At 44.9% G+C, this 66,384-nt stretch overlaps 2 protein-coding genes across 2 annotated transcripts in view; one reads left to right on the forward strand and one right to left on the reverse strand.

Moving 5' to 3' along the window:
• Positions 1–13,912: 13,912 nt before the first annotated feature.
• On the reverse strand, positions 13,913–57,363 carry Cds2 (CDP-diacylglycerol synthase 2). Its single transcript, XM_042694335.1, has 13 exons — positions 57,110–57,363; positions 29,777–29,913; positions 28,754–28,850; positions 27,942–28,039; positions 25,404–25,543; positions 24,025–24,083; positions 22,559–22,641; positions 19,777–19,864; positions 19,135–19,203; positions 18,136–18,288; positions 15,887–16,006; positions 15,416–15,519; positions 13,913–15,151 (listed from the first exon to the last, which is right to left on the reverse strand). The coding sequence occupies exons 1-13, from the start codon at positions 57,164–57,166 to the stop codon at positions 15,019–15,021; spliced, it is 1,338 nt and encodes a 445-aa protein (XP_042550269.1). The 5' UTR covers positions 57,167–57,363; the 3' UTR covers positions 13,913–15,018.
• Positions 57,364–64,163: 6,800 nt separating this feature from the next.
• Pcna (proliferating cell nuclear antigen) overlaps positions 64,164–66,384 on the forward strand; it is a 4,789-nt gene continuing 2,568 nt past the window's right edge. The window contains exons 1-3 of the mRNA XM_042694429.1: positions 64,164–64,563; positions 65,550–65,647; positions 65,781–65,848. Of these exons, the coding sequence (XP_042550363.1) occupies positions 64,343–64,563; positions 65,550–65,647; positions 65,781–65,848 (387 nt within the window). The 5' untranslated portion in view covers positions 64,164–64,342. The remainder of the gene's footprint in view (positions 64,564–65,549; positions 65,648–65,780; positions 65,849–66,384) is intronic.

Consider the following 66,384-nt stretch of genomic DNA (forward strand, 5'->3'; position numbering starts at 1 on the left):
TGCCTGATGACAGTCATGCTGCAGAAGCTTGCAGTCATTTTCCCATTTTCCAGGGCTGCCATTACAAAGTGCCACAAATCAGGTGCCTTAACACATCAAGAACTTGCTCATAGTCCTGGAGGCTGGAAGTGGAAATGGAAGTGTGAGGTCCCCCTGAGACCCACTGAAGATGCTCAGGGAGGGTCCTTCCTCTGTGGGTGCTGGTTGTGTTGATCCTTGGTGCTCCTGGACTTACAGATGCATCACTCCATGTCATCTCCCTCTGTACCTCTCTCTTCTTACAAGGACACCTGTCACATCAGATTAAACCCATCCTATTCTTGTATGACCTCCTATCTAACTACATCTGTGATCACCAGATTTCAATTACAGTCATGTGTTTATTCTTTATTGGGGCTGGGGGGGGGGCAAGGGGAATCAGTACTGAGATTTGAACTCACAGCCTTCCACTTGCTAGGTAGTTGCTCTACGACTTGAGCCATTTGGGATCTCACAGTTCACCTGGATCAGACTCAGACCACAATCTTTTCACAAGTTCCAAATCTCCCACACAGCTTGGATTACAGGTGTCTAGACCTCAGTTATTGTTTGAGATAGGGATTCACCTTTTTCTTTTTTCTAGGCTGGCCTCGAACTGGGATCCTCCTTACCTCCACCTCCTGAGTAGCTGGGATATAGGTTTGAGTCACTAAAACCAACTTGTTAAGTTCCAAGTGGTAGAACTTCAGTCTAGATTGTGATTCAACCCATAATTAGTGGTTGGAGGTGTGACTAAGGCCTCTCCAAAATTTTACATTTTATGTGTCTATACTTGGGACAATCAACCAGTCGGACAAAAAAAGCAAGAAATGATTCCTGTGAGGCACACAGCTATGTCTCATGGCTATCCTTAGAGACATGTTGACTGGAGATATGTTCCTTACTTCCGGGTCTGCTGTCAGGCAGAGGAAGAGAGAGAGAGAGAGAGAGACAGAGAGAGAGAGAGAGAGAGAGAGAGAGAGCAAGCACAGGGTTCCAGGCTGCTGTGAAAGCAGAATGCAAGTCAGAATGTGCAAGTGCAAACCTACTACGGAAAAGGCCCCACTTAACCTGAAGAAATGATGGATGTTCGTGAGCTCAGTGACTCTACACCATCTCCAGAATCAACAAAGTACTCCATTGTTTCCTGACAAGTGTTCCTGGTAAGTGCCTTGGGTGGCTTCTTTTGTGTGTGTGTGCTAATCCTGGGGCTCCAGCTCAGGACTTAGACACTGTCCCTGAGCTTCTTTTTGCACAAGGCTAGCACTCTAGCACTTGAGCCACAGCACCACTTCTGGCTTTTTCTGTGTATGTGATACTGAGGAATCAAACCCAGGGCTTCATGCATGCTGGGCAAGCACTCTACCACTAAGCCACATGGCCAGCCTGTGGGTGACCTCTTTGAAATGCACAGGGTTGGGTGAAGTCCTTGAAAGCTGAGAGTGGGATGGGCGTCAGGTACTTGTGATTTATTGAGGGGGACTCTGGAGAGCCGGGATGAGAGGGGTGGGAAGGAGCTGAGCAAGGCGGTGGTTGCAGCTGACCCACAGGGAGGGAGCAGGGTGCATTGGAGTTGCACTGCAGAGATGCGGGGGCACTGTGAGCCCCAGTAAATGGGAGAGACCTGCCCTTCCATGGTCTGTCCACACCATTCAGCTAGTCGAGGACACCGAGGGTAACATTTGTATAAGGGAGAATCAAGAAAAGTTGTCAAGTTCAAGTGAATGCTTGTGTTGACTGGCAATTTGAAATACAATGACAATTTTTGTTTCTTCAGTCTTGCGGCTTGAACTCAAAGCTTGGGTGATATCTCTGAACTTTTTTGCTCAAGGCTTGTTTCTACCACTTGAGCCACACCTCCACCTTTGACTTTTGGGTGGTTAATTGGTATGGACTTTCCTGCTCCAGCTAGTTCGGAACAGCCATCCTCAGATCGCAGCCTCCATAGCTAGGATTATAGGCCTGAACACCAGTGCCCCCACATCAGCCAATTTTTAAAATAAGAAGAAGAGGAGTCCACATTCTACCCTTTAAGGAAATATCCAGGAAGAAAGAACTTTTTAAAAAATAATTTGCCTTGGATCTCTGTCATGATTCAGTGATCAACCGAGTATGACTTGCCCCAAATGAAAAAGCACTTTTCCCTGACAGCGCTCAGCCTTCTTAGTGAGTCATGCTCGGATGGAACCCAATGTGCTGAGGAAATCACACTCGAACTACTCACAGTTTGAGTAAATTGCTCAAACTCAGAAAGGTGTTTCTCCAAGCATCTTGATAGATAGGGTTGATAAAGAATGTGAAGAGCATTGTGGACACAGCTGAGAGAGAGGTGTGAGAGAGCTGAAGAGAAAGAACAATTCAAGCTTTCTGCACAACAATGTTGTCATTGTCTTCTGGGGCTTTGGGAACACAGTGCAAACTGATGAAAGGGACCAGGAGGAAAGGGGTCCCAGGATTTTGGGGAAAGAAAGCACTGGTAGGACATGTCCAGCAGTGGATGGGAGGGTAAGGTCAGAACTTCTACCCATCCCAGAAAGAGAGGAAGCTGACCAGGAAATGAGGTCCTCACTGGGTGATGATGTAGGAGAAGGTCAGGAGGCTGCTTCTTAGGTGGGTTCCCCAAAAGCTGAGCCTAAGCCAGGGATTTGCATATATGCCAAGTGTGATGCTAGGAAGTGATACCAGAAAGCACTGGGAAGCGGTACTAAAGTAATATGGATGACAGGAAGAAATAAGAGGAGTCTGGTAACTGGGGCCCAATCTTGCAGGGCAACTCTGGGAACTGGTGTAGAACACACTAAGAGGTAACCCACAAAGGACCTTCTCTTCATAGTTGAATTTTTGTGTGTATGCCAGTCCTGGGTCTTGAACTCAGGGCCTTAGTGCTGTCCCTGACTTCTTTTTTTTTTTAACTCAAGATTAGTGCTCTACCACCTGAACTACCACAGCTCTGCTTCTGGCTTTTTGGAGATTACATGGAGATAAGAGTCTCTTAGGTTTGTCTGCCTTTGAACTGTGATCCTCAGATCTCAGCCTCCTGAGTAGCTAGGATTACAGGTGTGAGTCACCAGTGCCTGGCTCTTGAATCATAAGAGAACACTGAATTTTGCCCATTTTTCTATATTTATTGAAGTGATAGTGAAGTTTATTGTATTCGTTGATTTTTTTCATTAATAAACCAAACTTATATCCCACTTGGTTACAGTATACCATCATCAGCATCAAATACTTTTGGTCATATGGGCTGTACATATGATAGTGGTATAATAAGATTACATTGCCTGGTAATGCTGTCGTGATCTTAGTTTGTATAAGCATATTCTAAGATCTTCAATAGTAACTCATCCTCTAACAAGACATTCTGCAGAATTTATGGCCACTATTAAGCAATGTCTGACTTTCTTGTGTACACACACATACATATATGCTTTTGTATTCTGATGGCTTTTGTTTGAAGGTGGTTTGTTAGGGATTTTTGTATCTCTATTGATGAGTTACTAGTCTACAGTTTTCTTGTGATGCATAGGTCTGGTTTTAAAATCAGCATGATACTAGCATCTGTGAATGCATTGGGAATTCTTATTCTCTTCCTCTTTCTCCTTCTTGATAATATTGGGGTTTGAACTCAGGGCTTTTACACTTCCTAGGTAAGTGCTTGACCATTTGAGCTAGGGTTTTCTATTTTAGAGATAAGTTTGTGAAGAATGATTAGTAATTTTTTTATATATTTAGTTTTTTTTTTTGTTTTTTTTTTTTGGTCGGTCGTGGGGCTTGAACTCTGGGCCTGGGCGCTGTCCCGCAGCTCTTCAGCTCAAGGCGAGCGCTCTACCACTTGAGCTACAGCGCCACTTCCGGTTTTGTGGTTTATTGGAGATAGGAGTCTCACGGTCTCTCCTGCCCGGGCTGGCGTTGAACTGTGATCCTCAGATCTCAGCCTCCTGAGTAGCTAGGATTACAGGCGTGAGCCACCAGCGCCCGGCTATATATTTAGTTTTAAAATGCCAAAGAGTTCCAGGATGATAGTTATTTGGGGAGTGTATCACTGATCGGGTAGTTTTGTTATGGGTCTGTTCAGATTTTCTGTTTCTCCAAGAGTATATTTCAGTAGTTTGTTTCTTTCTAGAACTTCGTGTGCTTTTTGTTATTTAGTTTGCTAGCTTCCAGCTGTTTGATTATTCCCTTACAGATATTTTTATATCTGCAAATGTGGTCATGATAATGATGTTCTCTCTTTCCTTCATGACTTTAGCAATTTAAATCTTCTTGCCTTTTTTATAGTTACTCTAGATAAAAGCTTGACAGTTTACTTGATTTTTTAAAAAAATTAAACTTTCAGTTTTGTGGGGCTGGAGGCATGGCTCAAGGGGTAGATGACAACTTTTGAGGGCAAGTGTCAGACCCTGAGTTCAAGTCTCCATCCTGGGAGAAAAAACAACCAAACTTTCAGTGTTGCTAATTTTCTCTCGGGTTCTTTTTTTTTTTTTTTTTTTTTTGGGGGGGGGGGTCTGGTCATGGGGCCTGAACTCTGGGCCTGGGCACTGTCCCTCAGCTCTTCAGTTCAAGGCTAGCTCTCTACCACTTGAGCCACAGTGCCACTTCCAGCTTTTTTCTTTTTGCTTATGTGGTGCTGAGAATCGAACCCAGGGCCTCATGCATGCAAGGCAAGAGCTCTACCACTGAGCCACCTTCCCAGCCCTCTCGGGTTCTTTTATTGTTTCATTGATTTCTTTTCTCTTTGTGTGTGTGTGTGTGTGTGTGTGTGTGTGTGTGTGTGTGTGTGTGTGTGTGTGTGTGTGTGTGTGTGTGTGTGTGTGTGTGTGTGTGTGTGTGTGTGTGTGTGTGTGTGTGTGTGTGTGTGTGTGTGTGTAGAAGGATGGGCCTAGCCAGCCTACATAGCCTGCTCTATAGCAGGAAATAAGGGTGAGAGGAAGGTGGGAGGAAGGGATGGAGGAGGAAGGGAGGGAAGGAAATAAAGAAAGGAAGGAAGGAAGGAAGGAGGGAGGGAGGGAGGGAGGGAGGAAGGAAGGAAGGAAGGAAGGAAGGAAGGAAGGAAGGAAGGAAGGAAGGAAGGAAGAAAGAAAGGAAGGAAGGAAATGTAGCTCAAGTACAGAGTACCTGTCTACCACGTCCAAGGCCTTGAGCTCAGATCTCAGTACCAACAAAAATAAAAAGCAATGGACACAAGTTTTTTCTTTGTTGTTGTTTTTAATGTACTATGTGATTTGTTTCTTTTGTATTTTTTTTTTCAAAGAAAGAGACATTCAGGCACCAATGGCTTATGCCTACTAATCCTAGCTACTGAGGAAGCTGAAATCTGAGGATTGTGGTTCTAAGCCTGCCTGAGCAAGAAAGTCAGTGAGACTCTCTAATTAACTGTCAAAACAAACAAACAAATAACCACCAAAAAGCCAGAAGTGGAGCTGTGGCTCAAGTGGAAGAGCACTAGCCTTGAGCAAAAAATTCCAGGACAGCACCCAAGCCTTGAGTTCAAGTCCCAGGATAGGCACAAGGAAAAAGAAAAATACCCTCATTCTTCCCATGCACTTTAGTCATAAATCAAAGAACCACACATGTACAATCTGCATATCTGCTCTTAATTCTGTTGCCTTGTTTACTAATTTTTAAATTACTGGGGCTGGGCATGTGGCTTAGTGGTAGAGTGCTTACCTAGCACCCATGAAGCCCTGGGTTCAGTTCCTCAGTACCACAAACAGAAAAGGCTGGAAGTGGCACTGTGGCTCAAGTAGTAGAGTGCTAGCCTTGAACAAAAGAAGCTCAGGGACCCAGGGGGCCCAGGCTCTGAGACCAAGCCCCAGGACCGATGAAAAATAATTAATTAAATAAAATTACTACCAAGGTTGCCAGTTGGCTGATCTTTATGGAACAAATATTGGATACCCAGAACATAGTATGCTGCTGCTTCTCCTTTATTTGCAGTAGGCATGTTTACTAGAAACCTTCCATGGTGATCAATGGTGTTTCAGTATCATTATGAATTCATATTCCAAAATAATTATTTTTCAATTCATTGCAGTTATCACTCTTATTGATATTCAAAGTGTCTTGTCTGAGTTGGGTTGGGTCTGAGTCATTCTGACAAGATTCTGCTGCATTTTTCTTTATACTTTCCTTGCAGTCAGTCAAGTGTGTTTGCAGTGACAGGTTATAGCCCTTAATTAGATAAAAATTCCACAAGGTTTGACTGGTAGCCGTGGTGAGTTTGGTGTGCACAGCCAGTTGTGTAACAGCTCAGAGGCAAGGAGGCCCAGAGCCAAGGCTACCGCCCCACCCATAATGAAAGCATCCAGAAGGTGCTAGGAAAAGCGTACACACAGATCAGGCCAGAGGATAGACAGGGCTGGGGAAAAGGAGATTGACAACAGCTATTACTTATGAAAACTTAAGTGTGTCAGAATGAGTGCTTTATAAGCATTAACTTATTTAATCTTTACAATAATTATATGGGTAAGTGCTGTATTTTTTTTATCCCTCCTTTTACAACTGTGGAAACTGAAACACAGAAAGGTTAATTAACCTGACCAAGGCCACATAGCCAAATAGTGTAAGAGAATGGAATTGGCCTCAGATATTTACCCAGCCAAAGCAAACAAGATCATTCACCTCTGATTGATTTGTTAGGGTTTCTGAGGGGTCCCAGAACCTGTTGGGACTCTGAGCAAAGCCATGAAATACTCGGCCAGCATTCCATTCCAGCTGACCTTGGGGTACCCAAGGTAAGCAAACTCAACCAAGGTTAAACTCCATTCCCTATCCTTTTGTTCCTAAGAGCACCCTCAACATCCGGCCTCACCTTGCCTCTCTCCCCCATCCCTCTCCATTGCCTTCCCTTGTCTGGAATGTTTATGCCAGTTCCTTCCCTTGCAGCCCTGAGAAATTTGTTTTCCACACCAGAAAGCCAGCATTGCAAATATTTTCTCTTGAACGATTACCAAGTGCTAGGAGCTGGAAAAGTGCTTTGTATATTTTCTATTTTATTCCTATTTCATTCACCCAGGAAGAGACTGAAAGAGATCACAACACTAGTGAATGATGAACCAGGATCCACGTTCATCTCCCTCCCTCCTGATCCATTGCTGCCCCCTACTGGACCTAGGGTAGCACTGCCTCCTCACTGGATGGGGCATTTTACCTAAGCTTTTGAAACTCAGAACATGGGAATAAGGAGGGTTTTCCATTCTCTAAGGGATGGAAAGCAGAGAGAACAGGACGGTAGTTACTGTTCTCTAAGACACTCCAAGGTCACTCAAATTTCACCAGCCAGAAATACATCTAGCTAGGCACTGATGACTCACACCTGTAATTCTGGCTTCTCAGGAAGCTGAGATCTGAGGATTGCAGTTCAAAGCCAGCAGGAAAGTCTGTAAGACTCTTATCTCCAATTAATTACCAAAAAGCTAGATGTGAATCTGGGGCTCAAGTGGTAGAGTGCTAACCTTGAGCAAAAAAGCTTAGGGACAGTACTCAGGTCCTGAGTTCAAGCTCCAGGACTAGCACACGTGCATACACACACACACACACACACACACACACACACACACACACACACACACACACACACACACGCCAGGCAGCAGCAGCTCACACCTGTAATCATAGCTACTTCAGAGGCTGTGATCAGGTTGGATCAAGGTATGCCCAGGCATACACAAGACCCCTTCTCAACCAAAGCACAACAGGGTGGCTGTCACCTGTCATCTTACCTGCATGTGAAGCTGAGATGGGGGGGAGGGGAGGACTGCCATTCAAAATTAGGTATACAAGGCCCCCCTGAGCCAGTAGGACTTACACAGGCTGAGAGAGAGCTGGAAAAAAGAAGAGCAATCAAGCAGAAAAATGTCACACACTAGGGCCAGATGAGGGCAGACAGGAACAAAAGGGAATGGACCCCATGAGAATATGGCTGAGTCTGGGGGTTAGCCTTAAAAACGTGGCACATATCTATAATCCTAGCACTTGGGAGGCAGAGGCAGTAGAATTAGGAATTTGAGTTCAGCCTGAGCTGCACAGTGAAACCTTATCTTAAATAAAAACACTCCCCCTTCTCCCATTAAGAACAAACAAACACACAGTACCCAGAATTTAATGTTTATTTGTGTAGTAGGAACATTTAGGTATATAAATAAGGTAAATACTTTCCAATGTACAGTATAACACACTCTTACACTGCATTGAAAAAGAAGCTGTGTGCGCTGCTCAGCACTGATCAGAAAAATACAGAGAAAGATCAGCGTGTGGCAAACACCGATTTAGTGAAACACCAAGTTAGGGAGATGGCACAGCAAAAGGGCCCAAGGACAGGCCCATCTGGGGAGACCAGAATGGCAGAACTCCACAATCCCAGGTCACCCACAACAGCCTCTTCACCTGGCCCGTCGGTGAGAAAACACCCGAATCCCTCACATCCCTCCACACGGAAAAGGGGCAGAGAAATCACCCATCACCCAGGGGAAGGCCTGGCCTGTGTTTATCATGATGACCGCTGCTTCTTTGGGGGGAAGGTATTATGCATCAATAAAAAATTAAAGTTTGGTATCAGCATTAACCCTCAGAAGATAATCCACAAGCTTCCAATCTGCCAACATGGGATTTTGGTGCTGTTTTCTTGGTCCCCCCGTTCACATGAGATTTGGACCAGTGAACACTCAGCTGGCCTCAGTGAGTCTAGCTTGGGCTGTGGGGCTCAGCCCCCTCCTCTGACCCTGATCCTTCAACCTGCTGCCGCCAATCTGGCCCTCTGGTTTCTCAGGCCTTCGCTGGACAACAAATTGCTGCCTCTAATCTCTGACTCGCTCTCTTGCCTCCAAGTCCTTTGGTTTTGGGGGCCCCTGATGCCTGCTCAGCTCATTTCCTTTGTAGTCAGCCCCACACACCCAGTGTGACAGACACAGAGACAGGTCAAAGCTCCGTGAACAGAGGAGTTACAAGAAGCAGTACAGAGAAACACCTGTGCACACTGTGCCTACTAAAAAATCATTGTGAACCCCTCTTCCAAATTGGTGTTCCTTTGAACTTAACAGAGAGACAAAGGTGCTCTGGTGGCCAAGGCCAGTGACGGCTGTGTGGAGGAATGCCGAAATTTCCCCCGGGACACATACCAGGTGATGCAACCTTCACGGTGCAGGGCACCCATGGGCAGCACTGCAGGGCCGGCCCAGTCTCATGTCCAGTGTGGTGCCACTGTGCTGCTTTCCCATCTCCAGATAAAGGATGGTGTGGGTACACTGGGTGACAAGCAAGGAAGTGCCAGGACTGGCAAACACAGATCCAGAAGGGCAAGAGTAAGTCCAGAGCAAGGCCAGGCTGAGGATCCCACAGCAGCTGCTTACTAAAATCTTCCACAACCACCTTTTCTTGACTCACGTCCTTACTGCCTTCTTCTAATGTAACTGAAAGTCAGACTAGTAGTTCTTAAGTTACTGGTGTTCCAACAGGCCTAAGAATTCATGGGTTGTTAGCTCAAGGAAGAATCCTCCTATATCTATCAATAGATCTAGATATATACCCCTGGGTCCCCTGTTTCTATTTAGCCAACTGAGTTATAAATGAATGGCCTATTATTCACCCTTCATTCAACAATCACCCATTTCATCTTTGCTGACCTGGAACTGGACAGACTTCACATCATCTGTCCTCCATGGGCACCTGTTCTGACCTGTTCACATGCTGAAGAATGGAACACTAGCCAGTCAGACTACAGTGCAGGGTTGTGGGCAGAGCTTCTAGGCTTCTGGTTGGTGCAATCCTTTTAGAGTAGGTCTGTTCTTGGCATCTGAAAACATTCACCTGTAGGGGAAGCTGCTGGTTCCTGAGCTATGCTAGGAGTGATCCTTAGTGCATTGGGGGAGAGGGTGGGAGGAGGGTGTTAATAGTTTGTCCTAAGAGTAACAGGCGGCCCTCACTGACCACAAGGTAGAGGCACCACACAAGAGAGGAAGCAATCTGTTTCCTGTGGGTGGTCCAGGCCATAGGCACAGGAAGTAGGCAAGACTTAGCTTAGCGCCTCCCCCTGGAAGAAGATTTCCCAGCATCCTCCTGCCTTCTTCCCTTTTGAAAAGCTGGCCTAGAGGTGGATGGTTTCTCTTGGGACACTATGGTCGCTTTCTAGCTGTGAACACTGGGGGCTGTGTGCAGGGTATTGGCAGTGTAGCAGCTGAGACCAAGTATCTGGCATTACACCAGTGTGGGTCAAACTACCAGCTGAGAGCAATAAAAGTATCAAACCATTTATTGAGTGCTTACTATGTGCCAGACATTGTGCTAAACGTCTCCATTATGTCATGAAGTGCTCATGCCCAGCTGAGACACGTGGAAGCTGACAGTAGCCTTGTAACCCATCCAGACCTAGAGCTAAGCCTGAAGTCTGATTTCTTGACCATTGCTTTTAGCCTCCTTCCTAGAACCTCACTTTCCTCATCATATCAAAGAGGTTTTCCAGATTAAAAAGGGCACCATATGCAAACCCTTAGCACTGTGCCTGGCACATATTAAGCACTATATGATTAGTCACTACTGAACACATTGCTGGTATCTCATTGGTTAGAGAACAGCAGATAAAGATCCTGCAGACACATCTGAAGGAGGGATGGAGGCTTCAAATAGCCAATGCGTTTGAAACTCACTGGCCATAAAACTCCAGAGTTCACATATTCTGGCTATTATCACAAACCATCCACATCTAAAAACCTACACTGTATGCTCCTATAAACTGCTCACAACACTAAGAGTTTGCACCAGCTGCTCTTTGGAGTCCTGTGCTCCAAATAGGCCAACAATCCACCCAGCGCTTACCATCTTGTGATGCTTCTATATGACAGTGACCTGGACATATTCCCTCCCACTGCCTTTCCTCCCCATCCTGACCTGTGAAGAGCAGGCACCTGTTCAAGTGAAATCACCCCCTCACCTCTACTCCCACATATAAATGCATGTGCAAAAAAAGTACTCAGATGTCTTTTGTCTTTCAGAGGAACTCACAACAGTGCCCAGGATATTAACGACAAATGGAGCGGTTACAGCAGAGGTTATGGAGGAACACAGCCATTGCACCAGTCTTCTATGCAGTGTGTCCTCGAGTCATTCACACCCTGCCCAACCCAGTTGTGTCAACAGCACAGATAGACTTGAGACTGCCAGGGACTCACTCAACTCCAGAGATCCATGGGAACCAGGCTCCTGTCAACCCAGCTGCTCACCTAGATCCAACCACAGGACCTGTGTAGTTTCCCTCAAAATATACTCTGGAAAGCTAGACGCCAGTGGCTCACGCCAGTAATCCTAGTAATCAGGAGGCTGAGATCTGAGGATTGGAATTCGAAATCAGCCTGGGTAGAATAGTTCCTGTGAGACTGTCATCTCCTATTAACCACTCAAAAACTGGCTCAAGTGGTAGAGCACTAGCCTTGAGCACAGACAGGCTCAGAGACAGTGCCCAGGCCCTGAGTTAAAGCCCTACAACCAACTATATATACACACACACACACACACATATTACATCTATGCAGACACATATGTACGTATATGTATATATGCATATATATTTCTGGAAATTTCGTGCATAACATAGGTTGTTGGGGGGGAGCCCAGTGGGTCTATCTGTGTAAGGTTCAAAGTTACATTTCACCCTTCTGAAGAGAGACTCATTCACATATTTTATAGACCTTCATTTTAAATATGGTGAAACCTGAGTGACTATGAGACTCAGAATCTGGGACAAGCAAAACCAACAAACATTAAGGAAGAGCCAGCAGCTCTAGCAGGAGTCTCTTTCAGACGGAGAATGCAGGTGTGCACTTTCTGATGCTGCAAGTGGTTTAGAGGGGAAGACCTGATGTCTTGAGTGAACAGCCATGAGCAGATCTCACCAGGGCACACCCAGGCTCCTCCAGCTTCCATGACCAGCTCTGGTCTGAGACCCCTTTGTTCATCTCCAACTCAGCTAACAGCAACTGAAGATCCAACCTGGCTGACTCCTGAGCTGAGGAAACGCCACAGCACTCTGGGTGGGAGTGGGGTAGAGAAACCATCTGTCCCTGTGTAGGGGTGAAGCGGCATGAGCCCTGATCACCTCACGCCCTGGGAAAGCTCTCTCCTGAGTAAGGTGCTCATAGCTCTCACTGGAGGTATCTAAGAAGGCTGTTAAGAATGAATGGGTATTGGGAAGGTGGCTTAGTGGTAGAGTGCTTGCCTCGCATACATGAAGTCCTGGGTTCGATTACTCAGTACCACATACACAGAACAAGCCAGAAGTGGTGCTGTGGCTCAAATGGTAGAGTGCTAGACTTGAGCAAAAGAAGTTCAGGGACAGTGTCCAGGGCCTGAGTTCAAGCCCCAGGACTGGGTCTTGAATGAATGAAAAAAAGAATGAAAACTGGAAAACAAATCAAAGTCTCTAAAGCAGGACCACCCCACATCTCTGAAAACAATACAGTGCATGAAGTAGACGATTAAATTCATGACAAAAGAGGGCACAAGGTTTCAGTCATATTTTATTTCTGAACAAAAGAAAAAAGGTATGTGTGTGTGGGGGGGGGGGGGGGGGGCAGGGGGTCCCTAAAGGAAGTTATGCAGATTATTAAGGTCTGCATGGGTGCATGTTAAGTCTCTGGGATCAGGTCTGCAAATGGGAGCAACACTGCTCTGCAGACACAAGGTGGCGCTGCTCTCCTGTCTACTTGACTAGCAAATTATTCCTTCCTTCAGCAGAAGCATTCCAGACCAAAAAATAAATAAAATCCATGCTGCCTCTCTTACCTCTTACTGGCAGCTTTAGTTTCTCAAAATGCCTTGCCAGCAACCACTTCCACAAGAGATCACAGGTCTCAGCAGCTGCTGCTAGACTCTTCCATCCTAAAAGCTGAGGATGTCTGCTGCTGGATCCCAGCAGACCTGTTCTCAAGGATCCCACCACATGGAGGTGCAGGCACACATCTGGGTCAAGCTGTCAGCAAATTAGTCTCACAGCTAATCACTGTTTAAGGATTCTTGCTGAGACACTGACTCATGAAAGACGCAGTAGCGTTCCCCACATGACAATTCCCCGAGGAGCTTCAAGTCACAGAAGTTTGCTCTGCAGGATCATGGACTACCGGAATTAAAAGACAACCCAGATGCTGGTGGCTCATGCCTGTAATCCTAGCCACTCAGGAGGCTGAGATCTGAGGATCATGAATCAAAGTTAGCCCAGGCAGGAAAGTCCATGAGATTCTGACCTCCAATTAACCACCAGAAAACCAGAAGTGGTGCTGTTGCTCAAGTGGTAGAGTGCTTGCCTTGAGCTCAATAGCACAGGGACAGTGCCCAGGCCCAGAGTTCAAGCCCCATGACCAACCAAAAAAAAAGCCCAGAAAACGGGGAACCTGAAAAAGATGCTTCCTCCCAGGCCAAACTGAAACACTTGACAATAGTGTTACATATGTTTTAAGGGACGCTAGACCTGAAAAGCAAAGCTATGAGGCAAAAATGAAAGTAAAGGCTCAGAGGAAAAGAAGCTGCTTCATCTCATACCCATGCAGGAAATGATGCAGGGATGGGAAAACCAGAGTCCTGCTAGGCTCTGCCCTCTCTCCTCAGTCTGAGCTGACTACAAGCTTTCAAGGAGGCTAACTTAAAAATACCACAAAGCAGCGCTTGGCCAAGGTGCTCAATCAAGTCCTATACCTTCACTGTCCATGGGAACAACTGTGGCATGGTGATTGAACATGTTTGGGCACCACATTCTCTCTCCCATACTCAGCTGTTCATTGGCCAGACAAAGAATGAGTCTGTGTTCCCAAGCCAACTGCCCTCTATGATCAGGAAGGAAGGAAAATAAATCACAGCTTCCACAAACAACATAAACGGTCCCCCAGTAAGATACAAACTACATTTAAACTAGTCACATTATATAAAAAGTATACATTTAATTTTCACAATAACCAAGCCTCTTCTAAGGTTGGGTTGGCCAAAGTTTTAAGCAGGATTTGTAGATTCGATGAAGAAGTCATGGTATAACTGAAATTCACTGTAAGAAATAAATGACTTTTTTAAAACGAAACACACAGACATGTACTTGCCTCAAGAGTAATATACACAAAACACAGCAGCGACATGAATGTTCAGGCAAAGGGTGCGTGAACAAAAAGCCCCCTGCTCCTTGCCTCCTGGGAGAGCCCCCAGGAAGACTTCAGCAGCAGCAAGTCTACAGCACGAATGCAAACGACCTCCAGCCTCATCCCTGAAAGATGCAGTTCACTGGACCGCCCTCCAGGAGACAGAGGAGCCTAAATCATGGGAAAGGGCTTGGGTACAGTGCATTCTTACTGCATACCTTTGAAATATTACAGTGTCTTTTTCTCCAGACTATTATAAATACTTCTTTCTGAAAACAATAAAATCTGGAACGTTCTTTCGGTCTGTGATGAAAGAAGATGAAATCATACTAAGAAGGCGGAGCTTATGCACCCTGTACAAGATTTCAGGGTGGACAGTACTCGGCTGCTTACTAAGCTTCCATCCCTCTGGCCTACAGGAGGCAGCCTTCCCTAGCTTCCCAGAGAAGCCCTGGTAGAAGCTGCTGAATGCAGCGAATTCATGGAAAGCCAGTACAGGCGTGAGAGCCCCAGAACAGGTGGAACACAGATGAATATCCACTCTAATACAATGAATGCAGGTTCAAACCACCAAGCAGACACCCTGAGCTAGGCAACAATCTTACAGGTTGCTCAATGATTGTTTTAAAAAATCCAAAGCATTTTTACCTCCGTGACTTCTTTCCAACTCAGAGAGATAGTTGACTAATTCAAATCATGAACATATACACTGTATATACAGGTTGTTTTTTTTTAACCCACAAATAAAAAACACCCTACCAAAAAAAAAAAAGAAAGAAAGAAAGAAAGAAAGGTGAGTTGAAGCTTGTTGTCTAAGTCACAGCAGTTGGGCCTGCCTTGGAGACCTGCCCCTCACTCAGTCCTGCCCCTGCTCTGCTGGCCTGGATGGCCCCTACTCGTCCTCAGTGGTGGCTGTCAGAATCCCCTTGTCGGTCAGGTGAGACTTGAGTGTGTTGAAGATGTGGAGCTGCTGGTCTGGCCGCAAGGTAAGGAACTGCTGGATCAGTTTACTGGGGTTAGGGCCCCTGCAACAGAATAGGAAGAAACAGCCTTGAGCAGGGTCCAGATGCTTCAAGGCCCTGATTATCCAAGCAGTTACTCTAATCTCTGGATTCTCTACTAGAAAAGGGAAGAAGGGGACAGCAAAAACTCATAAGCAGTAACAACTGAAAACCACCATATTCAATATTTAAGATGGGTTTCGTTTGAATTTACATGCAGATAAAATCCTAGAATTGCATCATACTTAAAAACATCTACCAAGTTGGGTCAGGTAGAAAAAGTTATACCTGATAAAACTGGCAATGTACACATTAACAAATGTGGCCATCAGATACTGGCAATCAAAGCGATCCATGATACCTCCATGTCCAGGAATGGTATTGGCAAAGTCCTATTGGAGACAGAGGAAGAAGTCAGCCTGGGCTCAGTCAATGACAGAATCCCAACCAGTTAGGGTGTCCACTGCTGTGCTAGTAGCTGAAGGGAATACAAAGAAACACTGAAGCAAAGGCTAAGGCTATAGCAGGACATGAACTTAATAAGTTACAGACTGTTCTAAAGAAACAAAACTTAATCAACTGTAAACCAATCACTGGATTTTCTTGGAAACAATGTACTTTTGTACATTTAGTACTAGAGTCAAGAAGAATCCACATAGCCTGGTGCTATGAAGTGGTGGTGGCAAATGATGGGGTGTGATCCAGAGAGGGGAGAAAAGCAGACAATAAGATGAGAGGCACAAAAGAGGAAAATCCTACTTTGATTTTAAAGGCTCTTTTAAATCCACTTGCGAAGAACCCTCCAAAGGGACCAATGAGCGAGGCAAACGTGGAGAGGGCGATGCTGTGAATCTGGAAGGGGTACATCCGGACTGTTTTCTGAAGAGAAAAAATAAAGTAAAAGTTAAGATGTGTACAAATCCGATTTTATTATGTTAACAGAAATAACTTTTCCTTGTTTTGGTTTTTTCAGACAAGGTCTTGTTAGCTGCCCAGGCTGGACTTGAATTCACTATGTAGTTTAGGCTACCCTCAGCCTCCCAAATGCTCTGAGTACAGGAACATAAATCACTATGCGTGCTTGAGAAATAACTCTTGGGGGCTGAGAAGGTAGCTCAGTGGCAGAGTTCTTGCCTTGCATGCATGAGGCTCTGGTTTCTATTCCTCAGCATTACATAAGCAAAAAAGCCGGAAGTGGCACTGTGGCTCAAGTGGTGGAGCACTAGCCTTGAGCTGACAGAGCTGAAGAACAGCACCCAGGCCCAGAGTTCAGGCCCCATGATTGACCCAAAAAAAAAAAGGACTGACCTCTCTTTTTCTGGTTATTTTTGTTTTCAGCAGTACTGGGGTTGAACTCAAAGCTTGTGCATGCTTGGCAGAAGCTCTATCACTTGAGCTATGTCCCCAGCCCCAGAATTTTATTTAACTTTGTGCTGCTACTAAGGCTTAAAAGTCAAGAACTCATGTTCACTTGGTATTCGTACTGGCAGCTGGCATTCTGCCACTTGGGTCACTTTCAGCCTGGCTTTTTACTGACTAATTGAGGCAAAGTCCAGTCTGACTTTTTGCTGGCTAATTAGAGATGGAGTCTCATACGTTTTTCTGGGCTAGCTTTTTAAACTGAACCTCCTGAGGCATTAGGATTATAGGTGTGAGCCATCAGTGCCCAGCCAGCCCTGGAATTTAAGTGGTTGTTAAAAATTAAGGGCAATGTGGAATATGAAATACTGTAAGTACTAATGATTTTTTTGTGTTCTCTAACACTAAAATCCATTGGGCTTCGTGCATTCTAAGTGAAACAATGAATTGATAATTTAGAGAATGGCTTACTAGGTTATACAAATCACCCAAATGTAGACATGTATCATTATTTAATGTCAAAATATCACTGGCAGAAATCAGAACTGCATGCAAGTACCAGCAAACTGACAAGCTCACAGTGGTAGATACATGCTTCCCAAAACTCTAATTTTCATGTGAAAGTCAAATTTTATCATTGGTAACAACTGCTGTCAGTCATTTTCCTTGAAGTGATAGACTGCTTCATTATTGTCAAGAAAAATGTCAAAACTAGTTCATTCTTTCAAATAAAAATTATATTCCCAGAGAAAAGCAGCTAGTTCTATTCGCAACTCAAATGCCTACATATTCTTTTCCTTTGAGAACACACTATACATCAGCATTTGGCAGAAAGGTTTCCTGTATACTTCCCGTTTTAGTACAGAGTATTAAAATGGCACGTATGCAAGGGTCAAGAGTTAATAAAAGCCAGACACTGGTGGCTCATGCCTGTAATTCTAACTATTGAGGCTGAGATTTGAGGATCACGGTTCAAAGCCAGCCCAGGCAGGAAAGTCCATAAGACTTTTATCTCCAATACACTCCTCAAAAATGGCCAGAAGTGGCACTGTGGCTCAAGTGATAGAGCGCTAGCCTTGAGCATAGAAAGGCTCAGGGACAGCACCTAGGCCCTGAGTTCAAGTCCCATGACCAGCAAAAAACAAAAAAAGAGTTACCTTACTTATGTAACTATAACCCCTCTGTACATCACCTTGACACTAATTTTTATAGTGATTTCATCAAGGACATTCACAGGAGTGCTTGTACGCAGAGGGAGGGGAGGATGCCATGAAACAAGCACTGTCCTGATGGTCCAGGTGGTGCCAGGGCCTCAGCTCACATATAGTGCCACACTTTCACCCACGGCTGCTTTCGTATCATCACAATATTGCCATGAAACAGCAGGAGCCTCATGGATTCCTCTAAAGGGATCTCAAGGCTCTCTAGGAACCACAAATACACTTCACAAAGCACTGGCTTAAATGATGTAAAGTGGTAAAAAGCTCATTCTACCTTCACCGTGACCTGCTTGAACAATTTTCTTCCACTCCAAGGGTGACAGCTTTGGGAGGGAGGAAGCCAGTGTTTAGGAGGGTAAGTAGCAGTGGAGGGGGGTTGCTCTTTGCAGTCACTATCCCACCTCTTTACCCTATGTGAGTGACACATACCCAGCCAATGACCGACTGGATCACCCCAGGAATGTTGTACTCCTGCAGGCGGAATAGGTCAGAGGGCTCACAGTCCACAGTAAAGCTGTTGGTGTCATTGTTGTACTCCACAGGACAGACGAAGCATCTGTATCCAGACATCACATAGGACAGCTGAAGATGAAGAACAGAGAGGCTGACAAAACAAGACAAGTTGCTGCCAGCCAGCCAGAAGGGCTGGCACCAGCCAAGTTCACTCACTGCAACCTATGTGCTACATCATCAAAACGTGTTTTTTACTTGAGTTTTTTTTTAATTTAAAGCCATTTGTGTCTACCAATCTCACACATATATACCTAAACACAGAAACTTCCAAAGAATCCAGGAAAAACCTGAAGGAATTTGAGCAAAGAACAGTAAGAGTCCCGGCCCATTCTGCTGAGCATCTCTAAACTCACTGACAACTGGAGAGAGAAGGCCATGGGGAATGGCACAATGAAAGGCAGTCAGCCTTCTTCCTGAAGGAAGAAGTCTAGACAGCAATAAAGTCATGGAGGTTAGCACTAAGGAGGGGCAGGCAGACAACACCAGAAGCAGAAAAGAGTATCCTTGTAAGAGCTGGTCCACCTCTAAGTGGGTCACAGTGAGAAAAATCTAGGCTGGAGTAGCATCTTTCACTTCACTCACTCTCCGAGGCCATTCACCCTGATCTTGAAATACTAAAGTCTGGAACAAGAATACTGCCTGCTGAGTGTCACCATCTCTAGGCATGACAGGGTCTACAAAGTACACACAGCCACTGTTCCTCAACTTACTTGAAAACGGGTAGGTAAGGAACACTGGAGCTGTTGTGCCAGCTATGGAATGGGCTAGGTTCCTGCCCCTCTTTGGAGCAAGGTAACCACTTAGCAGGACAGTGTCCCTAGCGTGGGGGACATCTCTTGGAATCTCTTGCATAGGTCTTTGAAAATGCTGCAAGGCCTCTGTCCACTTCCCCACCAGCCTAGAACCACCACCTACCAAAAGGCCAAACACTACAGTAGCAAAGAAGCCCCCGATGAAGCCTTCCCAGGTCTTCTTCGGCGAGAGCTGTGGACAGAGAGAATGTTGTTAGCACAGGCAGTTTCAGTAGCTCTGGTTTTGAAAGATGATTACTTTTATGTCTATCATTAAGCCTCCATTCTAAATTCCCCCCAAATACAGCTTCCTGTTCCTCACGTTACACCTTTCAATCTCCTTTGTTTCAAATGGTCGTGTTTTTTTTTTTTTAAATTGTAAAACTACATAACCTACTGGTAATATTCAAATACAGCTCAAAAAGCCCCAAAATAGTCTGTGCTTTATTAGATTTCTTGTACCATTAACAGTTGTCAGTATTTTCCTTTGGCTTTCCTTTCTTTTTTTATCTTTTCTTTCTTTATTACATGGCCCAGGCTGGTCTGGAATTTCCAGTCTTCCTGCTCAGTCTGACTGTTGGAATTACAGGTATATACCCACCACAGCTGGCTTTTCCTTTGACTTTTCTTTATAATCAACATTCTCTCAGTCTGCCCCAAGAGTGAGATGAAGACATATGGACATAGTTCCTCTGTCAGGCTGACCTACTGATACAGAAAACATTCCCTTCACTTGTGGTGGTCCACGTTAAGGTGATTCACGTACCTTGATGAGTGGGGTCCGACCAAAGAAAAAGCCAAACATATAGGCCATGATGTCATTACAGATGACGCAAGAAATGGGAACAATAAACCTAGGAAATAAGTTGAAGTGAGGATCAACTCTACCAAGTCATTAATACCTCAGAAGTCTACCAGGCTATGCCATTCACAAATTGCAATACAAAAAAAGTCAGCCGGGCGCCGGTGGCTCAAGCCTATAATCTTAGCTACTCAGGAGGCTGAGATCTGAGGATTACGGTTCAAAGCCAGCCCGGGCAGGAAAGTCTGTGAAGCTCTTATCTCCAATAAACCACCGGGAAACCGTAAGTGGTGGTGTAGCTCAAGCGGTAGAGCGCTCGCCTTGAGCTGAAGAGCTGAGGAACAACGGTCAGGCCCAGAGTTCAAGGCCCATGACCAAACAAAAAAAAAAAAGTCTCAGTGTTCTTACAGCCCAGTAATGAATACATTAGAAAGAAAAAATATGTCAAGAAAGCAATACTCTGTGGCTGACATACTGCAGCATACATACAGTTGTTCTGAATGACTACTGGATAAATGGAAGTGACATTTTACAAATGTCCTCTGCTGTTTTCCTAAAATATGCATGTGGCATATTTTGGGGCTTAATTAGAGATAAGATAAACTATAAAAGGATAATAAACTATAAAAGGAAGAAAATGTTACATGTCCCTTCTATTGCTATCTCCATTTCCAAGAATATATACCAGGGCTGGGAAGGTGGCTCAGTGGTAGAGCGCCTGCCTTGCATGCAAGAGGCCCTGGGTTCGATTCCTCAGCACCACATAAGCAAAAAAGAAAAAAGCCGGAAGTGGTGCTATGGCTCAAGTGGTAGAGTGCTAGCCTTGAGCTAAAGAGCTGAGGGACAGTGCCCAGGCCCAGAGTTCAGGCCCCACAACCGGACCCCCCAAAAAAATTTAAAAAATAAAAAAGAATATATATCAAATCATTCCTAATTTTTCTTCTTCTAGTAGTTACTTCCTCACTTCTAACTAATGTATTTTATACATTATTCTCTGTTATAACTTACCTTTTCCACTGTTTGTTTTTTTTAGTCAGTCATGGGGCCTGAACTCTGGGCCTGGGCGCTGTCCCTCAGCTCTTCAGCTTAAGGCTAGTGCTCTACCACTTGAGCCACAGTGCCACATCAGGCTTTTTCTACTTATGTGGTACTGAGGAATCAAAGCCAGGGCCTCATGCATACAAGGCAAGCACTTTACCCCTGAGCCACCTTCCCAGCCCCTTTCCACTGTTTCTTATAAACACTAGTATGCCTTTTTTTTCTTAGGATGACCTGGGGAGAAAAACTCTATATCTAGCTACATTCTTCCTTGCCACTCCCCCATTAATCTGATTTCCCCACTTGTACCAGCTTACTTCTCTCCTCACCCTCTAACACTTTCTAAAATTCTTCTACTACAGTTTAACACCTTAAACAAAAATCTTGACTTCCTGGCCCAACAATTGCAGACAGTATTTTCTAATTTCCTGTCTGAGGAAGGGATTTAGAGAATCTATACCTTTTTCACCTAATTTACCTCCCAACTCCTGTACTATCTAGGTTCTACAATTGTGACTATGTCCTCATTAGAAATTTTAATATTAATCAAGTTATTAACTTGTCCCTAAATGTGAGCACTCTAAACATGTCACTCGTAAGAAACACCTAACATGGCTAGGCACTGGTGGCTCATACCCATAATCCTAGCTATTCAGGATGCTGAGATCTAAGGATTGTAGTTTGAAGCTAGACTAAACCGTCCAAATAATCAAATTATTAACTTGTTCCTAAATGTGAGGACTTTAAACATGTCACTCTTAAGAAATACCTAACAGGGATGGACACTAGTGGCTCACACCTATAATCCTAGCTATTCAGGAGGCTGAGATCTAAGGATTAGAGTTCAAAGCTAGATCAAGCAGGAAAGTCTCCAAGCATGAAACTCTCCAAGTAACCACCAAAAGAGCCAGAAATGGATCTGTATCCCAAGTGGTAGAGTGCTAGCTCTGAACAAAAACAAAAACAAAAAACACATTTATTTAGTAGCCATGTATTATCCTACTTAGTAGCCATGTATTATCCTTTCACACACTGCCAAATTCTGTTTACTAATACTTTAATTAGAATGGTTTGTTTATGTTTTCTATTGTAAAAATAGTGTACAGAGGGGTTACAGTAACATGAGTAAGATAATGAGTACATTTCCTATCAAACATTGTTACCTCCTCTGTTTTTCCCCTACCATCCCTTTCCTCCCCACCTCCCTAATAGAATGGTTTATAAATCACTAAAAAAGAAATCAGATTCTCACTCCTTTCTTGCTCCTTCTCAGCTTTGGTATAAGAGTTAAACACTCATCTGTTAATCTAGTTAGTCCCATTTATTTTTCCAGATGTGAAATTTACAATTTTTAAAGCTCTTTTCTAAATTACTGCACTACCCAAATTTGCTTCTTTGTATATTTTAGCACTCACAACTGGCTAAGAAAGCATGAACATTTCCTCTATAGTTTTAAATGTTGCCATATAGTTATACTGGAGTTTGGGCCCTGACAGGCCACTTTAGGCCTCACCTGGTAATGTACTCAAATTCTCAGGCCCACTCCAGACCTACTGAATCAGCCATTTGTATTGTAACTACCCTGAGGGGATTCTGATGGACTGAAGGTAAAAAGTACTAACTTGAAAGGTAAGGCAGGGGTTCTAACCCTACATGTGAGAAACACCCACACAATTAAAGGGGAAATTATCCCATTTGTATCACTCACCAGATCATTCCTTCAAACAGGTTGTGGATAACAAGATGTGACTGGGTTACAACAATCAGTAATGTTACATGGGTCCAGCCAAACTACAAAAGAAGAAAAATAAACTATCTCTAAAGTAATTTCAAAGATCAAAAGACTAAACAGAAGATCAAAGAGAATAAATAGCTGGGCTCTGATGGCTCACACCTGCAATCCTAGCTACTCAGGAGACTGAGATCTGAGGATCACGGTCCAAAGCCAGTCCAGGCAGGAAAGTCTGTGAGATTCATCCCCAATTAACCACCAGAAAACTGGAAGTGGTGCTGTGGCTTAGGGGTAGAGCAATAGCCTTGAGCAAAAGGAGCTCAGGGACAGTGCCCAGGCCCTGAGTTCAAGCCCAAATAGAATACTGCTAAGAAATAGGAAACAGTATTTTTGTACATGACAATGAAAATGAAAAGGTACAAACCAGGCTTCCGAAAGAAATGCTTTGTAACATTATTCCCATCACCAATAAAAGAAGAACAATATAGTCCACTAGAGAGTGAGTTCTTTAATGCTCTGAAGCCTGTATATTTTCAATTTTCCTAGTGTTTACTGAGTTCTTGAGATACTCAGAGAAATGTTCTCAAGTTGAGATAGAGAATGACCAGAAAGGAAATGATGAATCAGACAGAGTATCTATCGACAATGATTGACATTGTAGCTTATGCATTACCTTTCACAGGTTTTGTGGAGAGATTGGACTTGGCATGAGTTAAGTAGCAGTGGCTGGGTCTATGTGGATACAGAGCCACCAACCTAAATTAAATGGGCACTCTTCCTTCCTGATCTAGATGCTACAGAACATACCATAGGCCAAGAGTTCATTTTCTGTTTTTGTCAGTCCTGGGGCTTGTACTGAGGGCCTGGGTGTTGTCCCTGAGCTTTTGTGCTCAAGGCCAGTGCTCTACCACTTTGAGCCACAGCCCCACTTTTGGTTTTCTGGTGGTTAATAGGAGATAAAGAGTCTCACAGACTTTCCTTCCTGGGTTGGCTTTGAACCAAGATCCTCAGATCTTAGCCTCCTGAGTAGTTAGGATTACAGTCGTGAGCCACCAGTGCTCAGCTAGGCCAAGGGTTTGTTGCCACAAACTATTCAGTTTCTACAGATCTTCAAGTAAATTAAGAATCTGGACAGGGCCACACACTGGTATCTCACACCTGTAATCCTTAGCTACTCAGGAGTCTGAGATTTAAAGATCGTGGTTCAAAGCCAGCCCAGGTAGGACAAGTCCAGGAGACTCTTATCTCCAATTAACCACCTAAATAAATAAATAAATAAATAAATAATAATAAAAGCCAGGAATAGAGCTGCAGCTCAAGTGGCAGAGTGCTAACTTTGAGCCAAAGAAGCTCAGAGACAGTGCCCATACCTAGAATTCAAACCACTAGTGTACATGTGTGGGCACATGCATACATAGTGCACACACACACACACCACTTACCATGTAGAACTGCAGTCGATAATGTTTCTTGACCAGACTCAGTACAAACATGCAGAATCCTAGATGGAGAAGCAGAAAGGGTAAAACAATTCACACTCTGCCCTGCCTTTCTGTCATTTCTTTAAACTGTGTTAAGTAATCTGACTAATGCCTTTGCAACTGTTAACTGTACATAATTTCAAAACCCAGAGAAGAACTAGTCATCCAGATAAGCAGTCAGAAGGAGAAACTATTACAACAGCCCAGCTGTTTCTGCTCCAGACTACAAAGGGGCTAATAGAGACTCAGAAAGATTACTAAGTTCCTAGCCCTCTGAGGTTGAAGTCTTTTCAAACTCAAATCTGCTACCATTTCCACCCCAGTGCAGTGCCTCTCAAGGATGTTGCTAAGATGACTCCAATAAAGATGGCCCAGGTCTAGATGATTCTTTTCCAGTCACACTCAATCTTTACCAACAAGAGTCAGGCCAAGGCCATGCTCAAGCCTAGGTTGCACAGACAGCCAATCCCATAAGTTCATACTATACTCTCCTAGTCTACTGTTTCTCTTAATAAAGAGCTGCTCACTAAGAAAGAGCTATAATGTGGGGTGCTGATGGCTCAAGCATATAATTCTAGCTACTCAATAGGCTGAGATCTGAGGATAGCAGTTCAAAGCCAGCCCTGCAAGAAAACCTCTGAGACTCATACCTCCAATTAACTATTGGAAAACCATAAGTGGCACTGTATCTCAAAGTGGTAGAACCCTAGCCCTAAGGAAAAAGAGCTCAGGGTCAGAGCTTACACATCAAATTCAAGTCCCATGGGAAGGGAAGGGAAGGGGAGGGGAGGGGAGGGGAGGGGAGGGGAGGGGAGGGAAGGGAAGGGAGGGGAGGGGAGGGGAGGGGGAGGGGAAAGAGAGGGGGAAGGGGAAGGGGAAGGGGAAGTGGAAGGGGAAGGGGAAGGGAAAGGGGAGGGAGAAGGGAAAGGGGAGAGGGAAAGGGAAGGGGAAGGGGAAGGGGAAGGGGAAGGGAAAGGGGAGGGGGAAGGGAAAAGGAAAGAGAAAGGGGAGGGGGGAGGGAAAGGAAAAGGGGAAGGGAAAGGGAAAGGGAAAGGGGAGGGGAAAGGGAAAGGGGAGGGGGAAGGGAAAAGGAAAGGGAGGGGGAAGGGAAAAGGAAAGGGAAAGGGGAGGGGGGAGGGAAAGGAAAAGGGGAAGGGGAAAGGGAAGGGGAGGGGAGGGAAGGGGAGGGGAGGGGAGGGAAGGGAAGGGGAGGGAGAAAGCTGTCGAGCTCACTCTCTGACTTGGTCAGAGTTAACATCAGAAAACCAAGGAATTTCTCAACTTCTGAAAAGTCAGATTAAAAACAATAACAATGAGCTGGTGAAACACTTATTGCATACCTGTGAGATAGAGAGTAAAGGAAATGAAGCGGTGGTATTTACTGAGAATCCGCAAAGGCTCCTCTCTCTGGACCAGAGTGAAAAAGTAATCCGTCACTGTCTCACCATAGAAGAAATAGTTTACACACAGGAGAAAGTACCTGGAAATGAAGACAAGGCAGTGTGTGGGAGCACATGCATGCTCCTCTATAAGGCCCTCAGAAATTCTGAGGAGGAAAGAGAAACAGCCCACCTTGCCTCAAGACCCTGTAACAGCTTGCAGATGGACTAGCAAACTAGTTTTCTGCTTCCACTCTGACATCATTGCTCTAAAAGATTGTCTTGAATTGGCACTTGTCATTCACTCACCCTTTAACAAATATGGGACTCAGTTGTTGCCCCTATTGTGGTATTTCCCAACCTAACCTCAGAACTCTCCAAAATGTGCTTTGTCCTGTCTCCCTGGACTCATTCCCACTCTTCCCAAAGGAATTTTCAACTCCTACTTAAAAAAAAAAAAACCCATGCAGCTGGACGTGATGACTCAAGCCTGTAATCCTAACTATTTGGGAAGTGGAGTAGATTACCATTCAAGGCCAGCCATGGTGAGAAAAGATCACAAGATTTTATCTTAACCAATAGTTAGAAGTAGATATGTGCCTCTCCTCCCTGCTCTGGTAGAAGCATGATGGCTGGGTGCTGTGCTGTGTCATCCCAGTGAAATGGGGGAAGACTAGGAAGATGACAGTCCAGGCAGGGTCAGGCATAAAGTAAGACCCTATCTGGAAAATAACTCTAAAAGGAGCTGGAAGAAGTGGTACAAGTGGTAGAGCACTTACCTAGCAAGCATGAGGCTCTCTCCAAAACAAAACAAAAAAAAGTTCACTCTGGCTTTGCCACTAACTGCTCTGCTTTGCCTCTTCCTTATCTGGAACATCCTCTTCACATCCTCTTTTGCTTGTTCAAATAGCATTTTCTCCAAAACAAAACTTTGCCTGACCTCACATGCTATCTATAGCAAGTAGTACTTGTTCATTTTACTAGGTGATTACCTGGACTCCATCTCATGGTATCACCCTCCCAGAAGCCTGGCTTGTCTGTATTCTTTCACTAGTACAAAGTCTGCATATAATGCTTCCTCTCCTCCACTACAGTTCAGTGACAGGAGAATCTGGGCATCATACTCCACAGGGGGACCATGCAGGGTCATCCCCACCCTCAGTAAGGATCCTGGGGAGAAGAGAGAGCTTCTTCCCTGCTCTTTTTTTTTTTCCTTTTTTTTTTTTTAATTGTGAAGTTGAAAAACAAAAAACATAGTGAGTTTACTTTCTGTCAATGGCAAAAGACTTGCAGTGGAAAGTGAGTACAACTAAGTGTCAGGCCTCCTGAGTACATTAGTAATTCAAACCACAGTTCTAGAACAGCCATGAAAGAAACCTAGGGCCACTTTAGGTGCATCTGGAGGCTAGGAGGCAGCCTATGCCATTAAGTGATAGGGAAGCATTGTGGGAAGGGTATGACTAGCCTAAGTATGAGCATGTCTGCTCCCTTGCTCATGATCAAGGCACTGGGGCACCCAACACTACCATCCAGCTTCACTTAAGTCATAAATCAATCCCTGTATGTCAGAACGGTGGGACAAAAAGATCTGCATTTGCCGGGTGCCAGTGGCTCAAGCCTGTAATCCTAGCTACTCAGGAGGCTGAGATCTGAGGATCGCGGTTCAAAGCCAGCCCGGGCAGGAAAGTCCATGAGACTCTTATCTCCACTAGAAAACTGGAAGTGGTGCTGTGGCTCAAGCGGTAGAGCGCTCACCTTGAGCTGAAGAGCTGAAGGACAGCATCCAAGCCCAGAGTTCAAGCCCCAAGACCGACCAAAAAAAAAAAAAGATCTGCCTTTGTCTCAAATCTTCTCGGTATTGTGCAATGCTCTGCTCAGATGTCACATGAGAACAGGGTGGCCAACAAAGCAAAGTTTCAGGTCAGGAAGGGGTCTTGGGCACTGTCTGCACCACAGTTTTTTATTTCGCTTCTGTTGAGTCCTGGAGGAGCCCAGATCCCGTGCTTTCAGTCCCATCCTGCCCACACTGGATGCCAAGGAATGAGAGCTCCAATATCACAGACCTATGAAGCCTCAACCTGTCTGTTTTATCGATGAGCAAGCCAAGTTCCAGAAAGCAACATCAGCACCAGAACCTGACAACCCAAGACGACTCTAGTAGGATGCTGGGCTACTATAGCATGAAAAATACACTCCTCTAGAAGACATTGGTGATGGAGGAGGATAAACCCTAGCCCTTCCCTAGGAGTCTAATCAATCCTAGCATCAAGGCAAATCTGACCACAGACATAGCCCATCTGTTTTCTTCTGAGGCCTAGTGAAGATTCCCCAGTAGTTGCTACAGACACCACATAGTCTGGCCTATGAAAACTCAGGCTCAAAGGTGCTGAGCAAGTCTATCACTATCACCCAACCTCCATCCACCATTACTGTAAATAGTTGCCACATGACACATCATGAAGTCAAGAAAGATGATGCCCTTGGGGCCAGACAGCTTACCAACTGAGGGTCCTGAACCAGGGCAGGTCATAGGAGTGGTAGACATTATAGCCGATAGTGATAATCTCATGGAAACACTTAATCTGAACACACATCACCTGTAAGGCAGAAGAATTAGAGCACTCTTGTGATCGGTGGAAAGAGAAACTAGTAGATCACAGGTCTTCAAGAAAAACTGCTTAAGAAAAACAAATTCAGTCTTGCAATGATTCTTATCTCCTCTTCTTTCCTTTTTAATATCATCCTACACAGCAAATGTACCCCTTTATGTCACAAGGAACAGATAATCTCTCTCATGATAAAATGCACAGTCCTGATGTGTTGATTAACTTTATTCTAGAACCATCCAGCACTCAACTAATCCCTTTTGACTTTTGGCTATAAATATGTGAAAGGCCTCAACTGCTTTGCTCAGCATTCAGCTGTTGTCATGTAGTCTTGTCCCTGACACTGGGAAGAATAAAAACAGCTGTGGACTGTGGCTTCTCAATGAGGGCTCACTAAGCCCATGGGAGAGGCCCCAGGAAAACAAGAAACAAAACCAGAAGTCACACGAAGACACAGACAGGACCATAGTTTAATCAAATATCTGTAATTATAGATTCAATCTGAAAAAGAGACATCTTTAACCATAAGCAAATGCCAGTGATACTCCAGTTGGCTACCAACACGTAAGAGGTCACAGATGGTCTGAGAGAGATGTGTCCTGAAGAGCCTGGAGTCCCACTGATTCCCCAAACCAACCTGACAACTGGCACTGATGACAACCCATCCAGCGGAAAACGCTTAAAAGGCATGCAAGTGGCACTTACAATCATCATTAACACCATTGGTCCCAGGTAAATGATTATGAAGAAAAATGCAATCATGGCCAAAGTCAGGATGCCTCTCACCCACCAGTTCTTCCATCTAGGTGAGAGAGTAGCATAAAGAGAAAAACAGTAGTTAGGGACCCCGAAAGAAATGAAGAACAAACCCAAAGGAAATAGCTCTCTTGGAGGCTGGAGGGCTCTCCACTCTCAGTCCTTTCCAGAGCCTCTCCTTTACCATGACAGAGGCACTATATCACATGCTGGCTGGAGTGGGACCAGTAGCACCAATGCCTCTCTATAACCAAACTCAGCATGTAGCCCATAGCTCAAAGAAAAATATACCCAGCTTATGTGTTAGGAAAAAGTACCAGGGGAAAACAAAAGCAGGGAAAGTAGTGTTCCTGGTCATCTCTAACTGAAGAAAAAAAGTTTAGAGATAATATTTTTCCTGCAGGAGAATTCATTATCACAGTGACAATAGCCTTACAACAGCTATCACAAAATAGGGAGAAGGCACGGAAATAAGGATTTACTGAACTCATCCAACCCCTCAATACAACTGGTTAAATTTTTCATTTTATTTTAAACCAATTTTCCTTCAAATGGCATTTTTTCTAATTGATACATACATAGGACTTTACCTATTTTACTGAGGAAATGAAAACATCAGCCACACAGCTCACAAATGCTGTAGCTGAGAATTGAGGGGTGTGGCTCCAGACTCAAAATCCATACCCACTGTGCATACAGCCTCACAAAGGGTCAACTAGGAGGCACACACAGAAACACTTTCAAATAATGCTTTGGGGTCTTCTAACTTATGTTTCTTTCATTACACAGCTAGTGTTAGAAGGAACAGCTTCTCAAGAGCTAATTCACCTAAGTGATGTTTCCAAGTTCTTCCTGGATAACTAAAAGAACAGTTCACCATGGATGTATATGCAAGTGGTAAAATCCAGCCTTGAACCAGAAACCCTACCCCAAGTCATCCCTGGCTCTTGGACCCTAAGCCAGGTTATTTACCTTGAAGACAAGTTGGAAAGGGCCCTGTTGAGGACCTCTGGGGTATCATCTATGGAGGTTGGTGGAGGAGCTGGCTCTGTTCGGCCCTCACTGTCTGATGCAGTCTCTCCATCAATCTTTGCTTCTGATTCTGACTCCTACATGGCAGAAACAGAGAAGAGGATAAAATCAAAAATGTCAAATAATGGGCTGGGAAGGTGGCTCAGTGGAAGTGACTTGCATGCATGAGGTCCTGGGTTCGATTCCTCAGCACCACATAAGTAGAAAAAGCCAGAAGTGGTGCTGTGGCTCAAGTGGTAGAGCGCTAGCCTTGAGCTGAAGAGTTGAGGGACAGCGCCCAGGCCCAGAGTTCAGGCCCCACAACCAACAATCAATCAATCAATCAAATAAGCTGAGAAGTGTGTACCTGTCACCTGTGTGAAACACTCCAAACCTGGCCTGGCAGGATTCAGCACTCTAATTGAGCTACAAATTAACAGGATTTTTTTTGGGGGGGGGTTATGGGGCTTGAACTCAGAGTCTAGAGCTCTTTTACTCAAGGCTACTGCTCTACCACTTTGAGTCACAGCTCCACTTCCAGTTTTTGAGTGGTTAATTGGAGCTAAGAGTCCCCAGGGGACTTTTTCTGCTGGGGCTGACTTCGAATTGCAATGCCCAGATCTCAGCCTCCTGAGTAGCTAGGATTACAGGCATGAGCGACCCATGCCTAGCTTCACAGGATTTTCTGTAGTGCATTCTAGTCTTTTAAGTTCTTTGTGTTACTAGTACTTTATAAACAAATATGTTCTCCAAGCTTAGGCGCACCTAACCAACAGACCTCTCTTTCAGCACTAACCACAATGGAGACTTTTTCATAACTGTCTCCCTGACTGACCATACACTCCCTAAAAATGGAACCATGGTATCTTGTTCTCATTTCCCCATGCGTGGTCCACAACAAAATGCTTACTAATGGGGGGTGGGAGAAAAGGAGTGGTAGGGCAAAAGGAATTAATTCTATGCATGCTAAAAAGCAACTCAGCCCTCAAGGAAGGGCTTTTTCTAAATGTATAACTTTGATAAGACACTAACATAGAAGGCCTTAGTACAACAGTTAGTTTGGTAAAGCCTGTGGAAAGAGCCTCACTAGGAAGGAAAAAGCCACAGCTGAGCCAGATGGCTCTGACAAGGTGTCCTCACCTTATGAAAGGGCCTGTTAAGGAATTACCTTGGGGGTGAGGGGAACAGGACCAGGGAACCTAGGGCCTTGTTAGGCTAGTACGTGGCACTAAGCTCCACCCCCATTCCTTGAAGAGGGATAACCAATCTTCACTCAGGGCTGTGTCCTACTCCACCACCCTAGAAGTTCTGAAACACAGCCACACCCCCAGAATTGCCTCTCTCTATACGAAATAAAGACCAGACATTCAGAACAGCTTTTCATTCTTCAAATATTTACCCTCATACCCCACTGACAAAAACAAATAATACAGGGTAATGCTTCCCAATATCTAGTCTGATGGCTAAACCTTAGGACCCTGTAAAGCACCCACGGATGTGCTTTAAAGAGCATCTTTGAAGCCCTTAGCACAGCCTTAGCACAGCAGGGGAAAGGGCATTCGCTCACAACAGAAAAGGCCCAGCACAAGGTTATTTTTAACTTATCCATCCTGTTGTCAAGGAGACAAGTCCACAGGCAGGGAAGGGCAAGAACACAGCCTGACGTTGGGGGTGGGAGGAAACAGCTCCAGCTTCATGCTAAGAATTTCTCTGAATTTTCCAAGGACCTTTTATGAACTGTGAGCCCACCTCCACATCCCCCAACTTGATTCCACACAAACACATGCACATCTTGAATGAAGCACTGCTGTTTTTAATACATCTCAGAGTGACTGAGACAAGACTAAGAAATAAAGAGCCCTGAGGAAAGTCTGAAAGATTCATTTCTTAGGTTTTTACCTGTCCTTAAGTGAGTCACCTGCCCCCATCCACTTCTGAATAAGCCAGAGGCACCTGCTGAGCCAAAGATCAACACTTAAACACACCCCCTCCTTCCCACAGATGAGACAGACCAAACAGGCTTAAAGAGTGAATCCCTGTGAAGAGAAAGGAGGGAAAGAAGGCAAGTCAGCCAGTTCTCCAGCTCCTGATCTCCACCCCAACAGATGGTGCAGGCCAGGGGAACAGAAAACTCCAGAGAACCTGGAGACCTGTAGGTTTTGGCTCCTCCCTAGTCCATGGCCAAAGGCTAGGTAAAGGAAGCGGAGCATTGGCAACAGCTTCTACAGTGGGCCTAAAGTGAGATCAAAGCCCAAAGTCCAGGAGTCCCATGTTAGGTCCAGCCACTCTCCCCCACAGGCCAAACACTGACATGTCTTCCCATGGCAGTACATCTCCAGCCATCCTTAAGGGTACAGACAGTGGCCTTGGATTAAAATCAGAAAGTTGGGTGCAAGAAGAGGGAAATGTATGAATCTTTAAAAGTCTCACATCACATTAGTTTAGTCTCTGATGCTGAGGCCTGGCTAGTTTATAGCTTTTAGCTGTTCTTGTCAGGATGATTACAAGGCATTGTCTGCCTGGAGGGGGAGTTTAACCTTCTGTCATAAGATGTTTATTAGTGAATCCTGATCTTCCTGAAGCCCAAGGTGATTATAAATTGACTACAGGAGAGAATGACTCAAATCAAAAGACACAGATGCAAATTGGGAGGGCTAAGTATCTAGCTTTTATCTTGCTTTTAGTTAATTTACAGGGCCCCCCCAAAAAAAAACAGCTTAAAGAAGGAGGCTGTGAGCTGGAACCCAAGTTCCTGCCTGTAAGAAAAATGGTCCATTCTGGACCCCAAATCAGAGACGCTGAACATATCCATTAGTTTGCTGTTTCAGTGGATGGCAGGACAGGCAGAGGACTAAGCCAGCTTCCTGCAGGCAGCAAGCAGCCAGTCCAAGAAGTAGGACCCAGAGACAGCTCTGATGCTCATCATATTTAGAGCACAAGCTCTTTTCTCTGGTCTTCCTAGTGGGGCAGGTATTATGGAGGTTGGGTTGGAGGCAGTCAGATGCAATAAGGGTAGAAATCTGTATCTGTCCTGTCCCACTTCTCAGTAACCTATGCACACAAGAACATTAAATACCTACCCCAGGCAACCTGGGCACCCTATCCTAATTACTTTAGCTCAACATTTGCCTTGCCTGGCTTTCCCTTTTCACAGTCAGTCTCAGCTCAAAAAACACTGAGAGCTAATGTGTGAAGTGGTGTCTGACACATGAAGGCTATACTGCTCTGTGGAGTGGTAGGAGGAAATACCAGCACTTCCTTCTACTTATCCTCATTTTCCTTCCCTTCTCTGCTTTGTAATACACACATGAGTGCACATATATACCTTTATAGGTATCTGTAAAGTGGGCACATGGTAAAACAAAATATAGTTGTCTGGCATGGTGATTTCTCACTGTACTGAGCGTGCCTGGAACATAGCAAGCAAAGATTTGCTGAACAATGAGGTAATGAGCTAATTTATTCTTTAGGGCCTATATCACAGACCCAAGTACCCAGCCTGCATTGAGAGTTTCATAGCACCCCTTTCAACTCCTAGCTTGCAGCCTTGATCCTGCTTCTTTAGGCTCTGCCTTGGCAGTGGAAGGGGATGGATGGCTGGTAGGAGGCCCAGCTCTGGAGCCAGCACCGAGTAGCTAGAAAAGGTCACCTTGCCTAGACTGTCTCAGCTCTGCTCCCAGGACTCTTCCTTCTTCCTTCCTTTCCAATGCACAAAACCCAGCAAATACTGAGCAAGGCAGGCCTTCTCAGATCCCAACTGAAGCAAGCCCCATCCTCCCATAGTTCCTGAGCCATTCCCAAGGGGATAGTGATGCTGGTGTAAACAGGAAACAGCGCTTGCTCTAAAAGGAAGGGGGAAAAAAAAAGCTCCTGCTGAGGCGCCCTTCCTTTGGTTCCCAGAAATGCTATCCTTTAAGGAAAAGCAGAGAGGCACTTAAGAGTGATAGCACATGGAAAAAGGTACCAAAAACCCAGCAAAAGCCATCAGAACTTTTTGAGAACCTCATATTCAAAAAGCTTCTAGCTCACTTCTCCTGACTCATCACTGAAGAAAGGTGAGGGGGAGGAAGGGATTGGAGACCATGATGACACAGGGTGGGACAGAGGACAGTATGTGGAGTGTTTTGGGCTCTGGAAAGGCCTCTGGAAAAGGACCTTGCTCAGCCTCCTGTAGCCTATATGTACCACTATTACTCTCTGGGTTGAAATCATGCCATATTTCTTTCCACTCATTCTAATGATGTCCTAAATGTCTGTTCTGACTTACAAAAGCAGCAGCCACCCACAAAACAGTATATTGGAAATGAACTTTACAACTTTGGGGGGGGGGGGAGTGAGGGAGGTGGGGAGGGAAGGGATAGTGGGAGAACAACAAAGGAAGGGGCAACAGTGCTGCACAAGAAATGTACTCATTACCTTATTCGTGTAACTGTAACCCCTCTGTACAGCATCTTCACAATAAAATAAAAAGCAGCAGCCATTTGAAGCTCTCTTTGTGACACCACAAATGACCATGGACAGACCTTTTTTTTTTAAGTATGGCTGTGGTCAGAGTTGGACTGAAGTCCTTAGCATTGTGATATGTGGCCTCTAGGTAGGTAGAACTTAACTTGCCCCACTTTTCACTTTTTTGCCACATGCCAACTCCACTTTGTACCCACACAACGGTAGATATTAATGTTCCCTTCATGTGTGCCTAGTAGGAGCTCAAACCTGGGGAAAGGAAATAAACGGTACTCTCCATCAGAATCTTATCCTTCTTCCCTTCCATCTTGTTCACTGACTGGTTATGCTCCCAAACCAGCTCACCCTTCACACATTTCACTGACGGACTCTAACAAAACTATTTTTGCACTGCTTTATATGCAAATTACAAACCTTTTCTTGGAACAAAGACATCAGTCTAAGGATAACCTTTATGCTAAATACCAAGCCTGCCAACTTAAGCCTAGTGGCCAGCTCTCAGGGTAATCAACTCTCCATCTTAAGATAGATCCCTGGGAGAGAAATTGCCAGAGAAGAGAGAGTCCTTAGGAATCACTAAGAACTCTTGTATCTCTAAAATGAATAGGCCAGTAAGTTTCCATCTGAGGTTTTGTTGAACTCAAGGCCTGGGTGCTTTTTTGCTCAAGGCTAGCACTCTACCACTTGAGTCACAACTTCCAGTTTTCTGGTGGTTTATTGGAGATAAGAATCTAACGAACTTTCCTGCCTGGGCTGGCTTTGAACCTCTTTTCTTCTCTTTTCTTTTCTTTTCTTTTTGCCCAGTCCTGGGGCTTGAACTCAGGGCCTGGGCACTGTCCCTAAACTTCTTTTGTTCAAGACTAGCGCTCTACCACTTGAACCACAGCGCTACTTCCGGCTTTTTTCTTTTTGCTTATGTGGTGCTGAGAAATCCAACCCAGGGCCTCAGGCATGCAAGGCAAGCGCTCTACCACTGAGCCACCTTCCCAGCCCTACTGGCTTTTTCTGTGTATGTGGTACTGAAGAATCAAACCCAGGGCTTCATGCATGCTAGGCAAGCACTCTACAACTGAGCCACATTCCCAGCCCCTGGCTTTGAACCTCGATCCTCAGATCTCAGCCTCCTGAGTAGCTAGGATTACAGGCGTGAGCCACCAGCACCCGGCTCAAAATGACAAATCTTTGAGATGAAAATTATAATTACCTCGATTTGATCATTATATACTACATATAAGAAGTATAAATTTATACGATCATATCAATTTAAAGGGGGGGAGGGAGGGGCTGGGAAAGTGGCTCAGTGGTAGAGTGCTTGCCTTGCATGCCTGAGGCCCTGGGTTCGATTCTTTAGCACCACATAAGCAAAAAGAAAAAAGCTGGAAGTAGCGCTGTGGCTCAAGTGGTAGAGAGCTAGCCTTGAGCTGAAGAATTGAGGGACACCGCTCAGGCCCAAAGTTCAAGCCCCATAACTGACCAAAAAAAAGGGGGAGGGGGCAGAGGGAATCTATCTGAAATCCATCTTTTAGGAATGTGAGGCTTTCTGATTCAAATACTTGCCATTTTACTGGGACAAAAGCCCAGCACAAAAGTCAATCTTATATCCTAAGCCAAGAATTTAGAAAGAATCTGTCCATCTTCCAACACTCTATTTGGACATTAACACATCTGACATTAAACATCTGTTTACTAAAAGAACAAGCATAAACTATTATCAAAAACAGCCTCCAGAAATACCAATCACAACCACACAGTTCTATGCTCCTCCTGTCATCCAGAATAACAGGAAAGACAACAAAAGTTAGACATCCTGCTGGGATCCAATAGGTCCTCCTACCATCAGCACCCTAGTCAGGCATCTATGTACAGAATTAGGAAAAATGAATTTTCAGCTTTATTAGAAAAGGAAGCTTTTCTTCAGCTTCCTCTTCATTAGAACTAGATTTTCCCTAATTAGGTAGTATGTCAACTACTGCCAAAAGACCTAGTAAGATGTAAAAAAGAAAGCTACCTGCAGTCTTAAAACTAGGTTCATGCATGCCACCTAGACCTCTGCCAGGAAGGGGACCAGGAGCAGCTGCTGGGTTCTTTATGTACAAGCCCCTAATCTTAAATGGCCACCCAGCATCTGCTTCAGAGTCACCCAAAAATTAATAGAAAAAAAAGTGGAAGCTGGGCGCCAGTGGCTCACTCCTGTAATCCTAGCTACTCAGGAGGCTGAGATCTGAGGATCGTGGTTCAAAGCTAGCCTGGGCAGGAAAGTCCGTGAGACTCTTATCTCCAATAAACCACTCGAAAACCGGAAGTGGCGCTGTGGCTCAAGTGGTAGAGCGCTCGCCTGGGTGGACATGAAAGTGATGTCCTTAATGTCTCACCTAGCCTGTCCCTATAGAAAGGAAAGTACATTTGACTGTGTTGGAATAGTACATTGTCACTCGTGTGGCATTTCTGGTTCAGGAACAACAGTCATAGAAACAAATACCAATCAAATAGTTTCTAATATTTTTCCCTTAAGAACATGGAATTAACAGAGTTCTCTATCCCAAACTTTTAAATTTGTTGCAGAAGGAATTGTGAAAGCACCAATGCAGAATGGGCTTTCCCCTGAGAGGAAATACTGGTGGGTTTGAACTCAGGGACTCATGCTTGCTAGGCAGGCACTCTACCACTTGAGCCACTTCTTTGGTGGACAGCTGGAGATAAGAATCTCATGGATTTGTCTGCCTATTTGTCTGCCTAGGCTGGCTTCAAATCACAATCCTCAGATCTCAGCCTCCTGAGTAGCATTTATTCATTTTTGTTCTGTCTTCTTGTGTATTTACCTGGGATATGTATCTTCTGCATGCTTTATCAAGGTATCATCTTAACTTATCTAAGTCGCTGATGATCGGGGTGAATAGGAAACAACTGGGGAACTGAGGAATGGAGCTGTGGCTCAAGTGTTAGAATGCTAGCCTTGAGCAAAAAAGTTCAGGGAGAGCATCCTGAAATGAAGCTCCAGAATAGGCACAAATATATGTGGGTATATGTACATACATATATGTGTGTGTGTGTGTGTATATATACATATGTATATATATATATATACACACACACACACACACACACACACACAAGTATATACACTTGTATCTGTATACACAGAAATATCTACTACATAATGCATATATATGGGTCTGGTACTGAGGGAAAAGTTAAGGTTAAATATAAATGTTGATGTCATTGATATAAGATTACTCATTAAAACCAAGATGCTGGGCTGAGAGGATGGCTCAGTAGCAGAATGCTTGCCTTGCATGCATGAGGCCCTGGGTTCCACTCCTCAGTACCACATAAGTGGAAAAAAATCAGAAGTGGCACTGCGACTTAAGTGTTAGAGCGCTACCCTTGAGCTCAAGAGCTGAGGGACAGTGCTCAGGCCCAGAGTTCAAGCCCCACGACCAACCGAAAAAAAAAAAAAAACCAAGAAGCTGGAAATGTTAGACATCTTCATTGTTAAGAATTAGCTTTTGTTTGTAGGGAAAACCTCAACTGACCTGCAGAGAATACAGTTTGAAAACCACTGCATGAGCACAGATGGGATGAGAATGCCTGTAATCCCAGCTATGTACTTGGAAAGATCAGATAGGAAGATTCCAAGTTCAAGGCCAGCCTGGGTAATAGAGCAAAACCTTCTTCTCAAAAGAGAAAACAAAAACAAAGAAAAGCCCTATATGACGCCACCATAAATTTCTGGTAATCAGTCATTACCACTCCTGAATGCATGAGATAGGAGGATCATCGGAGTATTAAATTCCTATCATGCCCTCTCCCCACCACCACAACATCCATCCACCTGCTCAGAAATTTGGCTGGATTCTCATTCTGCTATGAAAACAAAGCATTTGCATACTCTACCTACATTTCACTAGCTTAATTGTTAATAGTCTTAGAGCCTGAAAATACTTGAGTCAATGTCCTGGAGACTAGTTAAATATAAAATTATGCAGATTATATTATAACCTAGAAACAACTGAAAAATTCTAGTGAAATGGTCCAGGTTCTTTTTCAATATAATAACAGTAATAATAATATCCTATTGGGTAGATAGATCTTATTACTGATAATAAGATCTTACTTTGTATTGTTTTAGGTTTTTATTTGTTTTGGGTTTTTTTGTTGGTCATGGGGCTTGAACTCTGGGCCTGGGCACTGTCCCTAAGCTCTTCAGCTCCAGGTTAATACTCTACCACTTGAGCCACAGCACAATTTCTGGCTTTTTCTGTATGTGGTGCTGAGGAATCGAACCCAGGGTCTCATGCATGTGAGGCAAACACTCTACCATTGAGCCACCTTCCCAGCCCGACAATACCACTTTCTATTTCCTGGTGGTTAATTGGAGATAAAATTCTCACAGACTTTTCTGCAGATCTCAGCCTCCTAAGTAGCTAGGATTACAGGCTTGAGTCACCAGCACCTGGATACATTTTGTTGTTAGTGGTAGTGGTCATGAGACTTGAACTCAGGGCCTGAGTGCTGTCCCTGTTTTGTTTTTTTCCTCAAGTCCAGCATTCTACCACTTTGAGCCACAGCACCACTTCCTTTTTATCTTTTTTGTTGTTGTTGTAGCAATGAAGTTTGAACTTAAGAGCCTTGGGCTTGCTAGCCAGGTGCTCTATCCTGAAGCATACTGCCAGACCAGTAATAAACTCTTTAAGAGAAGTGATACAGTTGGTTCAGTCCAAGTGTCTGGTCCTGTCCCTCATCTTGTCTGAAGTCCTGTTCTGCTATGGATCTCAAAATTCCTGTGTTGAAATCCTAACCCCAAAGTGATAGTATGAGGTAGGGTTATGGAAGATGACTAGGACCCTTGTAAGAGGGATTTGAGAGACTCTTCTTCTACTATGAGAAGCTATCTGTGAACCAGGTCCTCTCCAGACACCTACTCTGCTGATGCCTTGATCTTAGACTTCCAGCTTCCAGAAATGAGAAATAAATCTCCATTGCTTTGTTGTTGTTGTGCTGGTTCTGGGGCTTAAACTCAGGGACTAGCAGTTTCCTTAACTTTTTTTTTTTTTTTTTTTTGTCAGTCATGGGGCTTGAACTCTGGACCTAAGCACTGTACTTCAGCTCTTCAGCTCAAGGCAAGCACTCTACCACTTGAGCCACAGAGCCACTTTGGGTTTTCTGGTGGTTAATTGGAGAAAAGAGTCTGGTGGACTTTCCTGCCAGGGTTGGCTTTGAACTGTGGTCCTCAGATCTGAGCCTCCTCAGTAGTTAGGATTACAGGCATGAGCCACCGGTGCTTGGCTCCTGACTTCTTTTTGCTCAAGGCTAGGGATCTACCACTTGAGCCATAGCTCCACTTTTGGCTTTTTTTTTATGAGTTTTAGTGAGATAAGAATCTCACAGGCTGGGAATGTGGCTTGGTGGTAGAGTACTTGCCTAACATGCATGAAGCCCTGGGTTCAGTTCCTTAGTACTACATAAACAGAAAAGGCCAGAAGTGGGGCTGTGGCTCAAGTGGTAGAGTGCTAGACTTGAGCAAAAGAAGCTCTAGGACAAGTGCCCAGACACTGAGTTCAAGCCTCAGGACTGGCAAAAACAAAAACAAAACAAAAAGAAAATCTCACAGACTCTCCTCCTGGGCTGGCTTTGAGCTGTGATCTTCATGAGTAGCTGGGATTACGGGCATAAGCCATCGGTGTTCTGCAAATTTCTATTGTTTCAAAGCACTCAAATTGTGATAATGTTTGAGCAGTCCCAGAAGGCTAGTACACCATCTTCACACCCACTTTATCTCTTCTGATGAAGTTCCCACAGATGCTATCTGTACCTCTAGAGAGCACTTTCTCTGTACCTTCAGAGAACATTTTCAATAACTGCAATTTCAACACTATCCCAAGTAGGAACTGCCTATTCATCTTTGTTTACCTTGAGAGCTCAGTAAGTTGTTTTGTTTTGTTCATAAGGCCTGAACTCTGGGCCTGGGCACTGTCCCTGAGCTCTTCAGCTCAAGGCTAGCGCTCTATCACTTGAGCTGTTTCCAGTTTTCTGGTGGTTAATTGGAAATAAGAGTCTCATGGATTTTCCAGCCTGGGCTGGTTTTGAACCGTGATCCTCAGATTTCAGCCTCCTGAGTAGCTAGGATTACAGGTATGAGCCACCAGCAGCCAACTTCTTTTCCTTTTTGTTTTAATAAATCAAATTCATTAACATCTTTCTGCAAGGCCTAGAACATTGGTTTGCCAGCATTTGTGTGCAAAAAGCAACTAATGTTCACTCTCCTAGATGATAAGGTTTGGGGGGAGGGAGCAGCACATGAGGCACCACAGAATCCAGGGTAGTAATGAGCTGTACTTCCCAACACTAATGTATCCCCGGGAATAATGAATAAGTAGGCAAAATGAAGACTTTGGAGTTTTAAATAGTTTGATCTTGCCTTAGAGAATGCTCAGGTCTTTACATTTCCACTTATTTCCTTTGAATAATGGGAGATACTACAGAAACATGTCTGAACCTGAGCCAACTGTTAGCTTCTGAGCCCTTTCAGACGTTAACACTTGAAACTCCTACCTTCATATTGAAAAACACCAAGCCAAGCATGGTGGTGAGCACCTACAACCCCACCTACAGTGCGAAGATCATTTGAATACAAGTGTTCATGATCCTACTAAGCAATATCATGAGGCCAAGTCAAAAAAAAAAGAAGGATCCGTTTCATTCTTTGTAACATCTCTAGAGCCTGACACTATTATGTATTTGCCCATCTCCCTATCAGATCATGAACTCCATGTAGATGAGACTTGGTTTATTCATTGCCATATCCCCATGGCTGATAACTGCCTTAAGAATCCTTCCAAATTGCCTCTCCTCCACAGAATTCTATCAGGAGTGAAAAATCCAGAAGGCCAAGGCTCTTCAAGCTAAGCCTGAGCTAAATATTAAAAGTCAGCAAACATTTCAAAGCCTGAAACAGTCTCTTAGAGTAGAAATTCCTGGGAGCATGGGCTGTGGGACATCAGGCCCAGCCATTTACATCACATCTGCTCCAGGAGGTTCTGGCAGGAGTACTGATGTCCCAACCAGAAGAGCTTAAGTATGCAGAATAGATCGGCACTTAGGCCTAAATTTGGAGCGAGCAGAAATCTCTCCGCAGGCAAAGCCTACAGGCATGGGAAGGTAAATCAGCATACCACTACTTGCTTTATTACAAATGTGGGGAGTTGTGCACATGTGTCACTTGTCACATCTGATTCCATCTATGCCCTGCAAAGTTTCACCCTTATCAGGAGTCCAGCAGATGAAGGCATGGAAGTTTCCAAGCCGTACCACACAGCAGAATACTGTTATCTCAGTCATATTCACAAAAACAGAAAACAGAAATATTCTCGAATTTTAAGAATGGCAAGGTCAAGGTCACTAAATCCACATTACTTAATGAATACTGATCTTGTACATGCATTAAGGGGGACTGTAAACAAAATAATCTAAACTCTTTCAGATGCAAAAACACTAAAACTACAAATTGAGAAAATTTTAACAGGAAACAAGATGGGTAAGTCCTTATCTAATGAAAGTCCTTATAAGAGAGTGCTGTCTGTGGAACAAATTCTCCATCAGAAGTTCTCAAAATAGTCACTCCCCTGGCAGCACATTTTCTACAGACCACTAGGTGCAAATTAAAATTTCTCTATTCAGAGAATTCTGTGGAACAGAAAGGAGATAAAATGGCAATTGTTCAAGAGAAAGCTGGGTGTTTGGCTGACATCCCTGTAAGATAACAAAGCTCACATGACTCTTGTTCTCCCAAAATGACAGGAGAGGACAGATATCAACCCACCAAATTGTAGGGAGAAATCTACCCAAAGTAGCTAAATGATCAGCAATGAAGAAGGCTCACAGACACCCCCAGCTACCCTCACACTCTACATACCATATGATCTATGCCTTCAGAGCTGAGTCTATGGAACAAAAATCAGACACTATCAGAACTCTGGCCAGTCAGCTGAGACACACCTATTTCTCAACCATATCCTTTGATTATTTTTCCACCAAAAGCCTCTAACTTTGAAGGCTATCCTCTGAGCTGTATTTACAAATAACTGACTCATTTCCCAGGGAGAACAGCCTCCGTAAGCTGTTAAGCAAACCATGGCATCAGCACCAGGTCTTCAGGCAGTACACCTGGGTTTTCATCCCAACCCTAAGGTACCTCACACCTTCAGCAAGTAACTGTTGGAACATCTAGGAAATACACACCTCTGCTGGGAAGCCAGAAAGAGAACTACCTGCAGGATAATTTGTATCCTAGGAGAACTTGTTAAAGCGCAGCCGCTTGTGGGTCTGGCCTCAGAGCATTCCCACATAATTTCTTAAAAATTCAAGATTATCACTTCAGATAACAGTTACAACTGTTTTATTGAGAGGCTAAAAAGATTTTTAAAAAAACAAAGAAAGCTTAGGCAATGAGAGACACAGAGCTGAGGGCTTGGTGTTTCTTTTATAAAGGTGAGGATGGGCTTACGGAGGAGGCACTGTGATGAAGCCACTGCATACTTACCTTCTGTGTACCAACACTTACATAATTCTAAGGCCCGCTGCTCTTCTGGGTTCTACAGAGGAACAGTCAGTGGGCTATTCCTGTACCCAACACCCTTAGTCATCTCCAAACCTGCAAACAGTCCACCCCTCTTCCTATTCAGCCCCACTGCCTGATCTCATCTCTCTAGGTGCTTATTTTCTCCCAGCTTTTCTTCTTTATTGCCTCTCATCTGATCTCCTATCAGGGTTTGTTTGGAAATATTGTTTGGGTTGTTTGTTTGTTTTAGGAAAAGTATTGTTTTGGTTTCTCATTCTGCATTGCTTTGGGGGGTTTTTTTGTTTGTTTTTTTTTTGGGTCCGGTCGTGGGCCTGAACTCTGGGCCTGGGCGCTGTCCCTCAGCTCCTTTCAGCTCAAGGCTAGTGCTCTATCACTTGAGCCACAGTGCCACTTCTGGCTTTTTTCTTTTTGCTTATGTGGTGCTGAGGAATCCAACCCAGGGCCTCAGGCATGCAAGGCAAGCACTCTACCACTGAGCCACCTTCCCAGCCCTGCTTTGGGTTTTTTTGTTGTTTTGTTTTGTTTTGTTTTTCAGACAGGTCATCACAATGTAGTATAAGCTGGATTCAAACTAGAGATCCTCCTGCTTCAACCTCCCAAGTACTAGGATTATAGCATGTACTATTATGCCCTACTTTTATTAGATTTTTAGTAAGCATCCTCAGGCTTTTGGAAGTCTTCAGAGATTGCTAGTTATCCCCCAATATTCATTCTTCTACTGTAATAGGTTAGTTATGCTTATGACCACCCAGAAGGAACGCTTTCCAACTTCCCTTGAAGCTAAGCACAGGACACATGGCTGAGTTTTAGCAAACAGAATGTAAGCAGAAATAGTGTTTTGTTTTAAACAAAATGTTTTGAATACTAGGAGTGCTAGGAATAAAACCTAGCACCTCACCCGTGGTAGGCAAATAGTCTACTAGTAAGCCATGTTCCCAGCCCTCAAACAAATGCATTTCTACGAAGTGTCTCACAAGAGAAGAGCAGTCCTCTTCCTTCTCCATCCCTAATACCTGCTTACTGAAAATGGATGTGTAGAAGCCATATATTCAGAATGGGAAAACAAAGACAGAGAAACCTGCATCTTTCACATTTGAAACTGCTGGAATATCAACCTCCAAACATCTTTTACAAGAGAAAAACACACTTTGTCTTGTTTATGATCTTTAGCTTTTAATCAGCTGCATATAAAGAAGGAATGGACTCATGTTTGGCATGGAAGCCTGAGATTTTGTTGCAATATTTAATGAAACAGATTATAAACACATCGTACTAGTTTTTTTATAGAGGAATCAAGGCTTGAAAGTACAAATAAGAGCTTAGCAAAATCCATAAAACAGCAAATACATATATAAGAATTTACTGTTCAAAACATTTAGATCCATCAACTTCCAAAATGACAGCCTCTTCCATAGAATAAATCCCAAGTTGCTGTGGGAAGCACACATAATGGGATTAAACTGTGTCTCCTACTTATTCTTCTTGACATTTCCATGGCATATGACATGAATCTTTTCCTCATTCTCAAAACATTCTAGGCTTTGGCAGCACACTACTTACTCTTCCTGACTCCTTCCCTGGTCTCCTACCTTGACCTGGACTCCTTTTCCTCCTCACTCACCCACCACCCAAATACAAGCACTACCCAGCGTGCATTTTTAGCTCCTGTCTTGAGGCCACAAGTCAAAGCCTACAATTCACATGTGCCACTCACTGATCAAGAGGAACCATTTCTACCCTTCACCACCTCACAAACCAAACCAAGAAAAAAAAAAATAGTAACAGTGTTGAAACTGCCTGCTCCTGTGTTGTAACATCAGCTTGCTCTCCCTAAACTCAAAATCTCCTGTTGAAAAAAGGCAGATAGGACCTCAATATCCCATGGAAGTAAGTGTCAATGAGTAAGGAAGGAATGAAACTATGGTCTTTTTTTTTTTTTTTTTAAATCGGTTGTAGGGCTTGAACTCTGTCTGGGCCTGGGCTCTGTCCCTGAGCTCTTCAGCTCAAGGCTAGCACTCTACCACTTGAGACACAGCACTTCTGGCTTCTGAGTGGTTTACTGGAAATGAGAGTCTCATAAACTTTCCTGTCCTGGCTGGCTTTGAACTGCAATCCTCAGATCACAGCCACCTGAGTAGCTAGGATTACAGGTGTGAGCTAGAGGTGCATGGCTGAAACTGTGGTCTTTTTTTTTTTTAATTCTTGTCTTATTTTTATTTATTTTGTTAATTATTGAACTCAAGGTCCCAAGTTCCAAACCTAGTAACACTAAAGATAAAGAGGGAGTAAGAGAGGGGAGGGGAATTTGCACTGACTGAGGGAGCTAGGAGTGTTTGCTGACCACTGAAACCAGAGGACAGTGAGGATACAGCTCAGAGAGCCACCCACTGAGAAGGATGTCCAGTATCCATGACAGTTGTCCCCTAAATGTCAGGGATCCAAGAATTGTGAGTGTTCAGGTCCCAGAGGTTCTTTTAAAAACTCAGCAGAGCCGGTGTCTCATGCCTGTAATCCTAGCTACACAGGAGACTGAGGTTTGAGGATCATAGTTCAAAGCCAGCCAGGGCAGTAAGGCCCATGAAACTCTTTTTTTTTTTTTGGCCCATGAAACTCTTATCTCCAATTAACCACCAGAAAATTGGAGGTGGAACTGTGGCCTACAGTGGTAGAGCACTAGCCTTGAGCAAAAGAGCTCAGGAACAATGCCTAGGCACTTGAGTTCAAGTCCTATAACTGACCAAAAATAAAAATATATATTAAAAATGTAAAAAAAAAACAAAAAAACAAAAAAACCACTCAGCAAAGTCTCCAGAGAAACCCCAAAATGGCGCTGAGGGTACCCTAATTCAAAGGAGCTGATGCCATGAACAGCATGAAGAAAGGACTTCTGATCTTGACGGGCAGGTCCTTCACAGATAACAGCACTCCAGAGCACCAGAGCCTGGCATGGGGGATGCCTCTGATGAGAAGCAGACAGGAGGAAGGAGGCCTCAGAGGGTGCCCTTTCCTCCCTTCAAATGCTACACCAGTCACTGCCTGGTTAACATACTGAAGTTTAACTTTCTTTAGAAGGCCATGCAATTTTGCAGGCCCATGCCACCCCTATTGTTGGGCAAACAATCTAAGGACAAAGATCAGTGATTGGTACAGAGAGCTGGCCAACAGGGATAATGTGGGAGCACCTCACTAGCTCCCCTAACCAAAGAGCCACCATGTGACAAGACTTGGAAGGCAGAGACTCTGCTCAATGCCAGGAACAAATCAGTATTCGTTCAACAAGACCCTGACAAAACTAACAGTTGGGAGTTAGTGTCTGTCCCTTTTCCAAACCAGAAGAATGGCTGGCTGTACTTAATCACTCACATAGCCTCCAGGACCAGTCAAGACCTGAAAGTTGTCATAGCACATGTAAGCTGCCAAGCTGTGTGGATGATTTTTATACTCCATTTATGTGATTCTAAAAATTATTCCAAAGGGTGAAAATTGTGATATTAACCAAAACTGTTTCCAATGGTTTAAAGAACTGTTATTTGCACAGTGAAAATTTTTACAAGATTCATTTTAAAAGAATTCTTCGCCAAAATCGGAGCCAGTGGCTCCTGCCTGTAATCCTAGCTACTCAGGAGGCTGAGATCTGAGAATCAAGGTTCAAAACCAGCCCGAGCAGGAAAGTCCGTGAAACTCTTATCTCCAATAAACCACCAGAAAACAGGAAGTGGTGCTGTAGCTCAAGTGGTAGAGTGCTCTCCTTGAGCTGAGGGACAGAGCTTGGGCCCAGAATTCAAGCCCCACGACAGACCAAAAAAAAAGAATTCTTCACCAAGCAGTGGTGGCTCACACCTGTAATCCTACCTACTCAAGAGGCTGAAATCTGAAGATCGTGGTTCAAAGCCAGCCAGGGCAATAAAGTCCCCTTGAGACTCTTAGCTGCAATTAATCACTCAAAAACAGGAAGTGGAGCTGTGGCTCAAAATAGCCTTGAGCAAAAGAGCTCAGGGACAGCATCCTAGACCTGAGTTCAAGCCCCACAACCAACAAAACAAAAAAGAAAAAAGAATTTCTCAGCTGGGTGTTACAAGAATCACTTGTAATCCCAGCACTTGAGAAGTGGAGACAGAAAGATCATTATTAGTTCAAGGCCAGCATGTGCTATATGGCCAGACCCTGTCTCTAAAACAAAAAAGTCTAAGGATACAGTTCAATGGTACAACACAAGTTTAACCATGGGTTTGATCCTCATCATGGCAGAAACAAAAAACCAACGAAGAAACAAACAGAAAAAAATCTTGGAAAAGCGGAGCACCAGTGGCTCACACCTGTAATGCTAGCTACTTAGGAGGCTGAGATCTGAGGATCGCAGTTCAAAGCCAGGCGGGGCAGGAAAGTCCGTGAGACTCTTATCTCCAATAAACCACTAGAAAACCAGAAGTGGGCTGTGGCTCATGGTAGAGTGCTCGCCTTGAGCTGAAGAGCTGAGGGACAGCGTTGAGGCCCAGAGTTCAAGCCTCCTGACCAACAAAAAGAAAGAAAGAGAGGGAGGGAGGGAGGGAGGGAGGGAAGGAGGGAGGAAGAAAGGGAGGGAGGGAGGGAGGGAGGGAGGGAGGGAGGGAGGGAGGAAATCATGGAAAATTGAAAATCTTCATGAGCACTGACAAGTGGCCTTGCTCAGAGCCACATACTATGTACAGCTGGCTGGAGTAAGAGAAGGTTCTGAAGTATGGAGAATGACCAACAGGTGCTAGAAGAAATGATTCTAGATCACTGTCAGGCCCTCTCATAGCTTAGCATGTTCTTTCCCTAGGCAACACTCTTTAGTAAAGGCAGTAAATGACTAGCCCCTACCCCTTTTACATGAAAGGACACTCCTTTGGGACAGGTATAATTATATTAGGCAGCAAGATCCCCAAAACTTCCCAGGCTATAAAAGTTCACCTAAGACAACAGCCTGCACTTCTCCTTTGTGAGAAGGGGTCTTGCTGGTCCCTTTGCTGGAAATAAACCTTTTCTTTGTTCTTTGTACCTGAATGTCTGTGTGGTTTTCTGGCAAAATCCAATTTACTTTGACTTTCACCAAAGGGCATGTCTTCCAGGCAGCTGCTCAGCTACTCGGAAGCACATCTTGTTCTCTCCCATCTTATGCTCTCCTGGGAGTTCCATTCAAGGATGCCCCTTGTGACCACTCCTAAGGAAAGGGTTCAAATCACCAGCCATACCAAAAAGATTTTTTCCACTGATTCAACATACTTACTTGAAACTGTTTTTATATTCAATATTCTAAAAGATGTATTTTGCAATTTTTCTGATTCATACCTACATAAGAAAAACACGTAATATTTTGGCTTTTTTATTTCAAAATTAATCAATGCAGAGGGTTTTGGGTTTTTTTTTTCTTCTTTGTTTATTTGTACTGGTGATGCTGGTGGTGTTTACTGGTTTTGGTAAGTGATCTGCTGTATCTCCAATGCAATGTAGAGGCTTTTAAAATCTATGAATTCTATACACTTGAAGGCAGTATTATATAACATGAGAGGAAAAGAAGAGACAAAATTAGAAGCGTATCATACTATTAAACCTATCTGCACCTAAACAGCTATGTAAGCTTGAGCAAGAAAGTTAAACTCAGCTGAGCACTGGTGGCTCTTGCCTGGACGAGCTACTCAGGAGGCTGAGATCTGAGGATTGCGGTTTGAAGCCACCCCAGGCAGGAAAGTCCATAGGACTCTTATATCCAATACTACCTGACAAAAAGCTGGAAGGAAAGCCATAGCTCAAGTAGTAGAGTATGAGCCTTGAGCAAAATTACTCAGACAGAGCTCAGGCCCTGAGTTCAAGCCCTATAACCAGCATATAAAACAAGAAAAAGAAATAAAGTTAAATTCTCTGGGCTGTGGTTTATTCTTCTATAAAAATAATAACCTCTTAGGTTCCTTCTAGTCCTAGCATTTAACAGGAGCAATTTAACCGTGTGTGTGTGTGTGTGTGTGTGTGTGTGTGTGTGTGAATTCAGGACCTGGGTGCTGTCCCTGAGCTTTTCGTGTGTGTGTGTGTGTGTGTGTGTGTGTGTGTGTGTGTATGTGTGAATTCAGGACCTGGGTGCTGTCCCTGAGCTTTTCTTGTGTGTGTGTGTGTGTGTGTGTGTGTGTGTGTGTGTGTGTGTGTGTGTGAATTCAGGACCTGGGTGCTGTCCCTGAGCTTTTCGTGTGTGTGTGTGTGTGTGTGTGTGTGTGTGTGTGTGTGTGTGTGTGTGTGTGAATTCAGGACCTGGGTGCTGTCCCTGAGCTTTTCGTGTGTGTGTGTGTGTGTGTGTGTGTGTGTGTGTGTGTGTGTGTGTGTGTGTGTGTGTGTGTGAATTCAGGACCTGGGTGCTGTCCCTGAGCTTTTCGTGTGTGTGTGTGTGTGTGTGTGTGTGTGTGTGTGTGTGTGTGTGTGTGAATTCAGGACCTGGGTGCTGTCCCTGAGCTTTTCTTTTGCCCAAGGCTAGCAAACTACTACTTAAGCCACAGCTCTACTTCCAGCTTTTTTTGGCAGTTAACTGAAGAGTCTCACAGACTTTCCTAGCCAGGCTGGCTTAGAACCTCAATCCTCAGATCTCAGCCTCCTGAGTAGCTAGGATTATAGGCTATCAGCACTTGGCTTCAATGTTAAATAAAGAAGAAGAACAGGAAAGGAAAAAGAAAAAGAAAAAATGCACTTCTGCATCTAAAAAAGAACATTATATATATATATATATATATATATATATGTAATTTATTTTTGTGGGTCTAAAGGTTTGAACTCAGTGCCTAGGCATTGTCCCTGAGCTTTTTTGCTCAAGGCTAGCACTCTATCACTGAAGAGCCTCAGTGTCAACATCCAGTTTTGTGGTGGTTAATTGGAGATAAGATTCTCAAGGACTTCCAGGCCCAGGCTGGCATTTAACTGTGATCCACAGATCTCAGCCTCCTGAGTAGCTAGGATTACAGTCAAGAGCCACCAATACCCAGGTATAATTCTTTTTTTTTTTTTTTTTGGGGGGGGGGGGGGGGGGCTCCAGTCGTGGGGCCTGAACTCTGGGCCTGGGCACTGTCCCTCAGCCCTTCAGCTCAAGGTCAGCACTCTACCACTTGAGCTACAGCGCCACTTCCGGCTTTTTTCTTTTTGCTTATGTGGTACTGAAGAATCAAACCCAGGGCCTCATGCATGCAAGGCAAGCGATCTATCACTGAGCCACCTTCCCAGCCCCACACAGGTATAATTCTTAAAATAAGATTTTATCATCTCAGTAGCTCTCTCTCAAAATCTATCAGAAAGCCATTTTAATTACTTACCAGTTTGGTTTTTTGGGGGGAGGGGGTCCGCTAGTGGGGCCTGAACTCTGGGCCTAGACACTGTCCCTCAGCTCTTCAGCTCAAGGCTAGCGCTCTACCACTTGAGCCACAGTGCCACTTCCGGCTTTTTTTTCCTTTTTGCTTATGTGGTGCTGAGGAATCGAACCCAGGGCTTCATGCATGCAAGGCAAGCACTCTACCACTGAGCCACCTTCCCAGACCCCCAGGTATAATTCTTTTTTTGTTCTTTTTTTTTTTTTTTGGGGGGGGGGGGCTCCAGTCGTGGGGCCTGAACTCTGGGCCTGGGCACTGTCCCTCAGCTCTTCAGCTCAAGGTCAGCACTCTACCACTTGAGCTACAGTGCCACTTCCGGCTTTTTTCTTTTTGCTTATGTGGTACTGAAGAATCAAACCCAGGGCCTCATGCATGCAAGGCAAGCGATCTATCACTGAGCCACCTTCCCAGCCCCACACAGGTATAATTCTTAAAATAAGATTTTATCATCTCAGTAGCTCTCTCTCAAAATCTATCAGAAAGCCATTTTAATTACTTACCAGTTTGGTTTTTTGGGGGGAGGGGGTCCGCTAGTGGGGCCTGAACTCTGGGCCTAGACACTGTCCCTCAGCTCTTCAGCTCAAGGCTAGCGCTCTACCACTTGAGCCACAGCGCCACTTCCGGCTTTTTCCTTATGTGGTACTGAGGAATCAAACCCAGGGCCTCAGGCATGCAAGGCAAGCGCTCTACTACTGAGCCACCTTCCCAGCCCCCAAGTTTTTAGTTTTTTGTTTGTTTTTTTTGGGTCCAGTTGTGGGGCCTGAACTCTGGGCCTGGGTACTGTCCCTCAGCTCTTCAGCTCAAGGCTATCTACCACTTGAGCCACAGTGCCACTTCTGGCTTTTTTTCTTTTTGCTTATGTGGTGCTGGGGAATCGAACCCAGGGCCTCAGGCATGCAAGGCAAGCGCTCTACCACTGAGCCACCTTCCCAGCCCCCCCCAAGTTTTTAGTTTTTTAGTGCAACCTGAGCTACACAGCGAGACTGTCTCAAAAAAATAAGCATATTTTCCTATGATGTCATTTACTCTCTCTCCATACTGGTTTCATCAATTCACTATAGAAGCCTTCAAAGATATAAACTTCTAATATTCTATTTTGTGTGTGTGTGTGATTTTCAGCTTTTCTTGCCTAGTCAGGCTTTGAACCCCAATCCTCAGATTTCAAAGTAGCTAAGATTATAGGCATTAGCCATTGGCACTCAGCTGAAGCTGTAATATTAATAGTAACTCAGCATCTAACCTTCTATTTAACTTCATGGCAAAAAAAAAAAAATCTAAAATACCCATCAAATTAAGTTTTAACGATATGGAGGATCTATTTTGTTGCTGGTGTATTTTTAGTTGGGGTTTTTTTTGGGGGGGGGGCAGTTTTGTAGTGCTGGGGGTGGAACATAGGGCCTCATTAATGACAATTCACTGTTTTACCTCTAAGCTACAACACCACCTCCGCCAATCTTTTGGTCCAGATTCATCCTTTTGTTTCCTAAATGTCACTGGAAAAACATGGCTAACCAAGAAGACAATCCCTCCTAAAGCTTAAATTCCAAGTTTCTTAGTTTGGCAACTCTGCTGCGTCCGTTGGGACTTTAAAATTATAAGCACAGATCCCAGAAGAGACCATTTCCTTTATTAGCAACTGGCTTTAAAAATTCCTTCCTAAGATGCTAAATATAACAAAAATAGCTCTTGACTTTCATAAGTAAATACATTTTCCAGATTATTTTGATGTTAGTGATTGTCTATGAACAAAGCAGTTTTGTCACATCAGTCAAGTAACTGTTAACACTTTGAGTAATCTTTCAAATTTGTCCTAGCACTTTTAAAGAACTGACCTGAAGCCATGCGCCAGTGGCTCACGCCTGTAATCAATCCTACCTACTCAGGAGGCTAAGATCTGAGAATCATGGCTCAAAGCCAGCCTGGGCAGGAAAGTCCATGAGACTCTCATCTCCAATTAGCCACCAGAAAACGGGAAGTGGCACTGTGGCTGAAGTGGTAGAACACTCACCTTAAGCTGAAGAGCTGAGGGACAGTGCCCAGGCCCAGAGTTCAAGCCCCACGACCAAAAAAGGAACTGACCTGAGAATTTTCTCTGGATTCTTCTACTATGAAGTAAGCTAATTCTCATTTCACAATTTATTTCCCTAAGAAGTCATAACAATTCAATGGAACAGCTATTTCTAATGTTTTTAGATAGTAACACAGGATATTGACAAAGCCAGAATCATGGGGATAGATTTTTCTCCAAAACAGGAAACATAAGACTGATTTCTTTTTAAAATTATGTATGAGTAAGTTCATCAAAGGCAAATAATGTATTTCACAATTTTTTAATGTACCCTTACTAAAAATCACATACATGACAATTTAGATATACTAAATAAGAGAGTAAAGGACTGACTGCCTTGTTTTGAGCTTAATGGCCCACAAGAGACTAACAAAATGGATAGTTGCTATATCTTAGGAACAGCCTACACCTAGCAGAACTCACAAACAAGGCATCCTTTGGTTGTATAGGTGGTTTAAGTGCAGATGTATTAAGGCACCTTTGGCTGGACAGCTCCTCATGCCCTCCCTACCTAAAACACGGAGAGCAAAGTAAGAATCTGTCTGCTTTAAGAGAAGTGAGAATAAGTGAGGTCATTCTGTTCAAAGCACAGTATATGCATAAATGAAATATTTTGATGAAACCCCTTTAAACAAATAACATATACTTTAAAAAACAAACAAACAAGACTGTACCCTAGCACCGGTGGATCATGCCTGTAATCCTAGCTACTCAGGAGGCTGAGATCTGAGGATCGCAGTTCAAAGCCAGCCAGGGCAGGAAAGTCTGTGAAATTCTTTTTTTTTTTTTTTTTTTGGGTCCGGTCATGGGGCCTGAACTCTGGGCCTGGGCGCTGTCCCTCAGCTCTTCAGCTCAAGGCTAGCGCTCTACCACTTGAGCCACAGCGCCACTTCCGGCTTTTTTCTTTTTGCTTATGTGGTGCTGAGGAATCAAACCCAGGGCCTTGAGCATGCAAGGCAAGCGCTCTACTACTGAGCCACCTTCCCAGCCCCCATCTGTGAAATTCTTATATCCAATAAACCACCAGAAAACCGGAAGTGGTGCTGTGGCTCAAGTGGTAGAGTGCTCTCCTTGAGCTGAAGAGCTGAGGGACAGTGCTCGGGCCCAGAGTTCAAGCCCCACGACCGACCAAAAAAAAAAAAAAAAAAAAGACTGTAAAACAGGTCCTGTGGAGTGGGGATATTAGAGAGAGGGCAAATTGAGAGAGAGACTGAAAGAAGGTGAATACGGTTGCTTTATGTACATGTGTAAAATGGAATAAAGCTCAAGATTGGTTTGGGAAGAAGGGCAGGAGGATGAAGGAGAGTGATGGAGGGAACGCGTGTGATCAAGGTATTGTGTTAACAGACATGTTAAAGCCAGGCACCAGTAGCTCACGCCTGTAAACCTAGCTATTCGGGAGGCTGAGATCTGAGGATCGCGGTTCAAAGCCAGCCCTGGTGAGACTCTTATCTCCAATAAAACTACTAGAAAGCCGGAAGTGGCACTGTGGCTCAAGCAGTAGAGCACAGGGACAGTGCCTAAGCCCACGACCCACCAAAAACAAAACAAAAAACAGACATGTTAAAACGTACAACTAATCCATGCAAATTAAACAATGTAGACACTTAATCTTTGGGGAATGGACCCAAAGAATTAGGTGATGAAGATAAAAGCTATCTCATAAACTCATGGCTGTTAGTATTTTGCTTTGTTTGCTATGTGTAATTTGTGGGTGTGTATGGGTATGTGTAGGTGTGTGAGGGTATGGGTATTTGTTTTTTCCTCAAAGCTAACATTCTACCATTTGAGCTATGTTCCACTTCACATTTTTTGGAGGTAAAAGTCTCACAGACTCCTGCTCAGGCTGGCCTGGAGCATCAATGCTCAGATCTCAACCTCCTAAGTAGCTAGGATTACAGGCATAAGCCACCAGTATCACCTGCGGTGTCTAATTATGAATAGCTTAAAGAAAAAAAAGTAACCAGGTGCCAGTGGCTCGTGCCTGTAACCCTAGCTACTCAGGAGGCTGAGATGTGAGGATCATGGTTCAAAGTCAGCCTGAGCAGGAAAGTTCACGAGACTCATCTCCACTTAACCACCAGAAAACCGGAAGTGGTACTGTGGCTCAAATGGTAGAGTGCTTGAGCTGAGCTGAAGAGCCCAGGCCCAGAGTGCAAGCCCCACAATGCACAAAAAAAAAAAAGTTTAGCCCACCAGCTATGAATTGTCCTTTCTCCTCAACTTTTTGATCCACAGAGTCTAACAAGAAGTATGATCTCACCCTAACATGATCCACCATGGTTAGATCTTCAAACATCTGATTACTCATCAGTCATATGCAGGGTTGAGTAGAGATCTCCCAGGCCAGACCAGAATATTCCAACAGGAGGCTTAGAGACTTCAAAATACCTCATCCTTGCAAGGAACTCTAACCTGTACCTTAGCTCTAAATATAAACCTATTGTAAAACATTCTGAAAATCAGTATGTGCAGTTCCCCTTGGATGATCCACTGTCAAAAGCAGTAACGGGCTGGGAAGATGGCTCAGTGGTAGAGCGCTTGCCTTGCATGCATGAGGCCCTGGGTTTGATTCCCCAGCACCACATAAGAAAAAAAGCTGGAAGTGGCGCTATAGCTCAAGTGGTAGAACGCTAGCCTTGAGCTGAAGAGCTGAGGGACAGTGCCCAGGCCCAGAGTTCAGGCCCCATGACCGGACCCAAAAAAAAAAAAAAAAAGCAGTAACAAAAAGTTGCTTAAAATCCCATTATCAAAGAATTGCACTCATTACCTTGCCCATGTAATTATAACCCCTCTGTACGGTATTTTCACAATAAAAAAATTAAAAAATAGGGCTAGGAAGGTGGCTCAGTGGTAGAGTGCTTGCCTTGCATGCATGAGGCCCTGGGTTCGATTCCTCAGCACCACATTAAGCAAAAAGAAAAAAGCTGGAAGTGGCGCTGTGGCTCAAGTGGTAGAGTGCTAGCCTTGAGCTGAAGAGCTGAGGGACAGCGCCCAGGCCCAGAGTTCAGGCCCCACGACCAGACCCAAAAAAAATAATAATAATTAAAAAATAAAAAATAAAAAAATCCCATTATCAGGGGCTAGGAATATGGCTTAGTGGTCACGGTGTTTGCCTACCATGCATGAAGCCCTGGGTTCCATTCCTCAGTATCACATAAACAGAAAAAGCCAGAAATGGTTCTGTGGCTCAAGTGGTAGAGCACTAACCTGGAGCAAAGGCAGCACAGGGACAGTGCCCAGGCCCAGAGTTCAAGCCCCAGGACTGGCAAAAATAAATAAATAAACAAATAAACAAACAAACAAATAAATTCCCACTATTAGCCACAGGCAGGTAGCTCAGGCCTAAAACCCTCACTACTCAGGAGTCTGAGATCTAAGGGTCATGGTGTGAAGCTAAGCATAGGCAGGAAAGTCATGAGACTTATCTCCAGTTAACCACCTAAAAGCCAAAAGTAGATCTGTGACTCAAGTGGTAGAGTGCTAGCCTTGAGGAGGGAAAAAAGCTCAGAGACAGACAGCACCCAGGCCCTGAGTTCAAGCTCCAGGATCAGCAGGCACAGACACACAGGCCCACACAGGCCCATACACACACACACACACACACACACACACACACACACACAAAATCCCTCCTTGTAAAACTGCTCTGGGGACATCCTGTACCACATTTTGTGTTTGCTTCCTTCCTGAGTCTCCCTAGCACCCTTTAAATAGTAATCAAAAGAAACAGACTTCAGAAGCAGGTGCTGGGGGCCTGGTATAAGGCAATCGGGATTGGTGGGGAAAGATGATCCTAAGCTCCAGCAAACCATTAATCAAGTGACAACGTGATGAGCCATCCTCCAATGTCCCAGACAAGACATTCTGATTGTTAACCGAAATCTTTGTATTTCTTGTAAAAACACATAGGCCAAAGATAGCAGGTTGGCAACTTCAGAGTTAATGGGTCTCCATCATTCCGGCCCAGACTCTGCCTGTCTATTCAACACAACACTGCGTGTTGAATTTTCAAATACGCTGCTCCTGGGCCACTGCTAACTCGAAAAGCACAAAAACTATCACAAAGCGCCAAACCTTAATGATGGCATTCTATGCCCACAGTAAACTAAACACACAAACGTTGCACTTCAACCAAAGCGGTGCACCCCCCACCCATAACTGGCTGTGTCCCTAACAAGATGGCCTCCTTACCTTCATCACAAACACACACACACACACACACACACACACACACACACACACACACACACACACACACACACCCGCCATACCCACACCTGGCACAGGAATCAAGCCCACCATTGGGAGAAAGATCCTCCAACACCTGCTGACTAACGGGGTGGTTCACTCTGTGAGTCCAGAAACCTCTCTGATCACACCCAGCGGATTTAACTTCCAAGAAGGGGCTCAAATCTCCCAGGAGACCAATCTAATGGCCTTGATCCCCAGAACCCCCAAATAATAAGAACCATCACAGCATTAATCACAACGATCACAATGGCATTTTAAGCGGGTGGTCCCGAGTCGTACTCAGAGGCGTACTGAGGCGTCACACTCAGGTCCACACAGAGTGGTAGGTGGGGGGCCGCCCCGCCCTAGGGCACGCCATCGCAGGGCGCTCCTTCCCCGCCGCCCCCCAAGTCATTTCAACCCCGCCCCAGAGCGTATCCGCCGCCCGGCAACTGCGGAACCCCGGCCCCCCAAGACCCCGCCGGGCCCCGCCGCGCGGCGGCACTGTGGCCGCGACCCGCGGTCGGGGGGCGAGGCCGGCCCGCAGCACGCGCCCCGCGGCCCCCCACCCGGGCCCGGGCCGCGCCCACCTTGTCCTCCGGAGGTGCGTCGGGCTCGCGGACTATTCTCTGCCTCAACTCCGTCATGCTGGAGACCTCGGCGCGATGTCGCCGCGGGCCGGCAACGCAGCCACCAGAACCGGCGGCTCGGCGCCGGCTCGCGGAGTGCCTCGGCCGGGGCCGAACGGCGCGCGGCTCCGCAGCGGCCCTACCGCCGCCCGGCTGCGGATCTCAGAGCCCGGCCCTGCCCAGAGCCGCCGCCGCCGCCTCCGCCCTCTCACCCCGACACAGCGCAGTACGCTCGCCTCAGCCTCAGCCGCTCGCTCCTCCTCCAGGAAGAGGACTCGGACCCAGCGCGCAGGCGCACGGCCGCCATGTCCGCTCGGGCTATCCGCCAATGGCGCGAATACCAGAGCTAGGCGGGGCGATGGGGGCGGGACGGAGAGAAAAGAAGAGATGTGTATTGGATAATTACGCGAGGAGGGCGGGAAAAGCGTGCGTTTCCGAAAGAGATTAGCCAATGCAAGCTCCCACCAGGTCGCGGGTGGCAGCCGCGAGCTCCCAAGGTCCTGGAGGTTTGTTGAGGGTAAAAGGCGCCACCCAGAGGTCTAGCCTGATGCGTACTTGATGTCTTCATCCGTCAGCTCTTCCTGCACACACTTCAGGAGATTTTGTAGGTCCTAAATTTAAAGCTGAGCACCAGTGGCTCACACTTGTAATCCTAACTATTCAGGAGGCTAAGATCTGAGGATCACGGTTAAAACCAGCCCGCGCAGGGGCTGGGAAAGTGGCTCAGTGGTAGAGTGCTTGCCTTGCATGCATGGATTCCTGAGCACCACATAAACTGGAAGTGGTGCTGTGGCTCAAGTGGTAGAGTAGTAGCCTTGAGCCTAAGAGCTGAGGGACAGCGCTCAGGCCCAGAGTTCAGGCCCACGACCAAAAAAAAAAACAAAAAACAGCCCACGCAGGAAAGTCTGTGAGGCTGTTTTTGTTTTGTTTTGTTGCCTGTCCTAGGACTTGAACTCAGGGCCTGGGCACTGTCCCTGACCTTCTTGTGCTCAAGACTAGCACTCTCCCACATGAGTCACAGCGCTCCTTACGGTTGTCTGTGGTACTGAAGAATCGAATCCAGGGCTTCATGCATTTTAAGCAAGCACTCTACCACTAAGCCTCATTCCCAGTCCCTCTGTGAGGCTTATGTACAATTACCCACTAAGAGAGGTGGTGGTGTGGTTCAAGTGGTAGAGCACCAGATTTAAGCACAAAAGCTCAGGGACAGCACCCAGGCCTTGAGTTGAAGGCCGAGGACCGGAACCAAAAAAATGCTGATTCTTTCCCCTCATCTACTCCTTTTAACCGTAGGGTTGTTTACTAGCAGTCTTCCGTGGTGATCAATGGGGTTTCAGTATCATTATGAATTCATATATTTTAAAGTAATGGATATTTTTCAATCAATTGTATTTATTACCCTTATTGATGTTCAAAATGCCCTCTCTTTGGGAGCTTCACAAAAGACCTAATTAACATGAATGTATGAAGCCAGGTGGGGGCTCATGCCTGTTATCCCAGCACTTGGAAGGCCGAAAACAGAAGGATCACAAAGGGCTACCAAGACCAGGCTGAGCAATTTAGGTAGATACTGTCTCAAAACCAAACTTAAAATAAGGGGAAGGGAGGATGACAGAAGATCACATAAGGAATGAAACCAAACTTCAGTCTTCCTTGCCTTGCCAGACTGTGACTGTAATTACTGAGTGATAATTGGAGCTGAGTAATAGGTGTAGTTAATCTCATTGAATACACATATTCCTTGAAAATGAATATGATGTTCATTTTATAAATAAGTTCACAATATTTTAACTTTTTAGCATTTCTGGTGTTTCAGGTGCTGGCTTTAGTGTTTCCTAGTGTGCTCCTGGGACTTGAACTCAGGACCTAGACACTATCCCTGAGCTTTTTGTGTTCAAGACTAGTGCTCTACCACTTAAGCCACAGCTCTCCACTTATAGATTTTTGTTGTTGTTGTTGTTTTTTTTTTACTTGTTAATTTGGAAATAAGAGGATCATAGACTTTCCTACTCAGGCTGGCTTCAAACTTTGATCCTCAAATCTCAGCCTCCTAAGTAGCTAGGATTTTAGGCATGAGTCACCAGTGCCCTGCTCTTTCCTATTTCTTTTATTGAGAAATTTTTCATCAACGTTCATCAAACATCTCTCTAAGCAGTGCCTTGAGGCTGTTCTATCTCCTCTCTCCCTCCCCCCCTCACTTTCACTCACTGTGTGTGTGTGTGTGTGTGTGTGTGTGTGTGTGTGTGTGTGTGTTTGTAGGGGGAAGAGAGATTTGGAGGGCTTGAACTCAGGGCCTGGACACTGTCCCTGAATTAGGTTTTTTCTTTTATTTTGGAGTTTTTATTCTTGTTCAAGGTTAGTGCTCTATGACCTGAGTCACAGCTCCACTTCTGGCTTTTTGGAGATGAAGAGTCTCACAGACTTCCCTTCTCAGGCTGCCTTTGTACTAAGATCCTCAGATCTCAGCCTCCTAAGAAGCTAAGATTATAGATGTGAACCACTTATTAGCGGTTCAGCTTTACTTACTATATTTTAATCCAACCATATGAGATACTTTCAAAAAGAAGTTGCAATTTCCTTTCCACAATTGTAATCTGATCCGTGGGTTTGGGGTAATTACTGAGCTTTCTGGACGAGCACTATGTATTCATGATTTTTATGACCTGATTCTCAGGTTTTTGCAACGGTGTGTCAAAGGCACAGTAAAACAGATTTGGAAGAGCCTGGAACTCTGAACTTCATCCTATTTAACAACACTGCACAAATACAGAGCTGGGGGTGTAGGCCCTGGGTTCAAGTCCCAAGTACCAGCACACAAAAAAGCGCCAACCAGCTCCCTGAACCAAAGAAGGTTCTGAGGATTTCGGCTAGCAATGTGATCAAACAGCATTTTTTTTTTTTTTCTGTCAGTCATGGGACTTGAACTTTGGGCCTGGGCTCTGTCCTTCAGCTCTTCAGCTCAAGGCAAGCACTTTACCACTTAAGCCACTGTACCACTTCTGATTTTCTGGTGGCAAATTGGAGATAAGAAGCTCATGCAGGGGCTGGGAAGGTGGCTCAGTGGTAGAACACTTGCCTTGCATGCTTGAGGCCCTGGGTTCTATTCCTCAGCACCACATAAGCAAAAAGAAAAAAGCTGCAAGTGGCACTGTGGCTTAAGTGGTAGAGCGCTGGCCTTGTGCTGAAGAGCTGAGGGACAGTGCCCAGGCCCAGAGTTCAGGCCCCACGACCGGACCAAAAAAAAAAGAATCTCATGCATTTTCCTGCCTGGGATGGCTTTGAACTGCAATCCTCAGTTCTCAGCCTCCTGAGTAGCTAGGATTATAGGAATAAGCCACCATCACCCAGCTCAAACAGCATTTATAGAAGAAGAAAGAAAAAAAAAGAACTAGTAAACATCTAACTGGCTTCAGCCTAATCAGTCAACCAGCAATGTGTCAGCTTAACTGTTTACAGCTTATTAGTTCCTGGGTTACAGGACCATCTGTAACCAATCAAAACTCAGTTACTATCATTACATTCTATGGTCTCTTGGGCCCAGTGCTAGTACCTGGTCCAAATCTGTAGCATCCTACAAAACTTAATACTATCTAAATCAGTTTGTGTTCTTTGCCAGTGAAACCTGAAGTGTACTTGTCAGTGCAGTACTTTAGGCATATCTAAGTTTCAAAACATACTTGATCCCATAGCCTAAGGGGAACAAATGGACTGGTAGCTAGGCAAGACTGGTGTTCTGGTTGGGGAAATGAGGAGGCTCTGGTGGGGATGTTTATGGAGCCTAAATGAGAGATCGGGGAGGCAAAGTAGGACCTGCCAGATTTTTGGAAGAGTTGGTGGACAAGATATGTAAATTCCTGACCAAAAGGTATTATAAATTCAGTATTTCCTCGGGCTGGGAAGGTGGCTCAGTGGTAGAGCACTTGCCTTGCATGCCTGAGGCCCTGGGTTCGATTCCTCAGCACCACATAAGCAAAAAGAAAAAAAGCCGGAAGTGGCGCTGTGGCTCAGGTGGTAGAGCACTAGCCTTGAGCTGAAGAGCTGAGGGATAATGCCCAGGCCCAGAGTTCAGGCCCCACGACCGGACCCAAAAAAAAAAAAAAAAAAAAAATTCAGTATTTCCTCAACTCCCACAAAAGAGCAAGTCGCTCTGAGTCCTCATCATAGGCAGGCAGGAACGTACCTGCTTCTGGTCTCATGTGTCCTCCCAGACTACACTGGGGTAAACCAGCCAAAAGGGCCAGGACAAGCACAGCTAAGAGCTGCACAGCCATCTCTAGGCCACTAACCTTGTGTATATGGCAAAAGTGGTCTTGTTATATCACAGGAGAGCTGAAAAATTCCCAATATATGCTAATGCCATATCTGTCCTAATGTCTAGTGCATAACATTGTGTGTGATGATGATTGTGTGTGTCGATGCTAGTATAAACCAGCCTACCACATTACCAGTTGTATAAAACAAATCACATGCAATTATGTACCGTTTCTAACACATGATAATGGTTATTGGTCTATATATTTTAAAACATTTACATGGTCTTTCTTCATGTTTTGTAAGGAGTCCATATGTTTAGAAACCCATAGCAAGATCTCATATTTGCTAAAATACTGTGTGTGTGTGTGTGTGTGTGTGTGTGTGTGTGTGTGTGTGTGTGTGTGTGTGTGTGTGTGTGTGTGTGTGTGTGTGTGTGTGTGTGTGTAGTTACCAGGGCTTGACTCAGGGCCTTGAGCTCTTACTTGGTTGGAGCTCTACCACTTGAGTTGGCTTCAATGTGATAGTTTTTTGGATAATTGGAGATTGAGTCTCCATGAGTCTTCACCCTTGATCCTCCAGGTCTCAGCCTTCTAAGTAGTTAGAATTACAGCTGTGATGGGCTGGGAAGGTGGCTCAGTGGTAAAGTGCTTGCCTTGCATGCATGAGGCCCTGGGTTTGATTCCTCAGTACCACATAAGCAGAAAAAAAAAAAAGAATTACAGCTGTGAGCTTCTAGATCCCAGCTATATATTTCCTTTAGGGGGCTGGGAAGGTGGCTCAGTGATAGAGTGCTTGCCTTGCATGCATGAGGCCCTGGGTTCGATTCCTCGGCACCACATAAGCAGAAAAAGCCGGAAGTAGCGCTGTGGCTTGAGTGGTAGAGCACTAGCCTTGAGCTGAAGAGCTGAGGGACAGCGCCCAGGACCGAAGTTCAGGACCCACAACCGACAAAAAACAAATAACAACAACAACAACAAAAAAAAAGTCACTTAGACTTTTTTTTTTGAGGGGGTAGTACTAGGTTTTGAACTCAGACCTCTGGCCTTTTGCGTTATTTTGGAAATGGAGTCTTATACTCTTTTTTTGCGGGGGGATCCAGTTGTCTTTTCATTTTACTTATGTGGTGCTGAGGAATCGAACCCAGAGCCTCAGGCATGAAAAGCAAGCGCTCTACCACTGAGCCATCTTCCAGCCCCTGGAGATGGAGTCTTGCGAATGTTTTTGCCCAAGCTGGCTTTGAACTGAGGTCCTCTAGATCTCAACCTTCTAAGTAGCTGAGATTACAGGTGTATGCCACATTGTAATTTGATGAATAAATATTTGGAAGCATCTATAGCTTTATTCTCTAAAAGTTAAAATTAGAGTAAAATTTTCTTTCTCCCACTGAATAGTAGTATTTTATTAGATGTTATAAGAGATTCTCACAAAACGTACATTGAGAAAGGAGGGAGAGATTGGGGGCTGGAAAGGTGGCTCAGTGGTAGAGAAAGGAGGGAGAGTGTTTAAAGGGGGTGAGATTGTAAACCTGTGTGGGAACATAATGAAATCTCCTACTGTATAACTAAAGCTTTTGATAAGTTACCCTTGTATGCTTTGCTTTGCTTTGCTCCACTGCTGTAAGAGTCCACAACTCAAGTCTAAGCAAGCACTCCAGGACTAAATTACATGCCCAGCCCTAATACCAATCTATTTAATCATGTTATTTTCTCAACCTAGAATATTCTTTCTTCCCTGCTACAAACAGCTAGTTTCTCAGGCAAAACACCACTTCAGACCTTCTCCAATCACAGGTCACAGCCATTTTAAACTCATTCCACAGATTCGTGCACATTGTGAGTATGGTATCTGTGGAGTTGGATTGCCATTTAAAATGTCTTCAGCAGGTGGATACATGGAATCCATGAGTATACGCCTAGCCCGGGTGAGGCACTGGGACCAATTCTCAGCACCAAAAGGTGTCTGCAAAATGAGTACACTGTGATTTGGTATTAAACACAAATGTTATCAATCGGGTTGTATGTCATGGGATATCTATCTTTTTGAGAGGCACTAATATTCGTTGCACATAGCATAAAATTAAGTGTACTTTAAGCCTTTATATTTACATAATGACGGTATTTTAAACCCGTATATAGGATTTAAGAGTATTAGGTTGGAGGGGCCTGGGCTTTTGCTCAAGGCTGGCACTTGACTGACGCAAGCCCAGTTCCAGTTGCAGCTTTCTGCTGGTTAATTGGGGGTACGTCTCACAGACTTTCCTGCTCCAGCTGACTTCGAACCGCGATATCCTCAGATCTCAGCCTCCAGGGTAGCTAGGATCACAGAAGCGAGCCACCTGCCCGGCCTCCGAGATAACTCTTAAGGGAACTGAACACCAAACATTTTCTATGCAAAAATAAAGTGCGTATTTGAGGCTAGCAGGCGGCGTCTTCCGGTTCGTTTCCGGTTCACTTTCCCTCTCACAGCTGGAAACTGCTAGGAAGTGGGAGGCAGAGGAGGCACCACCAACCTGGGTCTCGGCGGTTCTAGCTACGCCAGGCACACAGGACTCAGGGAAGAACGAAGGGGGCAGACTTAGGAACAAGAGAGCCGCTAAACGCCGCGGGACAGGCCTTGGGCCGCTAGCTGAGCGCGCGCCCCGCCCTCATCCTCCAATAGATGTTCGGCAGGGCAGGCCTTGTACGAGCCAGGAATGCGATTGGTCCTGCAGTTCCTCTGCCTAAGAGGTAGGCGGCATCAGCGTGATGACGTAAAGCACGGGGCGCAGGGGCGGGAAGCGCGCGTTAGCGGGAGCAGCGGCATTAAACGGTTGCAGGGGCAGCGGCTGGTCGTCGTCTCCCAGGCTCTCAGACTCTCGTCTCCGCCGTCTTCGCTCGGAGCCCCGGGAAGCCTAAGCCAGCTAGGCCTCCTCATCTGTGTAGCTGTCGTTGCGGATCCATCATGTTCGAGGCGCGCTTGGTCCAGGGCTCCATCCTGAAGAAGGTGCTGGAGGCGCTCAAGGACCTCATCAACGAGGCCTGCTGGGACATCAGCTCCGGAGGCGTGAACCTCCAGAGCATGGACTCGTCACACGTCTCCTTGGTGCAGCTCACCCTGCGCTCCGAAGGCTTCGACACGTACCGCTGCGACCGCAACCTGGCCATGGGTGTGAACCTCACCAGGTGAGCTCCGGGGCTGGTGGGGCTCCGGGCTCTGGCGCTCCGCCAGCGCCGGCTCTTGGCGGGAGCGCGTCCGACTCGGGCTCCCTTTGGCTGGCGCGGAGGATCCGCGCTTTCTCATTGGCCCGGGCTGCTGGGGGCGGAGCTCAGCGGAGCCCGCGGTTCCGAAAAAGCCCGCGCTGGCAACCGCGGGGACCGGCCCTTTCCGCGCCAAAGTCACAAAGCGCGTGGTGGCGGGGGAAAAAGACTGCTTCTGTGTTGTTAGTTCGTTAAATGTTAGCCTTGAGAGGCAAACCTTCGTCCGTTTTAGGGCTTTTAATGTGCCCTAATGAGACTGTGCCCCCGCCACCCTATGTAGGGTCACTAGATGGTTTCCAACCTTTCATTTATTAGCGTCACAGTGAGCATCTTAAGATTCTGAACATTTGTAAAAAATTATCCAGGGTAATGGCTTCTCCTTAAGGGAACTAGTACCACCTGTTCATGAGAAAGCTGCCACCTGTAATCCAGCACTCGAGGGGCTGAGGCCATGGCCCCTGTAAGCCTGGGCTCCGTGCAAGACCGTGTCTCAGAAACGGAAGGTGTAGGGGAGCGGTGTTTCTGGAAAACTTAGGCTACGTGCATGTTTCAGTAGGTTTTTTTTGTAATACTGGGGTGGGAATTTGCTCTCGGGTTTGGTGCTGAACCATACCTCCAATTCAGTTTTTAATACCGCAGCCTGATTAAATTTAGTTTTCCTGCTGAAGAGACTTGGTATTCAGAAAGTACTCTTCACTTATGCCCAAAGATGTAATTGCTGTCTGTATTGTATTTACATTCTACAGCTTGCATTCATTCCCAAATCATAGAACCCATATACACCTCCCCAAAAAAGTATTTGTACCCTTCTCACCAGTTCCTCACAGATGAAAATGGGCATTTGTAATTGTCTGGAAATCTAGATCTTGAGCAGATGGTGTTGATTTTAAACCTTGTGTTTTGTGTTCTAGCATGTCCAAAATATTAAAATGTGCTGGCAATGAAGACATCATTACCCTAAGGGCTGAAGATAATGCAGACACCTTGGCGCTAGTGTTTGAAGCACCAAGTAAGTGGTACCCTTTTAATGGAGTTGTAATACAGAATATGAAAAGCACAGTGTTTCTTAGAATTTTTGGATGGCTATATATTAGCTCTGAACACATGCTTTTCTTCAGTTAACATCTGCTTTCTTTTGGTAGATCAAGAGAAAGTTTCAGACTATGAAATGAAGTTAATGGATTTAGATGTTGAACAACTTGGAATTCCAGTGAGTATCACTTTCCAATTGAGGGATGTACTGTGCACATATCTTACATAACTGATAGCTAAGATGTTTAAAGCCTTAATAGCTTTTTTTAAAAAAATATGGAACACTTCACGAATTTGTGTCATCCTTGGGCATCCTCTGTATCGTCCAATTTTTGTATATGTGCTGCCGAAGTGAGCACACTAGTAGCTTTTTGTAGAAGACTACTGCTGCATGCATGCTTCAAAATGGGCTTTTAGTATTTTATATAGCACTTATTTTACTAAGCCAGGATTCTAAAGAAATCACAGAAGACATTGCTTGTTGCCAACTGCCTGTGTCAATTCTTTATTTTTTTTATTTTATTTTATTTTTTTCCGGTTGTGGGGCCTGAACTCTGGGCCTGAGCACTGTCCCTCAGCTCTTCAGCTCAAGGCTAGTGCCCTACCACTTGAGCCACAGCGCCACTTCCGGCTTTTTTCTTTTTGCTTATGTGGTGCTGAGGAATCGAACCCAGGGCCTCATGCATGCAAGGCAAGCGCTCTACCACTGAGCCA

This window comes from Dipodomys spectabilis, unplaced genomic scaffold (genome assembly GCF_019054845.1).
Source record: "Dipodomys spectabilis isolate Male_0828 unplaced genomic scaffold, ASM1905484v1 ptg000175l, whole genome shotgun sequence".
Taxonomy (NCBI): Eukaryota; Metazoa; Chordata; class Mammalia; order Rodentia; family Heteromyidae; genus Dipodomys; species Dipodomys spectabilis.

What these genes read in the sequence shown, in the direction of transcription:
- Cds2 (XM_042694335.1), bottom strand. Translation starts at nt 57,166, where the DNA reads ATGACGGAGTTGAGGCAGAGAATAGTCCGCGAGCCCGACGCACCTCCG. An exon ending in CAATGGTGTTAATGATGATT is followed by an intron (nt 28,040 to 28,753) that starts GTAAGTGCCACT and finishes TCTGCCTTACAG; the next exon opens with GTGATGTGTGTTCAGATTAA. An exon ending in CTGTAGTGTTTGGCCTTTTG is followed by an intron (nt 18,289 to 19,134) that starts GTAGGTGGTGGT and finishes CTTCATCTTCAG; the next exon opens with CTGTCCTATGTGATGTCTGG.